We start from the raw sequence: 62347 nt of genomic DNA on the forward strand, positions 1-62347 counted from the left end.
AGTTGTAAGCAGTTTGTATATAGGATAATACATCTTTTCATAAACGTGATTTTTTTGGTGATTTTTTTTGTTTGATTGGTTTTGTTGGTGTTTTTTAAATAAACAAATACATACCAGAAGTTGCTGCTTTCTCTGGTAAGTATCTTTCATAATATTATTATTAAGATTTTCTTAGAATTGATCGAAAAAAAAACTCTACATCTTTGTGGATCTATTGACATGAAAACAGAGCATACTTTTCAATCTGAGTGAAACCAAAACTGTCTTTTCAGCCTTACAGTGGTCATGTATTTTTTTTCTTTTGGGGAGAGAGGTACTTGGGCAAAATATATTGGAGAACTTTGACTAGAGGCTGGGAGTTGAGGCTGTGTTTGTGTAGCAGAAAGGAGTTGATAGATGTAGTATTGCCTTTCCCTGGTGTATTCTACAGTAAGGGATGAACTGCTTGCATAGGGTGTTTCATCTACTTCACATTGCTTTAGAATCGAGGTAGAGGCAGAGAAGGAAAATTAGCAGTCAAACACTGCTCTTTTAAAATTCAGTTGATAAAGCCAAAAGAGTAGATTAATTGTTGGAGACAGAATGAAGAGAAAGTAATTGTTTCAGAAGTTGTCATATCTTGACATTAAATACCATTGGGCAGGAAGGGGGGCAAGGGGGTTCGTGAAGCATCAATTTCTAAAGTAACATGGCATTTAACCCCACTTCCCACCAATCAAAACAAAACTCTCAACCCTGGAATACCCCTAGTATTATGTGGTACTTGTAAACAAATGAAGTATTCCTGTTTGAGCACACAGCTGCTAAGACAAAGTCAAATGTGTGGTGGTAGATTATGGCAATCTGAAACTCTTCAAAGTGGGCTGTGTCTAAACATCACTTTTTATTATCAAGCTGTATATTTTCACTATATTGTCTTCAGGAAACTAATTTTGCAGGTATTGGGTGTGAGCTGACACAATTGTCATGTATGCGTCCTTTATGCTTGTGTGTTTTCTTCAACCTTCCACATATGCAGTTTTGTTTCTCACTTGATGTGTTGGCCACAGACACTTGTGAATGGATGTTATTATGCTGTTTTTCGTTGCATTGGTTATGAAGTCCACTGAAGGAAAACAGGAGGGAAGTGATGTTTTTATGCTAATATTCCACTACTCTGCATACAATTCTTTAAGGGGGAGGGGGAGGAAACTTGTTCTGACAAGTGAAAACTTGTTTTTATTTCACGGACTGTGATGGAAACCACAGTTATCTGCTGCTAAAAAATGAACTTCAAGGAGCATAATAATTCTAAATTGCCAAATGGTGTGTTATGATACTGTTGCATTTATTTTATTTAATACCATTATGTTTTCACATAACAGTTGGATATTTGTGTATAGATCTTTCCCAAATATTTGTCATGTACATATGAATTTCTAGTTTGGGAAGAAGTTGAGTTCTTTCCGCAGGTTTGTAAGAAAACTTTGGTTTAAATATGTTCATTAAAGGAATTGTCTGTTTTATAAGAGGAAATTTAATTTAAAAAAAAGTAAAAACAAAGTTCGTGGGGAGGGATCAGGAGTTGAACAGCTGTAGCAGTAGAGTTCCTTGTAAGGAAGCATAAAACCTTGTGTGTGCACACATGTGTGGTTTTAATTAGTGGAAATGCTTGAGGCTTCCTACTAACCTAAGTTTACATTCCCAGAATTTGTTTCTGAACTGTGAAATGCAGAGAGATAAGCTATGCTTTCTTCTGGAGAAACATTAACTGGTTTAGCTGCCCTCATGTCCATTTCTCAGGTAAAATTAGAAATAGAGCACAAATGCATTTGGTAGGCTACAGACAATCTGTCAGCTGAAGGGCAGAAGGATTAACTATTTATACAAAATATGCATATCAGCATCTCTAAGCTAATAATTGGGTCATGTTGGATGTTCACAGGGAAGAATGCAAGGCAGAATTGAGAGTCCAAGGTATGGTCTTTTCTCTTAGCAAAAAGATGCAGACGTACCTCCATTTGTATTTCATCAATTCTTGAAAAAGGCATTTTTATTTTTGTTAATTACAGGTGATTTTGCTAGGGGCACTTCTGCCAAATATAAAATCAGTGCCTCTTGCATGTATTGGGATCAGTCTGATGTATCCCATTAGGTATAATTTACAATGCCATCCTGCTTGTATAATTTAGAGTAGAACCCCACAGAAGCATAAATAGAGATAGCATATTGAAGTTCTAAATAACACTTATGTTTTGAATTTGGAAACAGTCACTGATTATGAGATGCAAGCTTTTTATTTGTTTTTTTTTTTTTTTTTAATATATAGTTAAGGTAAAACTGTCATAAGGTATTCTTAAGGTTTGTAGACAAAGCATAAATGTTATTGTAAATGTGCTAATTGTGGCAAAGTTTTACATTATCATTCTAGTTGGTTTTTACAATAAAGTTAATTTTACAAAAAACACTTTTCTATTTTTATGTACGGACATATGCAATAAATTGATACATTAAAAGTGCTGTTAATGTCTTGTTCTAGTTTGTGGCCTGTCTTCAGTGTGTGTGAAGAGGAAGTTTTGTTTGCATGGTAACAGATAAACCCCAAGGTATCATTTTCAATCACTTATTGACTCCATATCACTTATATGGACTAGACATCTGCATTGTTCATGTGAACTTTGTGGAAAGCTATTACAGCAGGGGAAAAAAGCATGTTACGATTATGTTTCTATGTTTCCTCATTTTTAGGAAGTGTTAGTAGGTAAAACTGGTATGTGGTACCTCTCCATCACTTTCTACGCATTTTGCATTTCAAAATTTCTCTGTTGTCTGGGGATCTGAGAGATGGTCTAAATATTATGTCAATTAGGAAGTATTTTGAAGTGTTTCTGAGTAGTTTTACCACCTATGCTGGCAATATTTTAAATGTCAATTTTAAATCCTGTAATGCCACTCAGATTTATAGTTAATTCATACAGTTAGAGTGGGATACTCTGAAGCAATTTCTGCTTTTTTACAGAGAAATGCATTACTAAGCTTACATTACCTCTGCTCCCATTCAGCATGGTTAATATGAAAAACCCAGAAAATAATGGCTTACTGCTCTCTTTTCTAAAGCTGCAAAATGTGTCCTCTCCTGAATTACTGCAAGGCTTATAGTTCATTTTTAACCCAGTACCTAGGAAACGGGGCTGTGGGGGTGGGGGTGTAGGTGTGGTACATTTGGACACTCTGTTCCACACCTATTAATTTGGAATTTAAAAAAGGAAAATCAAATTTTTGTAAAGGAAGAAATGATAGTACAGGAGCAACTCCAGATTTCATGTGAATATTGCCCTGAATGAGGAGCAGATTGATGTCTTGTGAGCTATGTTACTAAAACTTACTTGCACAATGCTGTTCTAGAGAACACAAGCCTTGCATTTGCTTTTTTTTTTTTTTAGTTGAAAATTGATAAGCAGCTGGGATACATAGTGCAACACAAACTGTGTCTTGGAATGTCTCATGATGTTATATTCATTTGCTTAGTAAGTGGGTATAGGCCTTCATATCAGGTAAAACACATTATTTCATTTTTTTCTCTGAATTTGCAAGTACTGATTAAATCATAGTAGACATTCCTGAGGGTATATGAACATCTAAACTAAAATTGGAGCGGCCGTGCCAAGAGGGACTTGGGGGTGCTGGTGGATGAGCGGCTGAACATGACCCAGCAATGGCATTTGCAGCCCAGAAAGCCAAACTTGTCCTGGGCTGCATCCAAAGCAGGTGGCCAGCAGAGCCAGGGAGGGGATTCTGCCCCTCTGCTCTGGTGAGACCCCACCTGCAGTGCTGCATCCAGCTCTTGATTTTTCAGCACAGGAAGGACGCTGAGGGAGTCTAGAGGAGGGCCACCAAAATGATTAGAGGGATGGAGCACCTCTTCTGTGAGAAAAGTTAAGATTAAATTGGGCTTGTCCAGCCTGGAAAAGAAAATGTTTTAGGGTGACCTAATTGCAGCTTTACAGTACCTGAAGGAGGTTACATGATGGAGAGTCTTTTTACAAGGTCATGTAGTGACAGGACAATAGGGAAAGGCTTAAAATTGAAAGAGAGTAGGTATAGATTAGATATTTGGAGGGAGTTCTTTGCTGTGAAGGTGGTGAGGCACTGTAACATGAGAAATTGTGAATGCCCCATCCCTGGAAGTGTTCAAGGCCAGGCTGGATGAAGGTTTCAGCAACCTGATCTAGTGAAGGATGTCCCTGGCCACAACAGAAGAGTTGTAACAAGATGATCTTTAAGGCCCCTTGCAGCCTAGACCATCCTATGACTCTATGAAATGAAACCTAGACCAAAGGCTTTGCTGCCTGTTAAAAAGATTAAGTGTAGACAGATAGGTTTTGAGAAAATGCTGAACCAGTCATTTAGCAAAAGTTATTTGCTCCAAAGATATTGAAAATGACTGAGCTTTAGATCTGTTGTTGGACCGTGTTCAGGGTCTTCATTTTAGATTTTGTACCGAGTTCTGTCTCTGTAAGTAGATAAAGAAGATACACTGATTATTTTCTGGATTTGTTTTGAAAACATTCATGTGATTAATTTGTTATGCTGCAGCTTGGATGGGGGCAGAATAACTCTTGTATTTCTCAGGAAAACAGCAGTTTTTCTTTCACTGAAAGGCAATGCAGCTTAAGAGCAAACTTGGTTTTACTGTATTAAAGAACATGGTTTCACTCCCAACTGGAGATACATATTTAAAAATAGGAAGCAATGAGCTGAATAATGCAAAGCTGCAAGGTGGCTGACAGAAATGGATGTTCACATACCAAGTTTAGATAGTTGTTGCTGCTGGTTTGACTAGTAACTAAGGAATGGATTCTGCTGCTTGAAGACAGAAAGAAAGGAAGTTCTTACAGCTGGTTTGAATTATACTTAATGTCTAGTGTGGGCTAATTATTTACAAAAATTCAAAGGAAAAGGTCAGGCAGAGAACTTTTTACTGTCTGTCCTCTAGGACTCAAGGACATTATAGTAAATACAGCTACGAGGAAATAACATTATGATTTGATAATACTTGAATCCTTGTCCTGTACCCTCTATTGAAGGGCTCCAGACTGTAGCAGCAGCAGAGTGGCCACTCCCACGTGAAAGGCCATGGCTCCGTGTTTATCTTGTTACCATACAAAAGCTTTTTTAGCCCATCTGTGCAAAATCTGTTAAGTTGCACAGGGTCAAAGAGGTGGAGAAATGCAGTTCTCCATGTTGCTGGATAGCACAGCCGGTGAGACTGTAAGAGAAGTGGGCTTCAGCTGTGTGACAGAGCTCCTTTTTCCCTGGGCAGTAAGAAGCAATTGCTGTAACATCATGGGGAGGGGGAAGGGGAGGAGGCTGGCGTTAAGTTGCTGCAGTATATAAATCCTGGGTTGGCTTTTTATATTTTATATGTTTTTTTTAATTATTTTCTAGCTAGTTCTTCTGCATATTTTGAAAGACACCTATAATAATTGCTTTTCCTTTCTATGTCAGTTCCTTTTCTCTTTGAAAGCACTGTAATAACCGTGTAAAATGTGACAGTGGCTGCAAGTCAGATGTAGGTTTACTTTGTGTAGTATGCATTTGGACCCAAATTGTCTAGATATCTAGAGAAATAAAATATTACAAGGAATAAAACAAGGATGTCATACCTAAAATGTGCAGAGACATTTGTGTTATACTTAGCAATTTTGAGATGTTGAGCAAAAGAGAAAAGATTATCCTTTTCACCTCAGAAAAATCTCATAGTTTTTTATTTTCCTTTCAACAAGGTAATTTATCAAATAAGGCTTTAACTGTTTTATAACACATCCTTTACTTGCAAGGTATTCAGCAGCTTCCTAGAAATTAAAATAATAAGATGTAAGATATACAGCCACAGGAGTGGAGTGTCCAGAAATAGAGTACTTTCTGGATCGATTTGGGAGGCAGAACTTGCCTGGATTTGCTATATTGTAACTTGTAGTAAATGGCTGAAAGAACTAATTAAGTGTTCTTGAAGGGAAGGTGAACTATTTCAGAGGGATATCTCTGAATACTCTTAATACATATCTCTTTATTAGCAGAAAAATATAATACAGGATTTATTCTGATCTTCTCCAAAATAGTCCTTCTATTTTGTCCATCTTCAGAACGGACTTGAAATTAAATGGAAAATTTCAGAATGTAACCTTTGCTTTTTCTGTGCTCCTCTATCTGTTCTGCACTGTCTTGTGTGGTAAGGCGAGATATTGTGGTCTCTTTCTTGTAATAACCGCAGGGACCATTTTGCGGCTGCTTCAGAAGTATGTGAAGCTGGACCCTTGCCACTGGAGGCGTACTTTTAACGTGGCCTTCGACATGCTTGCCTGGATCTCTGGGTTGCAGCATCTGCAAAACCTCCTTTTTAAAAACAGAGCATTTGTTTTTAAGTGAACTTTCATGTTTCTTCAGTAAACCGGGTTTTTCCCCTAGCCTTTGCAGTCATATCAACTGCTTCTCTTTTGTACATTGAACTTCATTATGGGTTTTTCCTCCACCACAAAGAAGATGCTTTTGTGGTTAAAACACATAACTGGATTTCAGGAAATCAAGAATTCTGTTTCTGGTTAAACCACAAATTTCCTGTATGATTGGTTGCTATCTCTGCCTTGGTTCCCTACAGATGTAATGTCAATCGTTTATAAATTTTCAGATTAGCGGGACCCATCTTGATAATTTAATCTGATACTCTGCATAATGGAAGTGAAAAAATAATAATTTCCTGCATAAAATTACAGGGCTTGTTTCTGCTGTAACATCTTGGCAGTTTTAACCAGCCTTAATTTTGTTCAGGAAACCATTTCCCTGTCTTTTAGTGAAACATTCTCACCCTTAAGAGTCTTCAGTGGTAATGTGTTGGGGTTTGGTTTTCACTTATGTATTATTTTGAATTTTACCTAAATGTTTGCTCTTTTTCCTGAAAGTAAAGAAATTGGTTAAGTAGAATTCTTAGACTAGCCAAGCCATTTCCTAATATTTTTTCTTGGCTAAATTAAAGAGGTTTTTTAGTCAGTTAATCTGAGTGTCCAACATAGCTCATCCTTTGGGTTAAGGAGACACTATGGTGTATGCATGGATCATGTACTCTGCATCCAGATTAAGGCCATATTTTCAGGATACCTTTATTATAAGGGTTTATTTTTTTTTTTTCAGAGTTACATGGCCAGGACTAGGTTTCTACAGTTTAATGCAATGACATTTTCTCTTGTAGAATTAGTTTGGAAAATGCTGCTTTGAATTGGTCTTGAGGTGGCCCCTCAGGTTTTCTGACTGCAAGTGTGTCTTGAGTCCAAAACTGTTGATGTGGTACAAAAGTTTACAAAAGGATTTTCAGGAAAGCTGTCCAGTAGAAGCAGGCTGCTAACCAAAACCTGAATACCATTTCTGAGATTAGTTCCTTATATTCATTCTGGATTTTTTACCTTCTTCATGGTTTAGTTTTATCCATCTTAGCTATAAGCAAATAGGTTTTTCAATACAAGAGCACAATGCTATTTTCCCCCAGCATATATATCCAAATAGCATACCTCTATTTCAACAAGAATATTCCACTGAGGGCTTGTGTTGAGCTGAAATCATCACCTTCCCATGTCTGCTGACGGGAGGCTGATCTCATCCTTAGTCCTCTTTAGTCACATCTTACTTTAAAACACGGCAGGAACAGCATGTGCTAATCTTACAGACTTTGCTTTAAGCAGGCTAAGGACCTCTTTGCAGCTCTGCCAATGAGAGGAATCATAAGAACATGTTATGACAAAACATAGTGGCAAGCATTGAGGCACTGACTCCATGTTCTAGGCTCTGCAACTAGCATGGGGTTTTTGTTTGGTTTGAGGGCTTTTTTGGATTTGGTGATTTTGGAGGGAGTTTTTTGAAGAAATTTTTGTGATTTGCACTGATGCAATTAGCAATCTGCAATTAACTAAACCTCCATTTGCTTATATTAGAAGTTGTTCAACTAAGTATATTTCTAGGTAATTAATTCATACTGGTTTTCATGGTTGATCTCTTATTGTCTTTCGTTATTGTTCCACCATCTATGTCATCACAGAAGTTGTCTGAAGTTACATTTTCTTTCAAACCACATAACTGCTTAGAAATCTACAGAGCAACACAAGATTGCCAACAGAGAAGTCCTTTTAATGTTTAGCTACAAATGCCTATTGAATTTAACAATTTCCAATATGTGGGCTGTTGTGATTTTCCTCATCTTCCCTTTGAAATTCTCATTGATCAGAATTATAAGCAAGATGGAGCCAGGTGTCTTACAGAAGTCCTCCATGTCACTACAATTACTTTGCCAGCCCAAATAATGACCCCATTTAAAGAGGCTGTGGAGGCTGGGAACAGCCTATTTTCTCTAGAAGTGACTAGAGCACTGCTATTTATACCCCGGTCTGTTATTTTCTGATACATTAATGACTGCAGAGACCTCACTGGCCAATAGTTTCTTGGTATTCCTGGATAGCTCGTTATAACCTTCATTCTCTCATTCGGTTACATTTTCTAAAATAGCACTTTTTTTCCAACTGTCACATTAATTTTTATTGTTGGAACAGTCAGTACTAGACTGGTAGTGTTCCGATGTCTAGAAATACTTGAAGGCATGTCTGCTTAGTTCTAATAATTGCTCTTGTGTTAAAAAACCTTACATTAGTTCATATTAAATTTACTTCAAAATGCTGCCCCATATACAGCTTAACTTAGCCCTTAAAGTAGGGACAGAAATGGTATGGTATTCTATTTTTTCCACCCCATACTGATTTCCATATAATTTCTCACAGTATGTATGTGGCTTCTAGGTGCAAGATACAGGGTATTTTTTTTTCCTTTGCATTTAGGAACAAATCTACTTGTCTGTGCAGGATGTGTGTGGTTGCTAGAAGTGGCAAAATAAAGAAAAGCATGCCTTGCATCACAACGGAAGATGATAGAGCTTATAATCACACTAAATTTGTTGTAGCCTTAAAAAACAGAAGAGGGAGAGGCTACGGCAGTTGTTACTCTATAGTTGTTCCTTCTTCCTTCTCCTTCCCTACAGAATTAACTTGATCTGAACTACTCTGGTAGGTGTTGTCATCAGGATTTATTCCACAGTATTTGGACTGACCTGTACAAGTTTTATCTTTTGCAAAGATAAAGTTTACTTACATGGTAAGAGGGGCTGACCCATTGATTTTAACCATAACTGTGATACTGTTTATCTTTTTTCTTCTGTCCCAGTCCACTGGAACTTTTAATAAAGGGGTAAAAGTTGAATTTTGTGTGAAAGAGAGTAAAAAAATCACATGAACATATGTGGGATGTCTTGATAGCCTTGCTGTTGCAGAGAAGAAAGGAATTCCTAATACAGAGTTTTAAGATGAAAATACTAATAAAATCTTAAAAGATTAACTTAAACCAGACATTCAGGATTCACCCGAGTGTTGTCAGCATGCATGTTTAAAGTTTTGGGTTGTGTTTAATTTTAAATTCTCTAAATAAATATCTTCCCTTTCACCCTGTTTTTATTTCCCCTTCTCTTATTCTTTTCCGTCTCCTGTTTTTCAGCTCTTCTAGTTCCACCCCACCAAATTTTCTTTCCCTGCTTATTTGTGTTCCCTTCTGCGTTAATGCAAGTTCTTGAATTCTTTAAAGAGATTGTATTTATTAGAAAAGTTTAATAAAATGTCATTCTTTTTTGAGTTATTTTGATGAACTGAACTGCAGAATTTTCATCTTCTTACAACTGAGAAATCTGTAATTTGTGACTCATTACTGGGAATGTTTTTCACTATTGTTTTTAGGAAAGGATACAAAATTTATTTTGAATCATTTTCCACCTCTGTAGGCATATTGGCACTTTAGATATGAATATAAACATGCTAATATAGATGAAATAATGTATATGCAGGGTACATCTATATGCCTTCACACACACGCAGACACATGCCTGTCATACATGTATGTCTTTTAAGTAGCACTGGATGAAATACTGCCGGGAAACTTTACATGGTTTCTGCACTTCTAGATAAGACTCAAAATTACCGGTGGTACTGGCTGTGCCTAAATTTAAAGACTATGGGAAATTGCTATAGCAAGCTGCCACATAACTAACTAGTGGAAAGTGAAAGGAGGAAGGTAGCTTGTGAGAAAGTATTCATTTCCAAAATGCAGCACAGAGAGGTGAAAACAAAGGGAAGACAGAGTCTTAGATATTCACTTTGTACATTAAGTTTAATGGTACTATCAACAGCTTCATATGACAGGAAATGATCTGGGCGTTTTGTTCACTTATTCTGGATGCCCTTAGTTTCAGAGAGCAACTGGTAACATGGATTGCACCTCGGAAGGAGACAGCTGAACTCTCCCTCTGGCTTTAGTAAGGAAAGAGCAGCGATGAAATCCGTGGACTGTGTGCACGTCATCCAACAGAAGGATACCGCCTCCTCTCCCTCTGCCCCCCCTGGTGCTGTTTCAGGCGCCACGGGACTTTTTTCTGTCACATTCCTGTGGCTTGCAATGCTCCTGTCCTCTTGTCTTGCAGCAGTGTCTCTTTACCATGTTATCATCCTGAAAACAGAACTAGAAGCTCTGCGCAACGAGCTGATCTACAGCATCCAGGCAAGGTCTGCGCTAGACCAGCCACTCGTGTCCCGCAATGAAAATAAAGCAGGTACCCCTGTTTCTTCTTTCCTACAAGTGTCTGCAGCTGGCTCCAGGCAGGTAAGCTGGAGGAGTGGGTTTTGGCTTGCCGGGCATGATCCAATGTGGGGCTGCTCTCACTGGCTGTTGCTTCTCCCTGTTAGGAGAGCAGGCTTGCTGGTACTGGCCCAGTTGAGAGCTTCCCAAAGGAAATCTGGAACGGGAGTAGAAACAGGGGCAGGCGGTCTGTTGTCAACACAGAAGAAAAAGGTAAATACCAGCTGATGAACTGGGTTGGGATGCCACAGTTGGATACTCTCTAGGGAAATGCAGGAATGTTTCATCCATGTTTTCTTTCTCCTGTCAGTTGATCCGTGTTCCCAGAGCCCATTCCGGTTTTCAAAACTATTGATGGGTGAATGGTGTTAACCGTAGGCATATTCTCTTAAAGGAAAGAACATTGAAATCACAGAATGTTTAGGATTTGAAGGGATCTTTAAAGGCCATGTAATCCAACCATCGTGCCATGAGTAGGGACATACTGTTTACAAGATATTTATGCTGTCTGCAGGTTAAACTTTGAGTGTTAGATCCCAAATCTGCATGATATGTTAGAGTTGAGAAAGGCAACTTCAAATCATTCAGTTTTTAAACTGTTCAATTTTCTCTGATCAAAGTATGGAGGGAAATCTATTAATAAAAATGCCAATTCACTTTCCTGGGGAAGCATGCTCACCCTAAAAGAGAGAAGTAATGAGAACTTTAGAGAAATAGGAGCTTTCAAGAAGAAAGGCTGGCTTGTACCTGACAAAAGAAGCAGACTACAAGGAATTTAGAAGTTTAGCATCATTTCTACATTAAACAACCTATCAATAAATAGTAATAGTAATAAAGGAATCAAGTAAGATTATTTTTGGTCATGATTCTCCTTTTTAAAAGGTTCTGCAAAAAGCACTGAAGACTGTGCTCCATAAAAGACCTTGGATGTGTATTATAGAGTTGACATATTAATGGGATATATTTGTTTCCTTTGGGGACAAAATGCCTACATTTCTTCCTTTTTTCCAAATACAATGAGGCCTTATAAGATGAAATGCAGATTTTTATTATACTCATTAGCACACATACTCTAATTGCACTGAGTAACTAAAAATATTTCTGAGTTGCTAAATCTGTTCACTCTTGTTACGTATACTTTTACATCATTTTAACTGGTATCTTGAACTATTTAGAAAAGTTGAAATGGAATAAATTTTAGGTAAAGATTAAATGAAGCTTTGCATAAAATGTGTATCTCAGTGAGCAACTAATATGAAATGTATTTAACTTAAGCTTCAGTAAGCTAAATGAAATTAAAGTCCTAGAGTATAATGACTCAACTTACTTCTAATATTAAAAAAAAAACAAAACAAAACACACACACAAAAAACAGCAACAACAACAAAAAAAAACCAAAAAAAAACAAAAAAACATTAATTTAAGACATCACTTCAAGTCCAAGAGTTTTTAAAAGATTTATTTTATTTCATTAGTGGTATTTGATCCAAGATCTTGGCTAAGATTTCGCAAACAGGACTGAGGTCATGATTGCTTAAATTGTACTTCTTGTAGCCTGTTTCCTATCACAGAAACCACAGACCTCCCTTGCCCTCCCCACCCTAGGAACTCCCAAATAAAATACAAGTGATCTGAAATACAAATATCATAAAAAATAAGGAGATATCTTTTTTTTAAATGGTTGTTAAATCATCAATACTCTGCAAGTGATCCAGTTTCCTTCACAATAGCTTTAATCTTTAGTCTTATTGCTATTTGAGCTGAGCAGGGTTTGGAGCTCCTCAGCTGTGTTTCTGAGTAGACTTTAAATTCTTCTCATCATGTAGCCACCTCTGATTAAACCTGTTCACTTCTAACATGTAAAATTTCAATTAAGCTACTTATTTCTGTAAACTTTTTTTTAAGGTACAGCTGGATTTAAAGTTTTATAGGATGGATGACAGAAAACACAGAATATGAACATTCATTTTAAGGGGAAAAGCTACATAAGTTGACCTATTACAAAAATGTTAGAACCTCATTTTTTATATATATATATAAAAAAAGTAAATTTCAAATCTTGCATAAGGTTGTCTGTTAGAATTAACTTTCTGCCTCCTCTAATTACAGAAAAAAAATAGCTTTCCAGAGTTCAGCAACGTATTATATTTTCTGAGATCAGATTTCACTGATGACCATGAACCAACTAGTCAATGTTAAAATTTGTTTTAGCGGGGTGGGTTGAATAGAAGAACATGGTGTTGTTCATGGTGCTGAATCCAGTCTACTACTTGGTCATGTACACAGAATTACAGGCTCTTCATTTTGATCTTTTGACATTCGTATCTGGATACCAGAATCCTATCAGTCTCCAAATTGTCTTGTAGATGTGTGGCACTCATATAATGGCTAATAAATCAGGGTATTGAGTGAGGTGCATGTTCTTGTCCTATTTCTGTTTGCTTCAGCAAAGTCTGAGAGTCTGATTTCATAATTAATTGTTGACCCATAATTGTATTTTACATGGATCAATTCCTTAGAAAGCTAATATTTGGAAACATCACTGGTATCTAATTACTTCTCTTGTGCTTCAACAGAGAGCAGAAATAAAATACAGAACTAATATCATGTTTGTAAATAAAGTTATTGATCAGTTTTAGTGTTTTTTAGACTTTAATAGTTAAAATCCAGGAACAGATGCCCTATCATTTTTGGTATATATTATATAGATAGATATTTACTGGTGTAAACCCAGTACAGCCTTTCTTAAACATACTGAATTTCCACTTTGATGCTACAAGTGGCCACAAATTAGCATTTTAATTAAAAGGACAATTGAACAGAAGTGGATTTAACACAATGTTGTTTCTTTTTCTATGGTTATAGGTTTGTCTGTGCTAATGCATATAACTATTAGTCATCAGTAGTTGAACGTTTTGTGTTTTGCAAAAATTTCCAGCTTGGGTAGGTTGAAGAGAAGTGTTTCAAGCATCAATTCCAAGTAAAGCTGCACAGTTAGCAGTCAGAACCAGATCTCTTGCTGCAATGAGTGGGTGGTTAATGGGGGATTTTGAAATGTACGCTTCTGGCAAATGTCATATCAGGACATGTTACAACAGATGTACCTCTTTTTCTTTTTATCTTTCTCTTTACAAATTTCATCTGTGGAGGAAAATTGGTACATAACAAAAGACCTCTCCTGAATTTTATATTCTATTATACAATTATTGATTGCATCGCCTCTGTGTTTCTTCCTGAGCTGCATGTGCACTTGAGTCTAGGAACAAGATTTAGGTCCCATTGCCTAAGCCACAGTACGAACATTAGTTTTTATTTTCACACTGCCTCAGTGCCTCATTCTGATCATTATTGTGGGATTCTGATTCACATGACCTAGGGAGGTGAGAATCTGGTCTGCTGTGAACGCAAATGCAGGTGACCTGCTGGGATCAGACTGAAGCCCCTATGGATTACATTTACCTTGGTGAATTGAGTTTGCCCAACTCCTAGCATGTATGAAGGAGCAGAGGAGCTATTCTATGTAATTCCACAAATCACTGAGTCAGGGTAACCTGGCATGTGATTTGGCAATTGGTTTTTACTAGCAATTCTCAGGTTCTACCCAATATCAGTTGTGTCCATGGGAACTATTGGCTCCCAAGCACTGTGTGAGAATTTTACCATTGCTCTTGATAAAATTGCTGTACTGGAAAATTGGTACATTTGTTCATTGGAAGTGTTTTGACTGTACGTTGTTGCTTTAGGTGTCTGTGACAGAGAGATAGCAAGAGGTTTTACTAGTGGTACTTGACTTAAGCAGTCTCTGAATTGAGACATAAGCATTTTTTACTAGCTTAAACAAATGCCACATATAAAATTCCCTTACCAAATATTCACAATACTTTGTATTTTTATTGTTTGAAGAGGTCAAATATAAAATAAAAATTAAAATCAAATTCAAAATGAGAAAGAAAGGCCTACTTCTTGAAAATATATGTTGTCCTTATTTTTTTCTGCTGACAACAGTCTCACTCAGAAGGGAATAGAGCCTTCCATGCAAAAGGATAGAAAATTACTTGATGCAATTCCTGTAATTTTACATGAAGAATTTCACTGAATGAATGAGTGAATAAACCAGTGCTGTGTATTATGCAGTACACTGTACAGTCAAAAACACACCAATTAAGCCCTAAGTTTTAAAACCAACATTCTGCTTTACACTGTATAATGGAAGTCTTAATTCCTAGTAAGCAATTCCCTTGTTTTTCTAAATGTAACATGTTTTTGGCAATTCTGTGAAGATCAAAATATTGCTACTAATTCTTTTAAGATGTTTGTTAGATCTTAGTCATACATGCAACTATGATCAAGGCATTTTAATGCAAGGTCTGATTGAATCCATAACTAGTGCCTTAGAAAGATGTCTCAATAAAAAAGCACCAAATTAACCAGTCATCCTGGTTTCTGCTGTGATAGAGTTCATGCAAACCAGTTTATAAAAATGCACAAGCAAAAACTAGAGTAAGATCTCTTGTGATGAGAAACCAAGAAGTTAAGGTAAGAAGAACTTTAAACAGTTCAAGAAAATGTTTGTCATTTATAAATTAAATTGTCTGGTGTTTAAATGTGCTTTGGGAAGCCTACAGAGAACAAATATAGACAAAATAGGAACCTAAATAAGCAGATCTGAGGGGTTTTTTTCAAGGTTAGGGATTTTCCTAGGTTTTATTTCAGCAAAAATTGGCACAGATGTCTCAGGCCTCAGTTATCAAATTTTATACATGAGCCCATGAATATTAAACTTGAAATTTTGTTTGGATGGATCATTAAGTAAGATTGCAAAACAATACAATTATTACACAATTTAAATAATAACAAAATTTACATGTGAGGGAAAATTTTATTTTACCAATATAAGGTAATCATGGAGATATGCAGAAATCTGGACTGCTGTTCTTCAGCAGAAAATAGTAGGCTTTTTTTAATTGTGACTACATTGCTCAACCAGTAGAGAACTCATCATTTCATGTGCTGGCTGTGGTTTGTAAAGGCATCTGTACTGACTAACATCTTCAGAATTTGTCTTCTGTTCATGGAATAAGACAGACTCTGAAATGAACTTCTGCCAACCCACAGCCTACAGAGCAATTAAAATCAGTGGAAAAAAAAGAATGTTCATCAAAGCAAAGATATTATGTAAAGTCACAAGAGGATGGAACATGTTTTATCATTCTAGATACCCTTTTATATAGATAGATCTCATGATGAGACTCAGTCTAGATATTTTTACATATTTTCAAGATGTATTTCGTTAATCCTGTATTTTGCTTTCATTATTAATCAAAAATCCTTTAGACTGTGACGATGTTCCTCAGGTTTGATTTACACTGGGCTTAAAGACATTCAGTAGCAACTATTCAATGTGTATTTTGTAATACATGTGTTCTTCTTTTTCTACTTGAGGTAAGATTAGGGTGCTTTTTGGAATAGAATTGCTAGCTTTTCTAAAAACATTTACTGTTTACTGAAAATTCCTGTTAATTTACCCAGAAAATGTACTTTGTACATCCATATCCTCTCCTTAATATTAGTAGTGTTTACATGGAATTTGTTTCAATGAATTGCTTAATTTTAGGCATGTAAGTAGTTCCACTGAAGTCAAAGTACTTGTATATACCGGAAATAGTCATGCATCAACTTTGGCCTCTGAACATATTTTTGAAGCACATAGTTGTTAATTCTTCAAGCACTTTTTTAGATATTGTCTTTTGTAGCTTTAGGCAAAATGGCCACTGTGCTAGTTTCTATTGTCATGAAGGATGTTATTGCATGCATTTTCTCCAAAACAAGCTTACTATATTCTGTGGAGGCTTGTTCCTATCTGCAGATATTTAAAGAAAAGAGAGTTTGGTTTTTTTTAAGATTAAGTGCAGATCTGATGTCTGTAGAATAAAGTAGAGTTGGTATGTTTTTAAAAAAAATATGGAGATGATCTCAAACTGTACTGATCTTGCAGATTTAAATTACTGTGAGCAGTTCTCAGCAATGTTGACTAGAATTTCAGTGCTGCAACCGGCTGAAAAAGAAGTTCAGGCTTGCAAACTGAGAATTAGGATAGTTTGAAGTTTGCAGAGTAAGTTTAGCAAGAGTTGCTAAAGTAACCATAGCTTTCACTGCTTGTAGACACTACCCACTGATTCCCAGCTGGATAGCAGCTGGTTAGTGGGAATCATCACGAATCCTCTCATTTGATTAATGAAAAATCTGGTAGCCACACTAGTGAGTTCTTTTAAAAGCAGGAGTTAAAATTTTGGTTTAGCTTACTGAAATACTAGGGAATCATCAAATTCCATTCACTAGGAAGGCATTTTGTTTCAAAGAATTAATACCATGTGAAATTAATTGCCTGGTGTGCTGTGTTGTATGACTCCATAAAATTGCATTTTAATTTTATTTAGAAGTTTATTTTCCAGAAAACTGTTTTGTTCACAAGTGTGATAGAAAAAGATATGAAGTATAATACCTTTTTTAATTTTGTGTTGGCTTGACTTTATTTTTTTATTTCTTACTAGAAGGTAGATAATTCAGATGCCTTTAAATTCTTGGTTTGAAAAATCTATAGATTGTAGCACATTACTAATGTGTATTGACAGGACTCAAGGACACATTTCAGTGTAGGAGACAGGAGTTTGGATGATAGCATTCCTATCAGCATAAACAGGGCTTGCAGGTTGTGTGATCATTCTGGCATTGGAGCATTCCCAGATGTGTACTTGAATCCTTGTGCGCTGCCAGTTGGCACTGCTGAGTGCTGGTGAGCATCCAGCCCTCTTCCCCTGTTTTCAAGAAAGACCCCTTAAAAAAGAGACTTCGAAACAGAAAGAGACTGCTTTCCACCTAAATCTTCTTGCTACCTGCTGTGCAGCAAGAGGTTTGTGCTGCTAGACACTTGTTTGCTCATGTGGGTACCACTGACAGATGCAAAAACAGGATCCCACATATCCATGGCATTCCTCTTTATACCAAATCCATGTGGCCAAATCTGATCCACAGCCTTCTTGTCTGAAAAGTGGTAAACAAAATGGAGCAATCAATGGCAGAATTTTCTTCTCTTGACTCTTAATAAATTCATTTGGTCTCTGTCATATGCAGTAAATATTACTACTTGGTCTTCCATCCTTCAAAGTGGCATGAGAACCAGATATTTTGATTAAAATCTGCTCCAAGCAAATGCAGCTATTCTTTTTTTCTTTTATCTTGTTGCCTGACACTTGTGCTTAGCAGGTTTGGTTTTTTGGGGTTTTTTTTGGTTTTTTTTGTTTTTTTACAAGATCTTTGTTTCAGTAGCAAATCTGTGTTTTAACATTCTGAAGTATTTTTCTCTGAACAAATACCTAAGTTCTCACTAGTGTCGCCAATCTCTACAGTCCTGAACAACACATTTTGACAGATACCAAGCTATTTGTTATGTGTGCATTAATTTGCTCAGTCATCTCTGTATTTTTCCCCTTAGCCTCAGTATATGTTGATCAAGCGTAGGTATCTGAAAACATATTGAAAGTACATATATATGGACTTTGAGAATTTGTTAGGAAAGTATATATGACTAATATTTTACAGCAACTCTAAATGGAAAGTAAGTTCTCTAAACAATATGGCAAACATAGTTAGAAAATGTGCTATCATAGCTGGTGGGGTTGGGGCTTTTTTCAAGCTCTTGCTTAGAAATTTAACAAGGCTAAGTGACCTGATGATTTCTAGCTCATTTGACTTACTGTTACATAATTATATTAAGACCAGATATTAAAACAAGCAAGTGTTACTTGTGCTGCTGCCTGAGGCCTCCCATTTAGCTGCATGATCTCCAAAAGTCATCCACTATATGTTACGACAGGAATTTTCATTTTGCACACTTAGTAAGGTGTGCATTAAAATCAGTATGTTCTGTTTTAAAATAAGTGGTGAGACTGAGAGATTTCTTTCATGTCTTTTTTTTTTTTTTCCTTAAAGTAGTTTCATAAGTTTATTCTATTATTGAATTACGTCTCTTTGATTACAAAATGCTTTCACTTTGCAGTGCTGCAGGCCTGCTTACAACTGATTGCTGACAGCAAAAGTGATATCCAACAGAAAGGTAAGAATATGTGCCATGATTTATAGTTTATAACTATTTAATGGGATAACTGTTTCAACAAATTTTGCCTAACTTCAAAGATGTAGATGAGTTATAACAGCAAATTAAAAAAATATAAAAATAAAAAAAGGAACAACAACAAAAATCATAAAACAAGGAGGACGTCCCTGCACCTGGAAGGTCCCTGTATCTGGATGGCTTTTGCAAATATCATCCTTTCAGTGGGGAAATCTACCTAGTGAGACTGGAAGTTCTATCTAGAAGTCAGCTTTTTTTAATTTTCAGCAGGTGCAAATGAAGAAAATAACCTTTCCGATCACCCTAAATTGTTTTGTCTTTTAGATGATTCAAGCATTGTCCCTTGGCTACTGAGCTTTAAACGTGGAACAGCTCTGGAAGAACAAGGAAATAAAATAGTGATCAAAGAAACAGGTTATTTTTTCATATATGGCCAGGTGAGAAAGCTCATTTCACTTCAGCACCTGACTTTTGTAAGGATTTTTAAATGCCTCCATACAATAAGCTTAAAGTTTTCACTTCTTCTTTCCGTAGGTTTTATATACGGATACAACATTTGCTATGGGACACCTAATACAGAGGAAGAAGGCTCATGTGTTTGGTGATGATCTCAGCTTGGTGACATTGTTTCGCTGCATCCAAAATATGCCACAGTCTTATCCAAATAATTCTTGCTATACTGCTGGTAAATATCTGCATTTTTCTTGTCTTTGTTTGCAAATAAGCTATATCAAATAGAATCTGTAGTGCTGGGCAATTGTATTGTAGCAGTCATAAAGAACAGGATCTACATTTGTGGATCTGGCTAACTGAAAAATTACAGAATGCTTTCAGAAAATACAGTCTTATATAAATTATCAGCAGTTGGAGATTATGCATCCAGCTTGGTGATCTGAACAATTTTGCTCTCTCCATTGACTCTGTAATGTGGTTAGACATTTTGGTGCTTTTAGTTGGATGTCTGAGGCAGGCAAGAGGACTACCTACTGTCCTTATTGAAGAACTCGGTTTAACTTGAGTTGAAGTCCGTCATTTAGTTATCCCAAGAAAATATTAAAGAGCTATATTCTTTGAAATGTCATGTACGGATTTTAGCCATTCAATACTTGCATACCTTACTGTGATATTTCTACTTCTTATAAAGGCCACTGTGTTTTTAGTCTTTGGTTTCATGAAAATAGTCAATTCCTATAAGGTGCTCTTTATGACTGCACAGATTAGAAACACCACAAGAAATACCAACTAAAATATTTAATGCAAGTCTAGTAGGCTCAATGATCAATATATATGCATATTCCTGCAGTAGCATTTAAGGAATTAGTGTCTAGGCCTATAAAAACCCATATATCTTCTCTTATGTGTCTGTCTTTCCACTTTAATGGTGGATTTGAGGGTATTCTCTCTGGTTATTTTCCAGAAAGACTTTTTCAATGCCTTGCAAAAAGTGGGTGACACTGAGGGATAGAGTTGACTGTCGGCAAGTAATGGCATTAAACCAATGGGATGTGGCAGGAAGCTAATTTTTTTAAAAATAAAAATAATTTCCAACTAACTAACTAACTAGATACTTTGTCCTGGCAATTGAGGCTGTCCAAATATTCCCTTTAATTTTTTGCCCCTTCAGTCGCACATTCTGGCAACCAGAATGAACCAGTTGAACCACGTTCAATTTCATTTGTGGTCTGATTTTACCCTTGTATTATTGCCCCCCTTTTCTAACTGGGATCTCTATCTTGCCACTTCATGATTTCTGCTTCCCAAATTCCCACTGTTCTGTTTTCACCTGAAAAAAGAGTTCTGACTGCTCTCTCTCTCATGCTGTTGAGCATGTGTCCTAGCAGATGTTAGATGGGTCCTCAGCTCAGCGGCTGCAGCTTGAAGGCGACATGCTCTTGGTTATCATATCAGCTGATGTCTGGCTGGCAGGAAACAAAATTTGTGCTCTGCAGTTGCAGTGGATCAGCTGATGTGTGGTAACTTTATTAGGTTGGTAAAACTCATAAGACATCCTCCAGAAGTGTGGAACAGAGTGGTCTAGGGTCATTGATACTGAATGCTGACCTTGACTGTCTCATCACCATAACATGAGGAACCTTGGTACGCCACTGTTAAACTTTTTTGCAGTGTTTGCTTAAGTGAACTGTGTAATGCCGAGTGCAGTGTGGGAATTCAGTCCATCTTCACAGAGGATGTTAACTGTCAGTTTTGGATAGGCTGAAACCTCTAAGATTGTGCCCAAAGATAATATCACTCATCACAAGTAACAAGCCATGCTTTCATTTGCAAGATGACATATAATGACGTTTGAATACCATTTATAAATTTGTGTATTTGAAATATTAACTTTTAAATATTCCAAATCTTTTGCCAGGCATTGCAAAATTAGAAGAAGGGGATGAACTTCAACTTACAATACCACGGAGAAGGGCTAAAATATCCTTGGATGGAGATGGTACTTTTTTTGGTGCAGTAAGACTCTTCTGAAGTCCTTCATTTCTGTTATTATGCTTAATGCCATTTTCTTCTCTACCTATGGCTTTTTCAGAAAAAATACTGAATTGTAATAAAGCTTCCAGTTCAGCCTCTCCCAATTCACCACAGGCTTCTAAGAATTTTCTTCACTTTAATATGCAAACCCAAAACAGGAAACATACAAGCTTATGATATGACCACCATGTGATTACCAGAAAGCCAATTTATTATAGACAATGGGAGACTAGACAGCTACTTTAGAGCAATGAGGTTTTGGCTTTTAAGGAATTTGTTGTCCATATGGCAAATCAAAGAAGGAGTTGACCAAAAATAACAGCATGATCAGGACCACAAGCTATCAAATTTTTATTAATTGAAAAAGAAATCTAAACTAAAAGTGTATCTTAGATTTGCATTATTTCTTCAATAAAGTATATAATATATAAAGTGTAGGGAAAAAACATCTAACAGTAGATTCCCCACCACAAAATGAAATTGTTAGGTAGGTTCTGAGTTTGGGATTTCTTTTCTTTCCCCAAAGATACTGGGGAAGGAAAAATTCTAAATATCTGGGATACAGAAAACAAATATACAGAATAGTAGCCACTGTTTTGCTTCTTCTCTGTGAAAAAAAAAGTGAATAAATCCCTAAAATCTATTAGCATTTACTAATTAGAATTAATTTTACTGGAAAGAAGATGTAAAATTTTGCTACAACAGCTCAGTTTTCAAATCATTGCTACTCATCAAGGAATATGTGTACACTTCTATGTAAACAAGGCTGGCACAGGAAGAAACACAGTGAAATTAGGGACAGTACCATGGTTAGAATTGGATTTCTGGCTCCACAATTTCTGCAGTCATATATAGATGTGTGCATATATATATAGTATATAGACATGTCTGTATATATTTGAAAGTATGTATACATACACAGGTCTTGGGTATTTGGGGACATAATTTTATCCTCTTTTGAGCAGTTTATCCAATGGAAATGCTACTTCATACATTTTTTTTCTATTTCCCTTGCTTTTTGCTATGATCCATTCTATGCAGTAGAGTAAAAGAAAAATCCAATAGATCTGGAAACAGCCATGCAACTAAGAAAATACTTGTATCTCAGAGGCTTTTTCTGCAGTTTTGAATATAGTGCTTAACTCTGTTTTACAAAAATATTCAGATCTGTAGAAAGAATAAACAGATGTCCTTTTTCATTTTCTTTTGTTTGGCTGCTTTGTTCAATAGATAGTATTTATGCCTTTTTTTTATCCTAAATATTTTTTGGCCAAAGGAGCTATTGTACTTTTCCTCCTGATCTTAAAGAAGCATTTAAATACTATTGGAAGAGATAAAAATTAAAACCCCAAGTGATGAATTGTACCTCATTTGAAAATATTTTTAGGAACTGAGAATCATGTTATATAGGCTCATTTAGTAAAGAAAAGATGATCTATATATTGCAGTTCCCTTGGCTGTTTTTGAATTGTGGTTTGATTGATTTCTCATGGTGATAGATAATAAATAAAAGAGATTTGGATCTCAGAATTATAAGGCATGGTAAACTAATGAAAAAATTATTTCATCTGCTCTGGGCTCCAGAAGACATTTCAACAATAAGCATATGTGTATTAGATTTTTACACTGGGATTTTTATAAGGCTTCACTACAGTTTCAAAATATCTGCAAGTCCTCCTTTAAAAAAAAAAAAAAATATGTGTGGGGAGTGGAAGCTGCAGCTACTATTTTTCTTTTTTTTTTTTTCATTATTATTATTAGTATAGTAGTAGTAGTATTAAACTTTGATGGGCTGAATTTGCAAAAAAGGCCTTTTAAATCCTACACAGGAGCCCTCCATTTAACCAAAGTTGTATAATGCTGTATGTAGGTAAAACAACTGTTAGCATGCAATGAGTTGTCTGTTATTACCAAAGTACATTAACGATGCCCAGTATCTCTCATCAGAAGTTTGTTGATTTTAGCATTGCCTGATTATAGGAAATAATATGTTGTTACTGTTGCTTTCCCAGAGACTTGGTAGCTAAACTTGCAAATTTAACGTTTATTGTGTAAGTTTCCCCAGTGGTTTTGGTGGGCTTGTGTGTGCTTTGCTTAGCCATTTCCCTGGCTGTATTTCTTCCTTCTGCTGCTGGCAAATCTGCAAAGTGCAGAGGTTTGGAAAGGGTCTGGCACATGATTTGGCTTGAAGGAAAACTTCTGTCTTCTGGAAGAAAAATTTTTCAAAGGCTTTCTTTCTTTAAATGGATCAAAGTGAACTTCAAGTTTCTTCACAAAAAACACGAATCATGTTTCTGTGAACCACAAGAACACCCACATGTGTGCAGAGTGCAGGTTGACAGGCTGTTCAGATATTTCTACTGACAAATCTGGCAATTTTGTTGCTGTCAGATTAGCTTTTTACTGGCTTCACGAGAAAATTCGTCTTCTCAAAATTAACCTGCTTCTGCACAAAGCTGAGTTTTAACAGATCAGCATTTTCTGATCAAAGCATAACGAAAAAGAGAATAGTTCATCCCTTGATCATTCTGCTAACAAGCTGGTGATACAGAAGGTAGCCAAGTGCATCCAGACTGCCATCACACATATACTTCAGTGAATGGGAGTTAGTGAAGCATTCTACATTTGGGAGATATTTCAATAAATATGATAGGCAGAAATTAATATCTAGTTGGTATATACAAAATTCTACATCTCTATCAAGGATATCTAGCATTTAAGACAGGTTTCTGCAAATGCAACAAACTTGTGTGTGTACTCTTGTTCTTTTTCATGTAGTGTTAAGCAGCAGGGTGGCAAACATAAGGGACTTCTTCTTTCCAATACATTTTAACAGAAAGTGTGAAGTTGTATCATTCTTTCCTTTTTGATAAAGCGCAGTTGACAGACATATAGCTGCTTTGAATGTAATGTATTTAATGTAATGTGCATCTCATCTCTTTTATATAATGTGCAGTCATTATATAAAATGCCAATATCCTGAGTATATTCATTACATGACTCTCTGACCTAAACATTCCTGTGAGACTGTTTCTCAAATTGCTCAGCATTTGCCAATCTAAGACTTTCATTTCAGAGGTCCCATAGTTTCGACAAGCTTATACTGCTGGAGCTGACAGTTTCTCTATCTCTGTTTTGTGTCTTGGGTTATCTTTAGCCCTCAAAGTTCTGCTCTTCTAAAGATGAGGTTAGGAAAAAAGTGTTCTTTGGAATTTATTTTAAAAATTTGGCTACTTTTTATTTGGAAAGGTCTAGAGATTTTGCTTTGAAAGAAGAAATGTGTGTAATGTAGATTTTGCTTTGCTTTAAAAAGAGTTTTCTTTCTTCCTTCCTCTCTTTCTTCTAGACTCTCACAGGGTATATGCTTTTGAAGAATATTTTATGCTTTCTCATGTTAAGCATATTCTATCTCTATAGAACTTTCAAAAAGAAAAGGAAAATTTTCTCAGCAGTTTTGTTTCTGGATTACATCAGCAAGGTCTAAGCTTGTTTTTCAAGGTCAGTACGAACAGCAGTGAGAAGGAAGTTGATGCAAATACAGGGAAGAGGGAAGCTAAATATTTAATGTAGAAAGAGTCTCATGGAGTTTGCAGGTTACATAGATCCCAGCAGTGGCAGGGAAAACAAATTAGACTTGGAGCTCGATGGTGGGAACAGGAGAGACCCTAGCTGGGATTTGATTGCTTGATTTCTAATTCACAAGTTCTCTTATTCATAGTTCACAACTCGTAACTCATTCACCTATGAGCAAAACATAGCTGCTGGGGAGAGTCTTGTTCTTCCTGCTCTGCCATGGCACAGATGTCACACTGTGAAGCATGAAAGCCTCAGCAATCCAATTGCTGCTGTAGCTACTTTAAAAACTGCTTTGGTAAACTGATAACTTACAGCTTGGACATTTGGTCCACACCATTTCCAGGAGTCAGCAGGTTTGAAGTGATTGCAAGACAAACAACAGGCAAAGATGATGGCTGCAGGGAGAGCAGGCTGCAGGTGACAATGGCTGCATAAGGACCTTTAGCCCTTTCTGGCCACTGTGTGGAACATACATGTTGCCTTTGCTTTGGCCAAACAGCACTGACCCCAGCATACATCAGGGATAACATACAGCATGAGCCACGTGTTAGCCAAAGTCTGAGCTGGAAGTGAGTGAAGAGTCACACCATGGGGAGTGCAATTAACCACTGCAGCAGGTTGTTCACAGATTTCCAACACATTTTGGATAAATCCCTGAGCAGCATCCTCTGAATTCAGTGTCGATCTTTCTTTGAACAGGATGAAGTACAGGCCTCTTAAATGACCCCTTTCCCCTGGCTGATTCTCTGATAAGAAAACAGGAGATGTGAGAGGCAGAGAAAGGACTGAAACTGGTGGGTCAGAAAAGGTCCTGCTGGGGAAGGAAGGGTGTTCATTTCCTGAGTGCAAATGAAACACAGGTTCCTCAGTGTGTGCTTCAACAGGATCAGCAAACATTTATGTACTGAGCAGGGCAGGTTCCTGTTCAGCACAGCAAGCTGTTAGTAGTCATCAGGTACTGCATGGCCTCAAACCTGAGAGTGTAAATTGAATCAAACCATGTGGCCAAGTAATAACCTTCATTCACTCTCTTGCAAGTTTCCTTTGACTTTTTATTTTCTTGCCCCCCTCCCCAGTTCATTCAGTGGATAGAAGGAAGATACTTCTTCCTGTGGAAAATGGGATATCGATGGAAAGTGTTTAAAGCTGAAGGCAGAAATATATTTCAGAAATGTTGAAAGGAAGAAGTAAATGAGGCAGAACATGAAAGAAGAGAAATTACAGTGTTCTGTTTAAATCAGAATTGCATTCTCTTTCTGTCAGTAAGAGCTGGCTGAAAAGTCATGCTTACTTTCCATGGATGTTGATTTGGGGTTTTTTTTCTTCTCTTAAGGTTAGAGTTGTTTCGGTTTTGACTTAAAACCAATTCTACAAAAACTTTTATTGGCCAGTCTACAGATCCTATCTCTAGACCTGATGAATGTCAGTTATTCCAGTGGCTGTGGAAAAGTCCTGTATCACAACATGTATGTGAGTTCTCCTTCCCAGCTGTGCTCAGGGTACTTGCTTTCCAAAACTTCTCCGCCTAGGGAGGAGTCTTGATGAGCTCCATTGAATCTGGAGACTTCTACTTTCAATTTCCCTGGCTCACCAACCAACAGCCCTTTTGGAAGTCTGAGTTTCCTCCAAACATAATTTTCAGTTTCATAACAGTTTGTTCAGTCTGAAATATTTTAAGGAGAACATGCTGGGCTCCGCAAACTGTGGTTTCAACAAAGCTCTGTTTTGTCTGAAAATTTCCAGTCTGCCCTAGCCTTTGCTGTAGAGTTCCTTAAACAAGTTTTTTTTCACAGGTGGTTGCTGAGTGAATGTTCCTCATTCTCTGTCTGTCTGACTGATGCCCTTGTGGTCTCATTTGCAGAAGTGTTGAAACACACAGCTGTAACTGAAATTAGCAGGAGCATGCTTTGAATACATGGAGGGCTGTACATTTCTGCTAGAAGTCTGCCGTGGAAATGCTACAGCAACAAATATTCTGAAAAAGCCCCAGGGGAAATAAATTCTGATCTGGAGGCAAACACAGTTAGAAGTGTGCAGTCAGCCAAGAGGCATGCTTTGGAAAAAGTGGGAGGGAAATGTCCTTAAATCATTGCTTGGATACTGGACATTGTGTGCATTGAATGTGATAGGGATCTTAATGAGAAGGGCAATATGAGAGTATATAAAATAACTGCTGCTACAGGTAGTAGGAATGACACTACAAAGAAAACTTTGGCCTATCTTCACTGTGAGTATTTAACTTTGCATTGGAACATTTGGTGGAAGTTAGAGATGGGATATCCAGGGGTCTGTTTCTCTTTCCTCCATTAAAAAGGGAAGCTCCACTCCCCACAAACCCCACAGAAACTACTTAATGTAGCTGTGGAAGGGTAGGTGACAGTTCTACCTGTGCTTAGAAAGTGTTTGTCTTGACATTAAGAGAACTTTAAAACAGCCGCTTCATAATTCCTGGCACCACTAGAGAGCAGACCTAGCATTTTTAAAGGGGGAAGAGTAAGGGGAAAAGTTTTGCCAGAGGACAGGAGATAAGCACTGTCTGGTGGCAAACTGCTGTCTCAGGATTTCTTACCTAGCTTTGTTTGTCTTTGGAACAGGAAAGTCACAAGGATGACGGGGATTTGAAAAGCTAAATTAGTCTGGTTTTGCAATAAACACTCAAAGAGTAGATTTTCCATCTCCCCACCAGTAGATTTTCCATCTCTTTCCTTCAAAGAGTAGATTTTCCATCTCCCCACCAGCCCAAGATAATAAGAGCAAAGTGAGTGGATGGGGTGAAGAGCACATCTGATGTGATGGCAAGTGGGAGGGGTAACTGGGATGTAGCTGTGTGGAAGAGATGAGTGAAAATGAGACTTCAAGAAGACTGTCATTCTGCTGCTGCTGCTGCCACTCTTCCCCCCCTTTCCATGCAGCCTTTCAGTCCTGTGTTAGTCTGGCATTTAATTGCAACTGGTAATTTTTTGAGAGGAAGTTCATGATGGGTCTCTATTCAATTATCAGTCACTATCAATCACAAATACCAGCCAAAATTACCAGTGCTCAACCTGTAGAACAACACTCATGATGGTGTGTTGGGCTGCTACACTGGAAGTGAGTCAGGGCTGATGCAAACAAGCAGAGCAGGCAGATGAGAAATGAGGTTTAGTCTGACATTCTTTGTAAAAGGATGATGGTACAATTTCCTACCTCTCAGGCTGCCAGAAATACATCTTCCACCGTCAGTGTATGCAATGAGCAGTGGAAACAGGAGAAGCGTGTAGTCTGCTACTTTTCTCATCACTTATTTTCTTTCTCTCTTTACTTGTTCTGTCCAAAATCCCTTTGTCCACCTTTATTTATCTCTGTACTCTTATGCATTTATCTCAACTGTCCTCAGAACATGCCATTAAAAAAAAAAAAAAAAAAAAAGGGGGGGGGGGGGTGTGGGAAGCAAATAATTTTACTCCATAGTTAGCTTTTGTTGGATAACCTCAGGCAGTCTTCTTTATCATCATCATCATCGCCGCTCCCAGTGATCTGGAGTCTCGCCCAGCCCGAAGCGCGGGCGGTCTGTCCCCACCGGAGGGCAGCAGTCGGTGCGCACACACCGAGCCGCCGCTCCCGCCGCTTCCCAGCGCCGCGCTGAGCAAGCTGCTAATGAAAATTCCTCTCCCCTTTAAACCCAGGGGATCACTGCTGACACTGCAAATGGAAAATGAGGGGAAAAAAAAAAAAAAAAAAAAAAAAAAAAAGCACTTCTGGAGCACCAGTGCCAGTGAAGTAAGCTTTTCTGCCAGATTCTATGATTACGTATGAGTTAGTTCCATGAATAATCATAGAATATCCTGAGTTTGAAGGGGCTTACAAGGATCATCAAAATCCAACTCCTGCTCCTGCTTGAGAGAGCCCCAAGAATCACACCAACACAAACAAACATTTTAAGATTTTTGGTCACTTTTCTAATTGGATTAGACCCACTCTGTTATTAATGCTCTCTTCCCTCTACACACATACCTGAGTCTACGCACTCTCAATGTACATGTAAACTAAGCCTGGTATGAGAAATCATAAATTATTCACTCATAATTTCCCACCATGAGTGGATCCTTTTCTAACCTCTGAAAAGCCAAATGCTTTGTTTTGTTTTTTCTTGCTAACCAGGCTAAAAAACAAAGGTGGAAAGAAGAATATATTTTTCTGTAATTTAGGAACCAATGCTCTGAGAAATTTTCTATAAATCCATTTTCTAACCTTGATTTAATATCAGACACAAGAAGAAAAAGAAGTCCTCGCATTGCCATAAGTATCTTACCTCTTTGAAGGCATTACTTGAGTGCCTGTAGCTATCTTCCCATTTCCATTACTTTCTAATACACTTTTCATTTTAGCTGAAAGCCTCTTCTCTGTTAAACTGGGAATAATGCAAGCCCCTTGATCCTACTCTAATTCACAGCTTTAGAGCTGATATGTTGTTTTAGCCTGCTCAAATATTTGCTTCTTTGGAGATGTTGATTACTTATATATTTTCATTAGTTCTCTTCACAAAGGAATTGTACTAAAACTGATCCCTTGGGATGCACAAAATTCTGCTCTGTGCAGAAGAGCCAGGCAGAATGGCAACATTACGCACCATTGTGGTCAAACTGCCTTACCGCTCAATTTTCTTACCCTGATGGTTATGAATATAGGAGATCACACTGACTTTCTTTAAACACTCAGGACAAGGTTCTTCTGACTTAATGGAGACATCACCATCTGCCATGAGAAGGCCTCCATGTTTTGAGGTAAATATCTGGTAGCCCATGGGGAGAAACAAGGCACTTCTGTGTCAGTTTGACATTTACTTACGTAAATGATTCATGGCTGAGGTGAATCATACTGAAAATTACCTTCTTTTTTTTAATCTGTGACTAAAAGACACTGAAGTTAACACCTCACAATGTAGCTATCCAAATTTAAAATAAGCAGATAATGGCATATAAAAACAAATGGAAGAGGATAGTCTTCATGGCATGATTTGTAACTTGGCATTTAAAGGGATAAACAGATCAAGAGCAGACTGGCTGAAAAGGACTTGGGAGTGGTGGTGGGTGAGAGTCTGGACTTGACCCATCAGTGTGTGCTTGCAGCCCAGAAAGCCACACATGTCCTGGGCTGTATCAAAAGCAGCAAGGTAAGGAAAGAGGTTCTGCCCTTCTGCTCTGGTGAGACCCCAGCTGCAGTGCTGCATCCAGCTCTGGGGTCCACAGCACTGGGGAAGGAAGGAAAAGGACCTGTTGGACTGAGCCTGGAGGAGGGACACCAAGATGTTTAGAGGAATGGAGCACCTCTCTTGTAGAGACAGGCTGACATTACCCCAGGATGTTTTGTAAAGAGGGGAAGCATGCAAGTACTCTCAACTATTTGTACAACAGTTTATATATGAAAATTAATTTATTTGAGTCTCTCAATTACTTTTAAATATTTCCCAACTCCACAGGTGCAGTAGTTTCTCTTTTTTCTTTCTTTTTCCATTTTTTCTAAATTTAATTTTAGCAATTTATCTTTGCTCCTTCTGGACAAAATCAAAACCCCCAGTCACGTTATAGTTATAATACCGAGTTACCTTGACTTTGCCAATGAATAGGGCCTTCTCTTCTGCTTAGCAAGAAAGATTCAGCTCTCAAGTACAGCTTGAGGATATTCTCAGCAGTGGCAATGGTAAGTTCTGCCTCTGTGTCTATTTGCACCTGCTTTAGAAAGGCAGAACTTTCTCCTAAATCCTGTTACAAAATCCTTTTTCCTGCCAAACTGAGACCAGCGGCATTTAACTCAGCTGAGCTGCCATGCATTTATTCAACCCATAGACACAGATCTAACTTCCACTACTCACTCACCCAGCAGCAAAAGCTGCCCTGGGAGCAGACTCACTGGCTCTGCACCGGCCGATAGGAATTTCATCTGCACACCCTCTGAGCTGGCAGCACTAGTCCAAAACTAGTGAACTCCTGAGTAGAGAAATACACAAGCACTATGAAAACTGAACTTCTACCAAAGTACTGGTAGCCACAAAAACATGATTCAGATGAAATGCAAGTCATTTTAGTCCCAGTACACGATTCATCCTAATTTCACAGAGCTATTTAGGCAGCCTGAACAGTAGCAGATTCTGTAGGCTTTTGAATCACCATGGGTAAATCTTCATGTCAAATTTCTGCCTACACATATACCCCAGGGCAGCTCAATGGCATCTCTCAGAATCACAGAATCACTAGGCTGGAAGATACCTTCAAGATTGTCAAATCCAACCCAGCCCTAACACCTCAACTAAAGGTGGCACCTAGTGGCACGTCCAATCTTTTTTTAACACATCCAGGGATGGTGACTCCACCACCTCGCTAGGCAGACCATTCCAGTATTTTTCACTTTTTCTGTAAAAACTTTTTCCTAATATCCAACTTAAATTTCCCTTGGCACAGCTTTAGACTGTGTCCTCTCATTCTGTCAGTTGCCGCCTGGAAAAAGATACCAACCCCCACCTGGCTACAGCCACCTTTCCTACATACCCTAGCAATGGAAGGTCTCTCTCCTGAGAGACCTGACCCTTCCTCCAAAGATTATATATTCACTTTTTATTCCAGATTCCTTCAAAATCTCGTTACCCATCCAGGCTAGACATTTGCCTTGTCGACTCATCTTTTGGCACACAGTGACAGCCTGTTCCTGTGCCCTCAAGATTCTGTTTTGAAGCATGCCCACCTTTCCTGGACTCCTTTGTTTTTAAGGGCTGCTTCCCAAGGAACTCTCTTAATAAATCTCCTAAACAGGCCAAAGTCTGTTTAGACTGCCCTCTGGGAGTCCAGTGTAAGAGTCTTATTGATGTTCCTCCTGATTTCACCAAATATCAAGAACTCTACAATTTCATGATCACTATGCTCCACGTGGCCATCAACCACCACATCTCCCACCAGCCCATCTCTATTTGCAAACAACAGGTCTAACATAGTCCCTCCCCTGGTGGGCTCACTCACCAGCTGTGACAAAAAGCAGATATGCACTCTAAAAATTTCCTGGACTGCCTTCTTTCTGCTGTATTAAGTTCCTAGCAGATGTCTGGCAGGTTGAAGCCACCTACAAGAACAAGGGCTGATGATCCTGAAACATTCTCCAGCTGCTTGTAGAATAAGTTGTCTACCTCTTCTTCCTGGCTGGGTGGTAGATAACAGACTCCCAATAGGATGTCTGCCTTATTGGCCTTTCCCTTAATTCTTACCCATAGGCATTCAACTTTATAGCCATTAGTTTCAATTTCCATGGCATCAAGAATGTCTCTAACCTAAAGAGCCACCCCTCCACCTCTTCTCCCTTTCCTGTCTCTTCTGAAAAGCCTGTAGCCATCGAGTGCAGTGCTCCAGATATGTGAGTTATCACACCACACTTCCACGACAGCAGCTACATCATGGCTTTACTGCTGCACCCTGGCCTCCAGCTCTTCTTGTTTGTTACCCATCCCTTGTGCATTAGTGTACATGCACCTCAGCTGGGCTGCTGATTTCACTTCTATCTCAGGTTTACCACTTAGACAGCCCAGTTGCATCCTGTTCCCCCTTCAAACCTAGTTTAAAGCCCTCTCAATGAATTCTGCCAGTTCATGGGCTAAAATCCTTCTGCCCTCAACAGAGAGATGGAGTCCATCCAGTTCCAGCAGGCAGGGGCCAAAAAAGTTGCCCCATGTTCAAAGAACTCAAAATTCTGGGTTCTTTGAACCAGCTCTTGAGCCACTTGTTGATAATGTGGGCTCTCCTATTCCTTTCATTATTTTCTCTGCCACCAAATGGACTGAACAGAACACCACCTGTTCTCCTGCCCTGTCAACCACTTGACCTGGTGCCCTCTTAATTGTCCTGACACTTCTCTTTTCAATCTCTTCCCTACCAGCCTGGAGTATCAGCAGTGGGTAGTAATCAGAGGGCTGAATCAGCCCAGGAAGTCTCTCAGTAATATCCCATATCCAAGCCCCAGGGAGGCAGCAGACCCCCCTGTGGGATGGGTCTGGATGATGTATGGGGCCCTCTGTTCCCCTCAGAAGGGAGTCAGTATTTATCTCAACCTGAAACCTGTTTGATATTCATGGACTAGTCACCCCTATTGATAAAAGCCCAGAGCATGACCCAGTTTCATTCCAAAACCTGGCCCACAAGAGAAGGAAGTGGTGTCCTGACCTCATAACAGCTAATGGCCTGGTGGTTAGTGCACTTGTTGAAAAAGTAGGGCATCTGCAGTTGAGCACCGAGCCTGAGCTTGGGAAGGGAATTAAATGTGTGCCTCAGGTCTCCTCTCTCATCACTTCTGCTCTGCAGAGCTAGCACAGGACAGTCCCTCACAGCTGGAGGAAAGATTTTGCTGTGCATGTGAGGACAGAGGTTGCAATGGTGAAACTCAGCCTTACTTGAATTCCAGGAGCAATGGTACAGATAAGAGCCAAAATCCTGTCTGATATTTCCCAAATTTATGGTAATGACAATGAGAAAGCTTTAATGTTCACTGCTGACTGCTGTGAACCCCACTGTGCTGTGCCTGCCTGTGTCTGTCCTAGCACTTTGCTGCAGTGATTCTGAAACCTCTCTCTCTCAGTTACAGATAGTGAGGGGTTAAGATACTTTTGGTATGAGTTGCTTTATCTTTCAACATTGTAATAAAAACCTTTCCTACAATTTATTCATTCAGCCAAAATAAAATTCAGAAAAATGTTTATCTCAAGGAAATTTACAGATTTCTCAATCTCTGAATGTTTGTGCTGGTACCAGTGGTTAGCAGAGAAGAAATTAAGAGAGAATGTTTACACTATGTGGATGAGAAACAACTCATATCTGGTAGTAGACACTTTTTTTTTTTTATCATTGGGAATCATAATTTCTTAAGTAGGTTGCATTTTGAGGGGCTTTGTTTCTCTGAAAACTGATTCTCCTTGTCTTTGGATAATAAAACATCAGAGAAAGAATGTTTCCTAGCAAACTCTGTTTCGTGTAAATTCCAGAAACCCTTTTCACTGTAACTATTTCCACTGTTTTGTTTGGACCCCACACATTCTCACTCAGACATAGAATCACATTATTGTTTAGGCTGGAAAAGACCTCTAAGATCATCTGAGTATAACCATTAACCCAGCCTGCCAAATCCACCACTAAACCATGTCCCCAAGTGTCATCTAAATGTCTTTTAAATACCTCCAGGGGTGGTGACCCAATCATTTCCTTGTGCAGCCTGCTCCAATGCTTGCCAATTCTTGCAAAGAAGAATTTTTTCCTAATATTTAATTTAAACCTCCCCTGGCACAACTTGAAACATTTTCAACATTTTCTGTGGATAGCTTGATACCTGGGAGAAGACCGAGTACTCTTGCCTTGCTACAGCCTTCTGTCAGGTAAAGAGCAATAAAATCTTCCCTGAGCCTTCTTTTCTTCAGCTTTTCTCCCCGAGCTCCTTAGCTGCTCTTCATCAGACTTCCCTCCAGGTCACCACCAGCATTGCTGCCCTCCTCTGTCCAACACCTCAGTGTCTTTCTTGTGAGGGGCCCAAAACTGAACACAGGATTCAAGGTGAGGCCTCATGAGTACTGCAGAAAACAACAGTGAGGTTTGTCAAAGTACTCACAGGAGCTTTCTGGGACCCCTCACGTATGATAACATGTATGTGTCACTGCCTTTATATTCCTTGAAGTTGGATGTCCTGAGAAATACACAGCAAGAATGAAGTAAAGGGTATATCTTCCTCCAAATGTTAACTTTCTACTCTTCTGGAATTTTAGGTTATGCTTTTTTCCATTACAGTTGAAAATATAACTAAATATTTCACTTTTAACAGCTTCAGTCCAAAGAAAATAAGAAGTATACAGGTTTTAGAAATTATATTAAAGGCATCTCCATTGTTCAAATAGTAGGATTGTTTCATTCATATCAGATAGTTTTCCTTAAACTTAAAAAATAAAAACTCACCTTTCAGAACATTGTTGTAAGTGTTGTAATAAAAATAGCTTTTTTTTTTTTTTTTTTTTTTTGGAGGGGGGGTGTTTTGAGTTTTTTTTTGGGAGGGGTTCTGTTTGTTTGGGGTTTTTTGGTTTTTTGGGGTTTTTTGTATGGTAGTATTTATTTGTTTGATCTCTTGCTAGAATTACTAACATTATGGTTTGTTATCACTTTAACCAATTCCAATCTGGCTTGAATATAAAGCCATACAAATTCTCTGTGTACAGACATTAAAGATAGACTGGAACCTTCAGAGGATGTTTCATCTCATCCTAGAATAGCATTATAGGACAGCTGGACTACCCTCCATGTGACTGTCTTTCACCACTGATCATAGAGTCTGGAGGGCACACTTAGATGTGAACAGTTCATTTTTTTTTTAGGGAAACCCAGGTGATATGAACCTGTTCTGTGGTGCAGGAGGAAACAGCACTGGATTATTTCTCCTATTGGAAACCATGTGGACAATTAATTGCATTACAGCCCTCTAAGTATATTAGTTACATTACTTACCAGCTCTAAATCGAGCCTTAGACAGGAACTGGGGCATCTAAATTGCTGCTTTAGCCCAGACCAGGAGAGTACTTTTGGAGCACCTCTCCCACTGACCCCCACCTCCTGCAGTTTGGCTCACGTTGCCAAGCAGTTTTGGAATACATGGACCAGGTTTTCTCGGAGTTGCAAACCCCTATTGCGTGCTCCAGGACAACTGGTAAGGCTCTGAAATTGCTCCTGGGCATCCAGGCCTTGAAAACCTAGCGTAAAGCAGAGTTCCAGGAAACAGCATCACAGCATCATTGTGCAATGACTTTTAAAGAGGCGGGTATGGAGCCACTGTACTCTGAAACGAAAAGAAGGCAGTAGTCGCTAGAGGGAGCCCCTTAATCATCATATCCTGTATCAAACCCCACTACCCTGGGCCTTCAGCTCTTAGATGTTGGAGCTCTTTAATAGTGTACTCGGTAAAGAATGCGAGGGGAAAAGACAGGAGTATGCAAGGCTTCTGCAAAAATTCAACATTCATTCCACATTCTGAAAAAAACACAGACTTTTTAAAAAAATCCCAACAGAAAACCAGCTAGTGCAAATTCAGTGCATTGGTTGGGAACAGAATTTGCTTAGCTAGACCTTTTAAAAATGTCATCTTTAAGTAGCCCCAGTGAGAGGGCATTCACCTTTCCCTCCTTCAAAGATCAAACACCAAAATGGGCACAAGTTGTCACTCTGAAAATCTTTAGAGCACAAAGCAAAACACTCCTTCCTTTAACTTCATAACACTATAGGTGTGCCCAGTGGCAATTCCCAGCAGCCAGACTTCAACAAATTCTACTTAGAGCAGCAAACTTGTCTGGCTCTCTCTGTGTTTAAAGAGGGCTATTGTAAAAGACAGCAAAGGCATGTTCCTGTTGTGTAACTGCAGGCATGCATTCAATTTTCTGCTGTATTCTAAATTTAGTAAATAACATAGCAGTGATAATTTGTGGTTCTCTAGTACAAACTCTATAGAATTTGCAAGAAGTCCTGGAAAAAAACACAAAGATATGAAAGCTATGGAGATGGCCTCAGCTGCAAAAAAGGCTCTCTCAGTTAGCAGAGCCCTGCAGGGATTGATTGCAACCTGGACAGAAAAATTCAGAAGGTATTTCTTTTTTAGAAAACATGGAGCAGTAGAGGGCATCAGACAACAAGAAATCCTGCAGACCTTCCTGAATCCTTGGAGTGCTAAAGGCTCATTTAGGGGAATGGGAACTAGAGAGGTACAGATATGGATTCTGTGATGCTGGTAGGAATCAGAAAGCAGACACTGAGAGAAGCCAAACCAGACACATCACTTCTTCTCTGTATGTCAGCTGTAGGCACTCCAGCACGCTAATGCTGTGGTGGGAGGGAGCAGGGAAGGGATCACCTTTGGGGCTGCAACTTGCTTCAGAGGTACTCCACTAGCAATCCAACATGAGCATTGCAATTGACACCACCAACTCACCACATCTCCCTTCTCTCATAAGATACAAAAATTCAGGAAACTCTCTGTTATTAAAGCAAGATTGCTGTTGGGTCATGCCTCATGCTGTCCCAAACCACTCAGGCAAGAGGACTCACATAAGAAAAACAAAATGAAGAAAGTAAGCATTACCCAGCATGTAACATTAATTTGTCCCTTTGAGCAGTGGCTAGGAAACAGGCAGCACTCAGAACTGAGGCTGAATGACTCATTTTCTGAAAAAGAAAAATCAAGCCTCTTTCCAGCATTTCCTCCCCACCCTAGAACTATTTCTCCCAGCAGAGACAACCACCTCACTGCGGCATGCACTCAGGGCTGCCATAAAGTGAAGAAATTAGCTCAATTTCTATTTCTACAACAAAGAACTGCTGCTCTGTAAGTACAGCGATTTTTCTCTTTTCCTTGGTGGAAGTGAGGAGGTTTATTGGGAACTGCTATTTATAGTACCTTTCACGGGAGCATCTCAGGCTTGGAGGAGATCACTCCCGTCCCTTGAGAGGCTGCTGGTTAGGCAGAAAGCATTTTAACTGTGTGTGTGACGTTCCCCAGCCCGACCCTCATACCCTGTGTGAATGTCAGGCTTGTGCCAACAGCAGGGGGAACTGCAGCTTGAGGCTCCATGACAAGCCAGAACATCCGGCTGCTTGGAAGCTCAGGCATAACATTCTTTTCCTGTGGCGAGCTGTGGGACACGCAGCTAGGGCACGTTTTGGGACTGCCTTCAGAAACGCTACGCAGTAGCAGCAGTCCTCGTGCTGAAAAAATTTGGAATCGTTTTAAGCCACCAGTCTATCAACTGCCTGCTTTGAACATAACTTGACCAGGTACTGTATTCTTCCCTTACTATTTTGGCTAATGCTTAGGAAAATATTAATGGCTATTTGGAATTTTTTGTTTTTCCTTCTGTAGATATAAATATCTCAAGGAAGTTTTTCAAATACTTTTCCCTTTACAACAACGTTATTCTCATACGAGACTATGCACAAAGTAAGAGCTGGAGTCTGTGTTTACAAGTCTGGGTTTTCTTTTATCTGTATCAAGTCTAAAACACAATAATTTTAAAAAGAAATTTTCACAGACTGAATTGAGTGGCATTAACTGTGTGGCTTTTCACTGAGTGTTGCCAAACTGATACCACAAATGTGTACTGTTTTCAAGAAGAGTGTATATCTAAAAACTTCAATATTTTATCTTATGGAATTTTAGTATCTTGTTAGTATTTTGTTGGAAAGGTAAAGACCAATTATAAACTTTGAACCAATTCAGGAAAACCATTGATGAAATATGAAAGATACACAAGATATTTCTCCCAGGATTATTAAAATAGATGAAGAAAGGGAAGAAAACTAAATTACTTTGGGAGACAGGGATAATAGCAGTCAGTATAATAAAGCAGTAGCTGTTTCCTTTATATTGCCTGTTATTTTACAGGCAGCTTCTGGGGAAGCTCAGCCTCGAGCTCCAGGCTATGCTTTAAATGTGTCTCTACTGTGAAACACAGACAGTTAGTGCCAACCAACTGCTCAATTAAATTATTCCATTGATTATTACATTAATCTTTCCAGTTGTATTATTCCAACTCCCTTTTACTTCAACTGTTTTGGAGGCTTATGGAATGTAAGTGTTAGAGATGGCTGAGGTGTTCTCTTGTGCTTTTCCTATAACTACTTAGGATGTAGCAAAGGCACAAACTCACATGCAGGAAACTGAGTATCTCTAGATAGCAATGCTGCATCAGCTCTGGTGCTTGTAAGCAAGTGTTTGGATGCCAGTTTTCTAAGCACAGAAGTTTAATTCTTCACATTGAAGCTTGTAGTGTTGATGGATAAGATGCAAAAACTATGAGCTTTAGCTAAACTGCTTAATACGTTATTTCTGCAAAACAAAAATAAATATGAAACAAATATAATTCATAACATTGAGATGCTTGGGACAGTTCAGCCAGGCGTGGGATAAGTTTCAAAGCAGTCTGTTTTGAAGCTCTAGAACAAAGCTCTCTTGGCCCCTACTTCAAAGTCTTCAAATAGTTTACCTCACTGTACTGACATGAAAGAAAAAGCCCCAGAGAAACCTCTTCATTTTCAGAGTTAAATAAAAATTCTTCCAAGAAATTATAATTGTTGGAAAAAGATGACTAGAATTTTTACAGCAAAAAATACCTCTTACAAGCCTGAAAGGAAATGCAGCACATTATGTAAGAAGCACAATATTGCTACTGTCTGTAATAAAAAAATAAATTATATTGAGGACTATTTTTAAAGCACATTTTTTTCTTTTTTTAACAGTCAGTATTTTTTATATAGATGTTTCATGTAAGAAAATAGAATTATTTTGCTATTTTGATATAAACTTCTTTACACAAAAAGAAAAATCCCTCTAATAAGCTGAAGGCTACTAATATAAATAATATTTTTACTCTTCTTCATTTAGGATCTGATTTGAGGTGCACTGAAGTAAAACAATGTTAACAGGCTTTCAGTAAGTTTTTAATCTATTTTTTATTACATTTACCTCTAGGAAGATGTAACTATGACAAAGTACTGGTGGTTTTGCAGGATTTGAATGCTCCAAATGCAGAAATGATTTGGCAACTAACATCTCACTGGTAAGAAAAAAAAATCATGAGTTACTGTTGTATCATACTTAGATCTAAAGTGAGTGAAGCTTAATGATGATGTAATAGTGTCTTATAAAAGAGTAGCATCGTTTATCTCACAGTGTGATTTTTGTTTGTTTTTCTTGTTATTATCTTTTTCACAACCCAAAGATCCTAGTCCAGGCAAAAACGATGTCAGAGGAAGTTGATCCCATTCTCAACTTCCGAGAACAGCTCTCTATAAACATCCAAAGCCATGAAGCAAAATCACTCGTATGCCACCTGCTACATGCAAATTCCCATGTGAGACTGCTCACGGGAAACTATCAGGAAAGGAGATTTTAAAGTTATGGTCCTGACATTTTTCTCTTCATTGTATCAGTTTGGGTTAATGATGAACACTCAGTGTACCCTGTGTCTGGACAGAGTGGTCTGGTCTGCAGTCAAACCCATGTCGGAGGGTCTTTGACCATTTGCAGGGGGAGTGATAAAAGGCCAGGTCACTGGCTTCTTGCTCTCTTCTGTGTTTCAGGTCACCCCTGGTTACACACCTGATTTTTGGTCTGCTTCTGCAAGCACCATTCACACAGCCTTCCACCATCACACGGCCAAACTTTGTCCTGTTGCTGGCTGATGATCTCGGCATAGGGGATGTAGGGTGCTATGGGAATGATACTATCAGGTAAGGAAACTGACCTTAGGGGTATACAGAGCTGGTGTGATATTTAATGTAAACCTGAAATCCTCTGCCCAGGATTATCTCATATACTGGAGGGCATTCTCAGGGCCTGCTCTGCTGTGGGGCACTGCTTTATTATGGGAATATGACAACCATTCTTGTGTATTCCTTAATTGCCTAACACTTGAAAAACAGCTATACCCAAAGATAGAAATATTGTCCCCTGTTTTAACACACAGGCCTCATTACCTCATTTTAATTCTATGTTACCATTCTTTCCCAGTGCCAAATGAAAATATAGTTAAATGACTGCAATGAGCAATGTTACCTGGAAATATTTCTCTTTTCAGCATCAAGGACATAGAACTTGTCTTCTCTTTGAAAATCGTGCCACAGTATTGTCTGCTGGCTTGCAATGTGTTTGAACAAAACCAAATTTGCTAGGATCTGTCCCCTCAACCAGCAATGTTCTTGGAATTTTACCCCGAAAGGCTTCAGTCACCAGGTTCCTGAGAGGCTGCTGGTGATCATAGGTAGCTGATAGAGTTCTGCAAAGCCAGGCCTCCACAGCATCATCCCCAAGGCATGGATTTTCTTTTTACACATTTGGGGTATACTGGCAGGGTGACCAAGTATCTCGGCTCTTTTAGCAATTGGTTCTCTGCACTGCAAACAATGGCAGGATTTCGAAATAGCAGTTTGGGAAGCAGAGCTAGTGCTCTTTTGAGGAGGAATGTCTGTCAGCTAACTGAGAAGGCAATTGTGCTGAAGGGTGGAACTACACCAACTGCTTTGCCAAGTTACTCCGGACTACGCCTGTAGAGAACAAGAAACCTTGCAGATGGTGTTTCCTGGCAGCGTGTCTTTGAGGGAGGAATCCATAACAGTATGAATACAAAGTAACAAAACAGCCAGGATCTTTCAAAATCCTGCTGAAGGTTTTGCCTACTTGTGAACACCATTGTACTGACAATTGCAAAAAAAACTTGTAAAACTGAAGCTCAATCTAATTTAAAATAGAAGTAGGCACACCTTGAATTGGAAGAGGGGGATTTGTATTCTGAAATGGAAGATATTACCTTGTTTGTAAGTAATGTGCTAGGCAAGCTTTTGTTGTGGCTGCTGTTTGCCAGTTGCTTGCAAAACATCCTCTTCTCACCTACTAACTCAACGTGTGGCTTAATTCATATTGCCATGAGAGATCGCCACTACGGTGTGAAAACATGCAAGATTTCTTTCCATTTCTCTCCTTTTCCCTTCACTACAAATGTCGTGAGATGTACCTTGTTATCTTCCTTATCTGTAGTGTAAGTCATATAGCATCTTGTCTAGTCAAGCACTGTCACCCTGTGGCAACTAAATTACCGCTGCACTGATACTCTGAGGCTGATACACAGCTCTTAAAGAAACTATTGCAGGACACACAGCTCTGGAGGAATGAAAGGTCTTTGCTGTGAGGGTGGTGAGGCACTGGAACATGTTGCCAAGAGAAACTGTGGATGGATGCAGCGTCCTTGAAAGTGTTCAAAGCCAGGTTGGATACTGCTTTGAGCAATCTCATCTAGTGGAAAGTGCTCCTGCCCACAGCAGGGGGGTTGGAACTTTGTGATCCTCAACGTCCCTTCCAGCCCAAACCATTCTACAATTCTATGATTTCTGCAAGACTCTTCATTGTGCATGGGGTGGGGTGGGGGGGGCAGAAAGTTGTCTTGAAATTAATCCAGATACTGATTTTTCAACGAAGAAAGAAAAATATTCCCTGGCCATCTTTAAATAGAAGAAACTTCCAAAAATAAAGCTAAGTATATAACTTATTATTCCCTTGAATGACTCTCTGGATGATGTCTGGTGGCACTGGTTGCGTTTTTAGGACCCCGAACATTGATCGCCTGGCCAAGGAAGGAGTGAAGCTGACCCAACACATTGCTGCAGCTCCGCTTTGCACCCCCAGCAGAGCAGCTTTCCTCACTGGCAGATATCCTCTCCGATCAGGTTTGCCTTGCAAAGCCACACACCCTTTAAACATTGCTTTATTGCCGGAGAGAACAATGCCATACACTGGGCACAGAAGAAATGAGGGTGTGCAAATAAGGGGATCACAAACTCCATCCCTCACACATGAGGGGTACTTTGTCCAAATGCCTTTGAGGTGGCTTCTGTATTTGTAGGGTATTTGTGAACTGATCTGGAGGGAAGCAGAGCAGAACCAGCTCTGCAGAGCATCTTGGTCTCCCACAAGGCACAATTTTGGTAAGGTTTTGATGCTTTGTTGTACAGATAGTTGCCAGAATGGAGTTAGAGCAAAGTGTTACACTCAAAAACATGACACACAACATGAAGAATAGTAACAACACACTTACAAAGCACTAGTTAAATTAATTTCTGTCATAGGTGACTCCTCATCAGATGTCAGAAGCAGCTCAGCCCTGCAGGGAGCAGAGTAGGCCTGGGCAGATGTGTGTCCATTCCCTCCAGTCAAGGTGCAGAACAAGTCATTCATGGGAAAGCTTCTTTACGGATCTGTCAAAGTTAATCTGTCCTAGGAGATAACAGTTTGACAGCAATGTTATTTTTCCCAGGGGTGTTTTTGAAGAAAAAACACTATCCTGTCAAACTGCATCCCTGAGATTAAGAGGTATGAAAAACAAATAGCTCTACATGTTTCTAACAACCACCCTGAAATGTTTGTTCAATTGCAAATTATCTTCAGAGCCTTCATTCCTGAGGAATTTTGAAGCTGATATGTCATCCTACATTTATCATGACAGCTCCCACTGAGACTGGTAGTTTGAAAACACACATGAGCTTGTACACACCATTTCCCACTGTAAAAACAGGGCCAGAGATGTTCAATGTTACAATGACAGATTTAACTTTACATAGCGCTGTATGATGGGGTTATGCCAGGATAAAATACTAAATGGTAGGGTGTAAACCTGCAGGTGAAGAGAAGATAGCTACTCTGTGGGGCTCAGAGATCAGACACCAGCCATGCCACTGCGCAAGGAAACCCTGAGTTCCCTGGCAGCCCTCAGTGAGCTGGAGTCTGAGACTGACAGGGAGCTGAAATCTCCTTACGCTCCTCCCTGCCCTCACATTCACACTAAGCAAGTGTATTTCGTACAGCCCAGGTGCACTGTGACATATAAAATCTGCTACACAACCAAATGTATTCTAGGAGATTGTATCTAGAGTGTCATTGCAAATGAAATAAAATAAAAAGGAAAAAAGTCTCAATATGAGATACAAAGAAGAAAGAAAAAATACTATGGTGAGTCTTAACTCTTGCTTAATCTTGATCAGGGTCTTAGATTTCCCAAACAAATAACATTAGGACAAAAGTTTAACATTATCATTTCAATGAAATCAGGAAACAAAAAAATATTTTGGATTAAAGTACCCAACCCTTTATACTTACTCAGATTGTTTTTTATTGGATTTTTAGGGATGGATGCTATAAATGATTACCGTGTTATTTTTTGGAATGCCGGCTCAGGAGGGCTTCCTCCAAATGAAACCACATTTGCCAAAATACTGCAGCACCAAGGCTACAGCACAGGACTGATAGGTATGGGGGCACTCCTCTCCTAAAGATGTTGTTGAATGTGTTTCACGTTTACATCTCACTCAAACTATTTGTTTTGGTTAGTAACTGCTCGTACTTCAGTTGTAATATTTTTATTTCCTGATTAAGAATAATATGTAAGAAGAAACTCTAACCAAAGAGTACCTCTCTTAGAAGAACAAGCATGTGATAAAGAGGGCAATTTTTACCATTGACCCACTTTCAAGCACAGCTGTGGTTGTTAAAATACATAACAGAAAACATTATTAATTCCTGAATATTATTATACCAGGTATAAGGTGCTTAGTCCAGTACTATATCATAAAAAAAAAAAAAAAGAATGCCATTTAAATATGCATGATGGTGTTTGACACCATCAGATTGACACAAAAGGGAACAGCTGCTACTTAAAACATTAGAGACAGTTAATAGTGTCACAAGATTGGGCCTTTCAGAAACAGATAAAAGCAATCTTTTTTTTTTTCTTCAGTCACAGCATGCCACTGTAGTTCACCAAGATTTCTGTGCAGCCCAAAACCACTGCCTTCTTCAACACCAATACAAAATTTCATTTTACTTTATATTTTATAGCACTATTTTTTTAGTGCAGTTGTAACTATTGGTCATGATTGTGTTTCAAATAATTTTTTATCTTAGATATATCACATAGTTCCACAGGTTGATAAAGCACATTCTTAGCTGATTTTTCAGCTATTTGCCCTACCTCAGCTACATAAAAATCCAAAATCTGTATCTGGCACATAAAAATATTAACTGCAAAAACCAACTGAATTTATTAATAAAACTTCCTGCAGAAATAGATCTGTATTCATTCAACAGAATAAATCTAAACCACACAGGACAAAACTATAAGAAGCATTCCAAGCAATTTAAATTCTACATTACTGAAGCTCCATCTCCTGTTAATTTTGTAGCAATACTATTCTAGTTGTTTTAATCAGCTCATAAAACAGACCGTGCATGCTTCATCTTGGTTTCAGCACGTTATCACTAGCAAAACAATCAGATTTGTCTCCTCCACCCTCCCCAGCAAATTGCCCTGCAGCAGAGCTGTGCTGCTTGCCTCCCAGAAGCAAAATAGGAGGGCGTTTTCCCTGTGGGCATCTCAGCTAAAATCACACTACAGATGCCAAAAGCATCAATTAGATCAACTGAATTGACAGATCCTGATTAATTGCACCATGGGGCATGATAGAAAGCACCAATGATAAGTGGCACACAAAATACCACAAGAATTTTACATTCAAGTCATGAAGCAAAAAATCTTAACGCATCTAACCATGTCACCACAGCTGAATGAGCACTAAGTAGTCTCACCTGAATTGTTTGTGATTGTTTTGCCCTGAGCACAACCAGTTTAATTGCAAAGTTAAATCCTATTAATAACATGCAGCTTGAAGTGATAATGAGATAATTTTTTGGGAAATGCTTTGAAAGAAGGTTCGTTGTAGTCAGAAAACCAATGCTGTATAACTAATGCCCTCAGAGATTAATTTATCTTAATTATACACTTAGTTTAGCTTCTGGAGATTTGATTCTTTTCTAGAATATCAGAAACCTTTATCGACTTCAGCTGGAGATTTAAGTGTTGGAGTGAATCTGAACTCCAGGAATACTTTAGGTGCACCTGTGACCAATGCATCTATGTATTGATTACAAACCTGTTTCATTCTACAGCTGGCTCTAAATATGTCAGAAGGTAAACTGAGTAGAGATTTTAGCTGAAAGTGATTCATCCACCTATGCTGGAACTTGCGTTCTTTCTTTTTATGTGTACCTGAGAAGCAATATTTTTTCTCCTCTGGGGCAGTTTTTCTGCTCCTGTTGCAATGCAGTGCAATTCTATTGAAACCCACTCAGGGTTGGCTGCTATTATAAGTACTGATAACGTACTGAACCATTCTTGAAGGTAACATCATCCTGGAAGTGCACAGTTCCTCTTTCTACAATAAGAATTTCAAATTAGTTTTTGAGTAAAATTCCTAATGTCCATTTTCATCTCACATCCAAGATCTGCATAAATGCAATTAAACCTCTGATAGTGGTAGATTTTGTCCACTCAATTCAGACATACTTAAACCTCAGTGTTTGAACCAAATGAGCCAACTTGCTATGTCACCATGTAAGTGCCTGTTGGACCAGGCATGTTATGGCATATTCAGTATATTATCAGTATGTATAAACACCAGTCTGTTTAATAGACTAGAGAGGAAGCAAAAGCATGGTTTTGATGTGCCATTCATGATAGTAGTTGGTACGTTCATAATGAAGAACAAATTATGTTGCAAAAGGTCAAGAGGTGTTCGTTCTGATATATGAAGACCTCAGTATTTAAAAAAAAGGTAGGCTTTAACTTTTTAAAATTTTATTAAATACAAATAAATGGCAAAAAACCATAAAACCAGTCTTTTATTCTCATTCATTATATGGAGATATAATGATCATTGAAGTCACTTACAAATGTACAGCTTCATGAGAAACCCTGATCCCCTGAGCTCTCAAATTTTCTGAATCCAGTGGTTTGCCTGGCAAACAGTTACATGAGCTGCCAGTCTGACTACTCTATCCATATCTCCCTTACCTGCCTGGCACTGAATGTAGCCATAGTCCTGATATCAAAACCTCCCAGGAACAACTCTGCATAGCACTATGAAGGTAAAGGGACAACAAAATGAGGTTATTTTTCCCTATTCTTATTAAATGACAGTTTCCTCCTATTTGCTACTTGACAGGAAGGCCGTATGTTTTTTGCTGAGTTTGGAATTTTTCTCAATTTCTAGTTACCTTTATATGCTTTTTTTTTTTTTTTTTTTTTTTTTTTTTTTTTTTTTTTTTTTAATATTTGATCAAAGCTGCAGGGTGCGAATGCATATATAGAGCATAAAAAATCTGCTGAAAATTTATAAATTGTAGATGTTTACTTTAATCAACCCCATTCCATAACTATATACTTGGTATATTTCTGTGTAGGATGAAGAAGTTATCACAAGCAGAAAACAATCAACCACTTTTTAAGAAACCTTTTATGTAAGGAAAAGTCCATTCTTTTAAAATATTGTCTTTTTTAATAACCTCTATTTAATAACCTCTATTTTCAGGGAAGTGGCATCAAGGTGTTAACTGCGAATCCCGCAATGACCACTGCCATCACCCTTTAAAACATGGATTTGACTATTTCTATGGAATGCCTTTTACACTAATAAGTGACTGTCAGCCAACAGAAACACCAGAGATGGACAGAGGCTTTAGAAGGAAACTTTGGCTTTCCACTCAAGTGATTGGCCTCATTACATTCACTGCTGTCATTGGAAGACTGACTGGCTTGATTTCTGTCCACTGGAAAACACTGACTTGCCTTGCTGGATTTAGTCTCCTGTTCTTCATATCCTGGTTCTCAAGTTATGGATTTGTACGGTACTGGAACTGCATTATGATGAGAAACCATGGAATTACTGAGCAGCCAATGGTGACAGACAGAACTACATCCCTTATCTTGAGAGAGTCCATTTCATTTATTGAAAGGTGAAGTGGACTTCCTTTGACCTCAAATTTTCTGGTTCTTGCACATTTTGTAACTTGTAAACAGTACTTTCCTGTTTCATGTCTTCATAAACTTTTATAATTTTTACAATATTATATGTAGGACTATATGTACTGTTATTTTTATTAATTTTAAATAATATCAATAGTTACATCATGTAATTAAAAAGAAAAAAAAAGCTGCTGCTTAAGGATGCCCCTTATTCCTAGCTTCACTAAAGCTGATAATACTTCCCAATATCCATGGGTTGTATTGAATATTTCTAGGTTATATTTAAGAAATATGTGTACTTATGAATGGGACCAACATTGCAGCTTTAGGGAATAGCAGGTGATGTCAGAAATGTGTGTGTAGGAAGGAGAAGCAAGGCTGTGATGTAGCCTTATCATACAGACTGATAAGTGGGCAACAGCTGGCAGGAGATGAACCTGCTGCCTTCACTTCAGTAGCACAGTGGTGCTTAGCAATAGCAGAAAGTGGATCTTCAGTCTGGAAGTTTTCTATCTATGATTCAGGGTAGAAAAAGGATAATTTTATAAAGACCCAACATTATTTTATCAGACATACCCTAATCACTGGGTTATAATATTTTACAAATTAAGGTTATTCTGAAGGAATTGTTGAAATATAGCTATAGAAATCATACCATTTTTTCATTGCAATTTATCTTCATTGAGAACCTTTCTCCTTAATAACAGTGTTGATTTCTGTTTTGTAGAAATAAGCACAAGCCATTCCTCCTCTTTCTTTCCTTTTTGCATTCCCACACCCCTCTCCTCACCACAGAGAAGTTTCTTGGGAAGAGCAGACATGGTTTATATGGAGACAATGTAGAGGAGATGGACTGGATGGTGGGTAAGTCAACATAGAGTATAACAATGTCTCCATCTAATACCTAGGTCTAAATAAAACATTTTTAATTAAAGAATAAGAGAGATAATTAAAAGCATGTACAAAAAATCCCAAGCTTTTTATGATCATTTTTCAATCTTGTGTGAACACTGTTGATTTATAGTATTGGCTTTTTACTTTTTCCAGTCTTGAACCAAAAGTTCACTCCTTTTCTTTTTGGTGAAGTGTTTACCAGTTTTAACCACGTCCCTTTCGCTCCGGTCAAGGAACTCCCCTGTTTTTCTTAACAAATATGTGAGAATTATTTGGTTTTCTATGATTAGTAAAGACCAGGTCATTTCAGCCCCTTATGGTCATTTTTAAGTGGGACACTTCTGAATGTGATAAAATCGATAAGCACAGTAATTCCAAATGGAAAGCAGTAGACTAATTATTTGTGGCTGCTGCATTAAGCAGACTACTGAATGTTTTTCAGCCACAATCATAAATCCAGATGTAGATCAGTGTCAACTGGTATGACCCCCACAACAAGATTAATGTTATTTTTCAGCCTGTTTTTCTGGGGAGGAAGGAGAATTATTTATCACTCAGTCATGATGGACAAAAAGGATCCACATTTGCAAAAGAGAGAAAAGTCAGGTACACGTACAAGAATTACGTTTCAAACCAGTGAAACATTTACACAGTGCAAATATAATTAAGAACATCAGAAAGAGCTCAAGAATGACTTTTAAATTTAAAGGAACTTTGTTATTAATGCATATTATATCCATGCAGTAATGTAATGCAAATCCTAACTGTGGTTTAGAAAATATAAGACAAGGGTAACCTTGTTTTTTCCATATTTTTCATGATGGCTACTGCTGATGCAGAATCTAATTTTTTGGGCCTTAGATCATAATTTCTTTCCATATTTTTACAGTTCATGATAGTTTTTACCCTTGACAAGACAGGCTTTTTGTCTGTGACAGTGGGTATTTCACTCCTTGTTAAAATACCAATAAAAATGTGGATACTACACATCAGAAATTTTCTGTGTTTTTAGAGACAATGAAACCATAACTACAAACCTCAGTCTTAAAAAATATTAAACAATGAGTGGCCTTACTGGTAAGTGGCCTTACAAGTCAGAGGTTAAAATGTATGTAGTATGAGAGATACTTTTTTCGTTTTAATATACCCATATTCTTGTGTTTACAGGCCAGGTTCTAGATGCTATTGACAAGGAAGGCTTGCGAGATACTACACTAGTTTACTTTGCCTCTGATCATGGTGGATGGCTGGAAAGACAAGAAGACAAAAGGCAGCTGGGTGGCTGGAATGGAATATACAAAGGTAAGAGCTGTCAGGGACAGTGACAACCCAGCAACAATCAGTAAAAATCTTGGGACTTACCTAAGGCTTAAGCAAGATTGTACAGTCAAGGAGTAACACTGGTTTATTACCAAGGAGCAAAAATGTCTTGTTTTGATTAGGTATATAACGATGTAGTAAATCCTAACCTGGGCAAGTGTCCTTTATAAGAACAAATTCTCAGATTATTGGGGTCTGGTCTACTTGAACACACTTTCACTAACTTTCACACACTTTTACACTAATACTCAGTAGGAGCTCAGCAGCAAAAACAGAAGTGTAAAGAAGGGTCATCAAAGTAACATGATAATACAGTAAAATTTGTGCAAAAATTCTCTGTATTTTAAATCAAACTTATTTTTTAATTTTTCCTCTTATTTAATGAAAGGTGGAAAAGCTATGGGAGGCTGGGAAGGAGGAATCCGTGTCCCAGGGATATTTAGATGGCCAGGAGTGTTGCCTGCAGGCACAGTTATTGATGAACCTACAAGCCTTATGGATATTTATCCTACGGTAGTTCACTTGGCTGGAGGAGCAGTGCCTCAGGACAGGTACAAACAAAGGCACCTTTATTCCTCCTTTCCCAAAACAATAGAAAATCTAGCTTGGAAATACTTTCTAAGTCTTTGATGCTTTCTTTTTCAGCCTTGCTGCTTTTCTAGACACGTCAATGTCTATGAGCTCAGTCACCTCTTCTCTACCTTAGAGATTCAGCCCCTAGCTGCCATCTTCTGCAATCCAGAGCTGGCAGTCGGAAGCAGCAGAGTACTGCCCAGCTGACCCCAGCCCTGTGGTCTGTTTCTCATGCCAGGGTGATCGACGGCCGGGACCTGCTGCCGTTGCTGCGGGGCACAGTGGTGCGCTCGGAGCACGAGTTCCTGTTCCATTACTGTGGCGTTCACCTACACGCTGTGCGCTGGCACCAGAAGGACAGTGAGTACAGACCTTCCTTACAAAGAATTATATTCAGTCTACAGGAAGGCACATCGTTCTAACACTTTTTTCTTTTTTCTCTGGGATTGCATCTTTCCAAGTAGTTCCAGGTGTAAGGTAAGAACTTACTAGCATTGCCTGTATTGTACAGCACGTGGAGAAATTACAGTACTACATTAATGTGTAGAGCTGAAGTGCACCCAGAAATGAGCTATAGAAAAACATACAGTCTTCCTTATGATAATTTACAGTGTTATAACCAGCCTTCTGTGATTCTTTATTTCCTGCCAGCTGGAGCTGTTTGGAAGGCTCATTATGTGACTCCCATCTTCAGTCCTCCTGGAGCTGGGGCTTGTTATGAGAGAGGATTTTGCCCATGCTTTGGAGAAGGAGTGACCCATCATGAGCCTCCATTGCTGTTTGAGCTCTCACAAGACCCTTCTGAAGCCAGACCTCTCTCAGCTGACACAGAGCCCCTCTTTGACACTGTCATAAGGAGGATTGGCAGAGCCATAGAGGAGCATCTCAGGACACTGACTCCAGTCCCAGAGCAGCTCTCTGTGTCCAATGTGGTGTGGAAGCCATGGCTGCAGCCATGCTGTGGAACATTCCCATTCTGTTGGTGTGATAAGGAAGGTGATGATAAACTTGTTGATCTATAAAGGATAGAACCTGATACTTTCTCAAAAATGTGTTTATATTAAGAAGGTTTCCTTTGGGGGTGTTCACCCATGGGTCATTTGTTTCTCTAAATTGAGCCTTTATAAAATAATTGTTCCAGTGAATGGCACGGTATTTAGTAAAGGGCTGGATACTCTCAGGGAGGGATCAAGATAGATGATCTGAAGGCCATGTTTTAACTAGCATCTGCTGACAAGTGAATTAATAGTTCAAATGCACTAAAGCAGGCCAAAATTAGAGCTGTACAAGTAATGGTTTTGAATGTATATTTTGTGATGAATTTCTAAGTGATTCTTGGCCAGGAGTATCCCTTAATTTTGTTATCCTTATCTCTCCTTTTGTTATCCTGGCAATGCATAAGGTGACCCTATAATAAATTTTTGCAGACCATTGCTTCCAAAATAATTAGAAAATAGTCTTGCCTGCAGCTCCTCAAGAAATCTTTCTTAGGAAAGGCTTCCTTCTTTGCTTGTAGCTAGTGACTCCAGCAGCAGTGATGATGACAGCTGATTGGGCTGGATAAGGCACAGAACTTGGAAACGTGACAAGCCGGGCAGTGGCTGGCTGTGTTCTCTGAGAAGGGTGGGACTCCTCTGGTTGGAGTCACCCTCTTTTGATGGAGGGTTGGAAAAACCCAACTCTACAGAGACAGGGCAACTGAGAGGTGTTTTGAAAGATTTAATTCCATTATCAATCTTGTAGAAGGGTGAGACACAAGAGCTGTAAAACTCAACACCATTCTATCAGAGGCCAGCCTATTTCTTTGTTACATTACCTTATAAATGTTTTTCAGCAAATTAGCTTTTGCCACACAATGCTGTTAATACTTCTAATGCTAATCACTTATTGTTTTACACCATGTGGTCTTGCTACAATGCATCTTTCACAGATCTAATTCTCAAAAATATCTGGTCTGTTTGCAAGGCCAACATTTGAAAATTATTTCCAGTTCAATTTCTCTCTAAACGTCTTCTCTCTTCCATGGCCTTTCTAAGTCAGCACACCTTATCTCAGAGTTTGCATACAGATGTATAAGGCTATGTGAGCCTTCAGTCAGGCTTTGAGAATCCTCTACAACTCCATTTCTCACAATAGAGAAGAAATAGAGGAAACTATTTTCCTTTTCCAAAGTTCCCTTTGCCTCCTGCTCCCTAAACAGCGCTGGCAAGAGCCTTTTGACATTGATGGCCACAATAGTTCCACACTGATAACAGGTTCAGCCATTCGGGCACAGGACTGCACAAGTTACCCTGCTGCCCAGATTTAAGTCATAAGTGTTTCCTCCTGACAAGTAGCATGTTCAGAAAGATGTCAAACATTAATTATGAAAACAAGCAATAATCTGCTATGAAAAAAAGAAATGGAGAATTAAGGAATTTTTTGCTTTCACGAGTTATATTTTCACTCCACCAAAGAGCTAGAATTACTTAGGTCTATCTCTTTGCTTTTGTGCTTTTTTTGTTGCAGTTCTTTGTGTTAAATTAGTTGTTCCTAATTAAGTGGCCTTGCGGGTAATGCTTTTCTTTGTAGGGCTGTAAATACACCTGTTCATATAGACATGTTTACACTGGTATATCTGAATAGTTAGGCATCTGAGAACAAAATTTGTCTATTTGTTTTGCTTTGCTGTTTTTCACTCTTCTTTAACTACTGTGCTAGGACAAATTTATCTTTTTCATCTTATTTGGTAAACACTTCATTTTGGTTTTATTTCCTCTTTTGTTTCCCACAATTCAGTCACCAGGAAATCTTCAGGTAAACAAAGCCCTATAGCTTAAAAGCAGAATTTTATTTTATGCTGTGACTTGATATATTTCACAGACTGTTATAATTCAACCAGATGCTCCATCAGTGCTATTCATGAAAAAGGTGCTCGGTGTCACTGTGAAAAATTCAAGACATCCACTAAAACCATCACTTTCACATGTTCTGATTGCTGCTACTTCCTCCATTGTTAGAAATGTCTGGGGTTTTTCCTCATTTAAGTGTATTCTATTTAACCATTTCTTTTTTTGGAGAGATTTAAAGGTCTTCTCATATTCAAAATGAAGTGTTTTCTTTACCTGAAATTAATGTGATCAGACTGGAATTTTTCAATTTTCTCAGTCATTTTCCAAGATATCACTTTCATTCTCAAGCCAGTTTAGTATGTGGGATTTTATACCCTCTCAAATTTTCAACACCATTAGAAATGTGCAGGTGTAATACCCCTGGATATGAGCAAACCAGTTTTTCTTGTGCTGCAATACTTCATGCCACTGCAGGATATCCATTAAGACTAGAGGGTACTGGTAAACATCTGAGTTAGGATTTGTCCTGGACACTGGTGTTAGCACGTGAAAGCACAGTGATCATCCCCTGCTGATCTCCAAAGTGCCATAGGATCAACAACCATTCAGGGTAAAAGGGACATTATACTTGGAGTGATGTCAGGAATGATAAAAGCTCCCTTGACAATAACATACTTGGAAACAGGATAACTGGCAAATACTAATCAGTTTGCTCACATGCTTGCTCACACTTTTTTTTTTTCCCCTACACTATTTGTAGGCTACTATTTCAGTGCAAATAATTTGACTGACTTTTTCTGCTTAGTCACAACACAGTTTTCATCTCATTGATTTATGTTGATCATAGCCTAAAATGACATAGTGTTCAAGAGAGGATTTCAAGAGTATCTTATAAAACTCCTAAGATATAAATTTGGATTCTGAGAATATTTTCAAACACAGTAGAATGCAACACTTGAGCATGAAAATTAAGCTGTTAAAAATGTAATTATCTCTTTTCATTTGAAAATCGGACATATTGCTTAAAGGAGATCTGTGAAGAACAAAAAAAAAAAAAAAAAAAAAAAAAAAAAAAAAGAATTGTCTAAGTAGTATTTGGTATTTTATGGGGTTTTTTTTGTTTGATTATTTAGGTTTTTCTGCATTAGAATAAGAGCAATATTTTTAAGCTGTTTTGAACTCTCCAGGATAGACATTGATCAAGTGCTTCAGCTTGACTTCAGCGTGTAATCATCAAAAAGATCACAGTTTTCAGTATTGCAAGCTAAGCTTCTGTGGACACCATGATAGAATTTGAGAATTTGATAATTCTCAAATTTGTCAGGCTTCATAGATTAATAGTTTTGTCCCTGGACATGCAAGTTGGTATCAGTGATGTCTACATTTGAACACTATCTCAAACAAGACTATCTGTGTTGTTAAATAGCATTGCAGGGGCCAATCGACATATCAGGATTCTATGGCAGTACCTGGAAACATCAAAATCAGGATTATAAATTTAAAAACTCACACAGCATCTGTCAGTACCATGAAACTGAAGGGACACGATGTTGCTGCATAATTTCCACTGCCTGTCATGATATCACATGTATTTTTTAAAAATAAGCATTTTTATCCTTTCTAAAACAAGCAATTGACTCCTTTTTACTAACTTGGTGTCTTCATGTTGTTTCTCTATGTGTCTTCACTCTTTCCTTTTCTCTTACTCAGGAGAGGACTGATGTTTGCAAGTTCTATCTGTGCAGTGAAAGTGTTAATATCTCGCCCTGGGCTGTGGATGGCCATGTGATTTTGGCCAAGCCTCCCTTCCCCTGCCTGGCCACCACCACGCCAGGAATGGGAGAGAACTACTCTCTTCAAAAGCTGGAAAGCAAGAGAGCTTTCTCCGGCGTTTGTTCATTTTTACATGTCTTCTCAGAGATGTATCTAGCTTCCTTAGTGGTTTAACACGTTGTCAGTTCTAAGAACTAGCCAGTGATTGGTTTTTCCAGGCACAGAGGAAGCTCTTAGCAGCTCCTCCCAGAAAGCCACTTCCATGACTGGATCCTTCTCTCCTCACCAAAAATCAATTACTGCAAAACCAGCACACCTTTGAGCAAGAATGTGTCTACACCAAGAATCACTCTCCTGTTTTCAGCCTTCCTTTGAATAAAGCCCTTTTTCAGTGTATTACAGCATAACATCTTTATACCCTCTTCTCAAACCAGTATGAGCACACATAGCCAGTAAAAAGAGAGGTCCAGTATGTCCATGGGACTGGAAAGATGCATGCTAAGTTAGACTGTGCAACATGTGTATCAGTGTTGGCACAGGAGAGAACTCACCAAGAAAGGAACTAAAACAACAAAAGAGGGAATTAGGCAGGCTGCCAGGACTGGCACACACACACCAATATGACAATACAGTGACGGATTTTCTTTGATTCCAAGGGAGCTGGTTGGCTCATTGTGCATTAGGCAGGGCTCTTCCACTTCCATCCACAGGGTGGATCTCCACACAGTGTGCTGTAGCCGACAGTCTCACTGCCTGAGATTTACGAGCTTTCCCTCAGTTGCTTCTCAAGCTCCTCTGTTTGCCTTGGCAGTTACAGCAGCTGAATTTCCGCCATCAACTTTAGGACAATTCTTCTTTTCTCAACTCACATTACCAGGGGAAGGCAGGGAAGCCCTCCCCTGCAGAAGGCAGGATGAAGTAAATGCCTTTGCCTACTTTTCTAAACTACACCAACAGCTACCAGTTACTCTGATATGACGATATGGGCCGTGGTTTTGATAACTCGTCCTTGGAAGCAAAGATCAGAAAGCCTGAGTGAAGAGGGAAGTGACAACAAAGCTCCTGCAATGGGTGAGCATGGAGTAAGTAAAAGATTGAGGGGTTGTTTGAATTTTGGGTTGTTTGGGTTCCTTTTTTTTTTTTCTTTCTTTTTTTGCTGGATTGCTCTATTCTGTTAAAAAAAAAAAATAAACAAAAACCACCCCCTCCTGACCCTTGCCTATATTTTTAGAGACAACTTCTTTGTTTTCTTCGTTCAACAGAGCTGAGCCATCTTTGGCAAAAGGGGAATTTGCCATCAATTGCCACTGAGCTCTGGGACACTGGGGTTTGGGGTGGTAGTGGCCACCAAAGCCGGTGCTTTTGGAGGCAGATTCCAATCCGCTTCCCATGAGACAGTGCTGGGAAGCTGATCTTGGAACAGCAAACCCTGTCCTGCAGAGCTGTGCTCTTTTTGGGGGGGATGGCCTCCAGCTTCCTACTGCCATCCTCCTCTGCCAAGCTCTTAGCCTCCACCTACCAGTGGGGCTGGTTCAGCAGGTCGTAAATAGTAAAAAAATGTGGGATTAGGGTTGCAGCAGTGTGGGAGAATCAACAGAGTACAGTAATTAACGACCTGTCTTTTCCTTCCCTCTTACATGTTTCAAACAAAACTCCAGTTTTTGGAGATTATTATTATTGTTATTATTACTTCATAGAGGTAGACACAAAGCATGATTTACCTCCTGTTTGCTCTCCTGTTCCTCTGGCAGCCATGCCCTAGTTGCTGCTCTTTCAATATCATTCCTCTGCCCCCTTTCTGTCTCTGATTTTCCTGTTGTGCACTGCCCTTGTCCTGGCTAGGAGGAAAGTTCTGTGTTCCTAGGTGAGAGGTTTAAAGCCAAAAGGCACAATTAGATTGTTTAGACTAGGAACTTCTACCCATAACAAGAAAATGCTCGAGGTAATCTACAGCCTAGGGCTGGACCAACCCTTACTGCTCTTGCTCTGAAGGCAGTGTGCAGCAGCCTGGCCATAATAAATTAAAAATTCTGAGTTATTTGCCATGGGAGTATTACTTACTGACAATGCACGAAACTGTGTGGCAATATAATAATGGTACCAGAGAAGAAGGATTGATATTTTCCAGGTCACTAAAAACTGTATCCCCCCTAGTGAGCACTACTGAAGCTGGTTCCTTGAGAGTACAGAATGGAAAGGGCGGAGAAAAAAAAAAGAGGCTACTGATAATCATCTGTTTTTGGCATCCTTGCAAGGGCATCCCTTGTATTTTGGTTGATGAGCAGCACCTGTTTCTGGCTCACCAGCTGCAAGCACTGAGAAACTGCCTGTGCTTGCACCAGCTGGGAGTTTTTAATTTCTTCTCTGTCTTTCTCCCCCGGTTGTTGCCTCTCCTGTTCTGAACATCTGTATACCTAGAAGCTATGGAAGAGAAGGGTCAGCAGGGTAGAACAGTATGTGGCATATGGTCGGCTGAATGTGTTTCCTTCAGAGCCATAAGGTAATCTGAAATTAGCATTTTTAATTACATTTTAAGTTATTGTTTTTTGAGATGAAGCTGCTCTGTAGCATGCTTTTGTACAAGGTGGAAAACAAGTGCCTATTTTTAGCCAACAGCTACGTAGAGAGAGACTTTTGTACATGACCAGCAAATATTTCTATATATGTAATAATTATGATTCGCTTTTTTAATATTTAAATGAATGTTAAAGAATTTGGAGTTTTGCTCTGGTTTTGCAGCAGTGTGCAAATTATTTCTTTATTATCTGAAGTTAGGCAAAGGAAACAAGAAGGCAAATTCTTTTGCTGTGTGTAATTACAGGCTTTTATCTTAATTAACAAGAATTTATTCCAAATTTGCCTTTTGGAGTTGGATCTGTCTTAGCATTTTTAAGGATGAGAAGTTCCTTTCACTCTGATGGATTCCCAGTGAGTGGTGTCATTGCCAGGCTTTTGGGGATATCTGAAACATCAGATATGCCTGGCTTCAATAAATATTTTGCTAATGGGAAGATAATTTTGAAGCAGAAGTTTGTAATTTTTTTGATTCTTTGTAAATTTATCTCCCTTTTTTTCAATTCAATATATTGAGAATGATTAATTCTAATCAAGGAATACATTCAACAGGTAAAACAGAGGATGAAGGATCTACCTAATGCTAAGCTAATACTGGGGAAGAAGGGACTAGCTGTTTCAGGCTTGAAGCTTGTTCTCTGTAAAGCAAACCTGAAAAAAACCCCAAAACACCAAAAAAAAAAAAAAAAAAAAAAAAAAAAAAAAAAAACAAAAAACAAAACAAAACAAACAAAAAAAAAAAAAAAACCACCGAAAAGCCAAACAAACCAGAGCCTACACAAGGCTGCTGGATAGACAAAGTTGTTACCAACTAATGTTGAGTTAGGTCCACCTACTTCAGCCTCATAATAAACTAAGCAAAACTTCTTTGGCTAAATCCCTTCAAGTGACTGTTGAGGCAGCTGCAGACTTTATGGCATTCCTGGCAAGTGGAATGAATTTTACTGGAATTTGATTAAGCCTTCATTTATGGTTGACAAATTCGGAGAAAGAAATGGTAGAGCAGTCATGTGTAGTAATACCTGCCAAAGAGAATAAGTTTTGGAAAAGGTTTGTAGATAATCAAAATTGTTTAATGCTAGTGTGTCCACACAAAATTTGCTGGCCAGTTTCTGTTGTTTGGGCCTCTGTGGGATTTGATCTCATTTTGCAGAAATGTTTAGTCTGGATTTTTAGAGTCCTATGACCTGTTATGTGGAGGTACCACACTTAATAACTGACAATCTGCACTTCTGATCATACCTTTAAAATACTTTCCTGGACAGCTTGTTTCCATCCTTTAGAACCCTTTCTCTGAAGAAATTTTTCCTAATATCCTGTCTAAACCTCCACTGGCACAACTTGAAGTCATTTTTCTTTGTGCTATCACTTGTTATTTGGGAAAAGAGACTGATGCCCACTTCACTCCAACATCCTTTTAGGCAGCAGTAGAGAGCAACAAGATCTCCCTTGTAAAAAGTTAGAAAGATTGATTGAATTCCTCTTTACCTCTGTCATCACACTGGTGACTGTACCAAATTTGTTGCTTTCTATAAGCTTAATTTCTTTTTGGGATTGTATTGCTGTATTGCTATATTGCAGAGCCATTGATGCCATTCTCTTCAGGTTGGCAAATTTCTGGCTCCTTCCTGAATGCATTTGTTTGTACTTGGACAAACTGAAATTGTGTTGTTTGAATTGAACAACCTGGGGTTTTTTTGGTTTTGGTTTTTTGTTTTTGGGGTTTTTTTTCCCCAAAAATCCTGGACTCAAATGAATCTGTTTTCCTGATGCTTCCTTTGCTTTAAGTTTTTGTTGTTCTTTGCTTTACTCTCATTTAGGAAATTAAACTCTATTAAAAAAAATATGTCATTATTCCCCCCCACTCTTTGTTTTAATTCTTCCTTGGAGGCGCCACGGAACTAAAACTGTCTCTTCCTTTTCACAAGCCCTCACAGAAGCAGTCTAAGGCATGAGGCTCTTGCACAGATACGGCTTCCCTGTGAAATCTTGAAGAAGCAGATTTCTTGAATAGGAGGATGTTATAATTTACAATACTGTCATTCTCTAGATGTGCATTGGGCACAGCAGTATCAACTTAGAACATAATTGTAAGGAAAGCATAAGCACCAATTCTTATAGTTCAGTAAGGTTTTTTCAAAATCTGATTGCCTGAGCCAATGGCTTCTGCTCTGTCCTGAAGATCTTTGTTAATAAGGCTCTGTGAGTCCAGTTATGGTGTAAGTCCATACTGGGTCTTGTAAACAAAAGTTACATAATAGTTGCCTGCATTTTTCTGATGTTTTGCACTTACCTGATTCATTAAGCAGATGTTGTACAATCACTTAGTAATACTAGCTGCCAATTTTTTTTTCCTTTAATGTTTTCATGTTTTAAGCAATGAGATCTCTTTCTTGAGTGGAAGTATCTGGCTATTCCTCTATTATAATTTTCATAAATAGCATTCTAGGGAATTTTGAAAAGGTTTATATATGTTTGTATCCTATATGTTTTATACTCTTCTTTCCCTATTGCTTTCAAAGTTTACTGGTGTTTCGTGACTAAACATACTTGCAGTCTTTCTCCATGGATGGATGAAAAATAAGCAGTTAGAGCTCTAAGCATGGTTACTTTATACTGCACAATACTGCTACATAATAACTTAGAATATAGACTTGGAACCCTGAGCAGTATGTTACCTGAGATGGAATTTGTCCTTGACCCTATCTTAATCCACAAGAAGGATTGCCACAGGGATCAGCAAATATACAACATTTAATACCATGAGAAAATAAAGTGCTAGGATGCGGCTGAAGACTAAAGGTAAAAGCAGATTTCATAATTTGTGTTGTTTTTTGTTGTTGTTATTTTTTTTTTTTTTTTTTTTTTTTTTTTTTAATATGAGGTGTTTGAGCTCTCACAAGACCCTTCTGAAGCCAGACCTCTCTCAGCTGACACAGAGCCCCTCTTTGACACTGTCATAAGGAGGATTGGCAGAGCCACAGAGGAGCATCGCAGGACACTGACTCCAGTCCCAGAGCAGCTCTCTGTGTCCAATGTGGTGTGGAAGCCATGGCTGCAGCCATGCTGTGAAACGTTCCCATTCTGTTGATGTGATAAGGAAGGTGACAGCACACAGATTTTCTGAGATGCATGCATAATGACATGTCCTGTTGATGCCATAAGTTTTAGCTTCCATGGTTTTCAGAGTTGGTGCTACCCAGGTGTGTAGTTCTGAGCCTCATATTAAGCGTTAGTAAGCTCTCTTTACAGAGAGGGTTTGTTTTGTCTGTTAGTAGGCAGACAAAACAAATCCTTTTCCTGCTGGAGACCAACAACTGTTACAAGTTTTCAGACTCAAAAGCATAAACAATGGTGGACTGAAGAGAGAAAACAAGAAGGATGGCTTCATAATCTGAAGCTGTAATTGGACAATTAAACCCCAATATGCAAATGGACCAAAACTCATAAAAGTGTAAGACCTCGTGACCAGTGGTCCAGTTTGTGACCATTTTGGGTCCATCATGGTTGTAGCCCTGGCCAGACTCTTGTATTGCGCAAGCAGTATACTAAAGGCATTTTAATAAATATCTACTTTATTCTCTAGCTCTGTCCAGTCTCTGTTCCAGGCCAGCCTTCCCAAGGCATCACTGTGACACTGAGTAGTCTGCTGACAAAAATATCAGATAAAAATTGAGGTTTTTTATTCTCCTGAGAAGCAACGTAGATGAAAATAAAGAAAAGGAAAAGGAATGTCAATTAGAAGTTTTTGCCATCATTCTTTGCCACTAGCCAAAAGATTAAGGAAATCCTGGTTTTGCAGACTTGAGTATAAGAGAAGACTGTAAAGGTATATTCCTGATATCTGACTAATTTGTGCCTGCTCAAGAAAAACAGTTGAAAAAATGCTGCAGATAGCTAAGTGTACTGCGCTGAGCAGGCAGCAGTAAGAAATAAAAATAAATCTCTACATGTTTGTAGTTGTGCCTCTACAGTCCACAAATCGCATTTGTACTCTATTTAAATGTAATAGTTGGAGTCATTACTGCTTCCTGTAGTTCTCTGTTGAGATGCTGCTCCTCCTGAGGTGGAGCAAATCTGATTTAGTGAGAGATTGTCCTTGAGTTGTGAACTTGTGATCTGAGGCTTTATCTGGGTAAAAATAACCTATATCACAGACAATATGAGGTATAAAATAGGTATAAAAACTCTGCCACAGTTATGTAAGAGAAACATTCTAACCTTCAGAAAGAGGTCCTGCTGCATACTGATTTGGCCAAACAATAATGTTGCATATAAGATGCTAATTAAAATTGTTTTAATTAATAATTTGCACTGTTTCAATGTCACTTGTAGAAAAATAAGGTGCATTTGAGAGTCATATTGGAGTAAAAAAAATATTTGGTAGCAATATTTATATTTTTGAAAACTACAACTTATATAAAGGTTGTATACATCTTATACGCATGCTAGTATAAAAAACCATAAACCCAAACCAACAGAACAAACACCTTCAGTGGTGTGAGCCTAGGCAGACTTTCTAAGGAGACACAACATTGCACTGCAACTTACAATGAAATTACACAGATTTTAGGGCTTTGAACTATATTAATGGCTATATTTTTGTACTAGTAGATGAAGTCAGAATTAATTTTAAGTATCTTTTTAGAACTCTATAAAAATTGTTTGTTGAATTTAGTAAATAGGAAAAGGTTTTTGTAGTTTGTTGTTTTGCTTTCCCCCTTCAAATATGCCTGTAAACAGTTTACTTGCTCAGCCAGTTTACTAGGTTAACACTTTTCTTCTCTCTTAGGGATTTTTTTTTCTCCCAAGGTTTGAGATAGAAGTGATTTTATGAAATTTTGTATGTGTCATTTCAGTTTTTATATTCACAACTCTGTGTTCACTCAGAAAGCTTGTCAAAGGGAGGAGGAGATAAATGAATGCCAGTGTTGGCTTTTAGTACTCAGACATGTAAAAAGCCAGAAAGAAAACAACAATATAAAACACACAGTGATTCAAAAAAAAAAAAAAAAAACAAAAAACCAACAAAACCACTAAAAAACCCACGTTGTTGCTGGCAGGGAATTTGCCTGTTTACAGCAGGGAGTAAAGAGCAGCTTTCTGTGCTCGGGG

At 38.4% G+C, this 62347-nt stretch overlaps 2 protein-coding genes across 4 annotated transcripts; both read left to right on the forward strand.

Moving 5' to 3' along the window:
• Nucleotides 1-8752: 8752 nt before the first annotated feature.
• Nucleotides 8753-22512, forward strand: TNFSF13B (TNF superfamily member 13b). 2 transcript variants are annotated; one of them, XM_066313516.1, is made up of 7 exons: nt 8753-9080; nt 10307-10719; nt 10803-10908; nt 18752-18808; nt 19151-19263; nt 19361-19511; nt 21198-22512. In XM_066313516.1, the coding sequence occupies exons 2-7, from the start codon at nt 10393-10395 to the stop codon at nt 21308-21310; spliced, it is 867 nt and encodes a 288-aa protein (XP_066169613.1). In that variant the 5' UTR covers nt 8753-9080; nt 10307-10392; the 3' UTR covers nt 21311-22512. The 2 variants fall into 2 exon arrangements, with proteins under 2 accessions (XP_066169613.1, XP_066169614.1); XM_066313517.1 differs by lacking the exon at nt 8753-9080 and having other exon boundaries at nt 9990-10719.
• A 14813-nt stretch (nt 22513-37325) lies between these two features.
• On the forward strand, nt 37326-51508 carry LOC136357889 (arylsulfatase D-like). Of its 2 annotated transcripts, none has more exons than XM_066313521.1 (11): nt 37326-37698; nt 39392-39479; nt 40003-40152; nt 42020-42141; nt 43595-43717; nt 46834-47257; nt 47995-48131; nt 49329-49463; nt 49870-50032; nt 50293-50414; nt 50706-51508. In XM_066313521.1, the coding sequence occupies exons 2-11, from the start codon at nt 39454-39456 to the stop codon at nt 51074-51076; spliced, it is 1773 nt and encodes a 590-aa protein (XP_066169618.1). In that variant the 5' UTR covers nt 37326-37698; nt 39392-39453; the 3' UTR covers nt 51077-51508. The 2 variants fall into 2 exon arrangements, with proteins under 2 accessions (XP_066169618.1, XP_066169619.1); XM_066313522.1 differs by lacking the exon at nt 37326-37698 and adding an exon at nt 39336-39352 and having other exon boundaries at nt 39430-39479.
• The last annotated feature ends 10839 nt before the right edge of the window (nt 51509-62347 follow it).

Source organism: Sylvia atricapilla, chromosome 2 (assembly GCF_009819655.1).
Source record: "Sylvia atricapilla isolate bSylAtr1 chromosome 2, bSylAtr1.pri, whole genome shotgun sequence".
Lineage (NCBI taxonomy): Eukaryota > Metazoa > Chordata > Aves > Passeriformes > Sylviidae > Sylvia > Sylvia atricapilla.

Bases quoted from the DNA above. Each gene is read 5' to 3' on its own strand.
- TNFSF13B (XM_066313516.1), top strand. From the start codon at position 10,393: ATGAAATCCGTGGACTGTGTGCACGTCATCCAACAGAAGGATACCGCC. The intron at 10,720-10,802 runs GTAAGCTGGAGG...TCTCCCTGTTAG, and splicing joins CTGCAGCTGGCTCCAGGCAG to GAGAGCAGGCTTGCTGGTAC. The intron at 10,909-18,751 runs GTAAATACCAGC...TTCACTTTGCAG, and splicing joins TGTCAACACAGAAGAAAAAG to TGCTGCAGGCCTGCTTACAA.
- LOC136357889 (XM_066313521.1), top strand. From the start codon at position 39,454: ATGATTTGGCAACTAACATCTCACTG. The intron at 49,464-49,869 runs GTAAGAGCTGTC...ATTTAATGAAAG, and splicing joins CTGGAATGGAATATACAAAG to GTGGAAAAGCTATGGGAGGC. The intron at 50,415-50,705 runs GTGAGTACAGAC...ATTTCCTGCCAG, and splicing joins GCGCTGGCACCAGAAGGACA to CTGGAGCTGTTTGGAAGGCT.